This window comes from Perognathus longimembris, chromosome 1, assembly GCF_023159225.1.
Source record: "Perognathus longimembris pacificus isolate PPM17 chromosome 1, ASM2315922v1, whole genome shotgun sequence".
Classification (NCBI taxonomy): Eukaryota; Metazoa; Chordata; class Mammalia; order Rodentia; family Heteromyidae; genus Perognathus; species Perognathus longimembris.
Genome location: NC_063161.1, coordinates 100475079 through 100547167, shown reverse-complemented (window position 1 = coordinate 100547167; position 72089 = coordinate 100475079). Strand labels below are relative to the sequence as shown.

Here is a 72089-nt window from a genome sequence, read left to right as displayed (position 1 = left end):
GATTCTAGTGATTATTGCTGCTACATTTGTTTGCCCTTTGTCCCACCATTTCTGTGCTCCCCCTTACCCTCTCCAAAGTACATTAACATATATACAAGGCAAAAAGTATAGAAAACAAAAGCAGCCACAAAGGAGACTACAAAATGAACTACAAAAAAACCCTCTTGATTCCATTTCTTGGAGTTTATTTTGATAAATACCATTTTATATGATTATATGCATGTACCTATTGAGCCTTTGTGATCCTCGCCTAAGAATATTCTCCCTTGGTCTCACTGTGTGAAAATGTCTAGAGTCTTTTATAATCTATCATGGCCTTATTTTTTAAGAGGGGATTTACAAGCTAAGGGAGGACACATTCGTGTTCCATGGATATCTCCACATATGTTAATAATGTGTCCCAATGAAGCTCATCCTCTCTGTTTCTCTTCCTTTTCCCTTTTCTTCCACTATATTTGCTCTCAATCACCCTCTCCATTTGCACATCAGAACCAGATTTATTTTCCTAGTAAGACCCTATATCCCAGAAAGGGGCTAGCAGAGTGGCTCAAGTGGTAGAGCACTTAGCAACTTGAGATGCCAAGTTCCAATCCCAGTACCATCAAAAGAAAAGAAAAGAAGAAAACATTTTAACAGCTCATTCATTGTAGCTTACAATAGGCTTATTGATGACGGTGCCTCACATCATATGATAGAACAAAAATAAATATTACTACCAGGCAGTAGAATTTAACAGTGTCTGACATAAAAAATGCTCGAAAGTTAACTTTCCTTTTTACCATTTTTGGGAAACTAGTTATAACAGAAACAAGTGGTTTATTATCTCAAAACCTCAAAAATGGAACCTCAATATTTAGATGGGTTACCATGTATCTAGCCAGTAGTAATGGTTCAGCTTTCTTCACAAAAGTTTCTTGGCTTGTTTTGTTTTCTTGACAAGACAAGCAAGCATACATGTTGCCCTCTGACAGGATGTCCTTCTGAAGGAGAGTGACTTCCCTCGTCCATCTTCCAATAGCTGGTTCTCCTGGAACTCCAATAGCCATAGTCAGCCATTTTCCCAGGGTCATTTCCTCCAGGGGAAAGTGGTGAGCAGGAGGCAGCCCGGGTCTCTGACAACCTCATGAATTTGTTGTCCTAGCCTCAGACTGCCTTGCTTTTATGTGGTTTTAGAGCATTGGTTCTAGAATCACCAGGAGGGTTTGCTAAAACAGATTTCTGTGCCCCACCACCAAAGCTTTTGATTGAGTGGATCTGGCCCAAAGCCCAAGTGTTTACATTTTAACAAATTCCCAGGTGATATGATATTGGACCAAGGACCATACTGTCAAAGGTGAGGTTTTCTGTTTTTATTTTGGCATGCTTTTTTGAATTTAACAAATGGGTCTAATACATTGTTAAAATGTGCAACTCACTCTCCTGGTTCTGGTGAATGACAAAGAGGTCAAAATAGTTTCCATCCTAGACCAAGTGAGGCAAAAAGCTAAAGTGAACTGCAAACTGAGTTGTCCACTTATCAGATGAATACAGAGCACCTAGTATGGGCTAGGCAGATGCAACAATAAGCAAGAGCAGACTTAATGACTAGCTGATAGTGTGGAATTCAGTTGCACCAGAATGAACACCAATATTGGCCAAGGAGTGTTGAAATGAACCAAAGCTTTTCCATTACTCATGAGCTCTGAAAATGGAGCTGTCAACAGGCTGTCCTCAGCTCTGGAGTACAGGAAAGCTGAATGGGAAGCCACCATAGAGACTGTTAAATACAGTCATAAATCAGTTCCACCTGTACATTGGAAATATCTGAATAACATGAAAATGTGCATGCCTGGCCCCTCCCTCCAGGAATTCTTATTTAATAGAAGAGACACTTGGATACCCAGCTTGGTCCCTAACTTCCTTTGTTGAGACTGACATGCATCTAACCCAACTCAGAGAGGTGAGGTGGCTGCCCTAAAGCTAGCTACACGAAAGACTCACAGGTAAGTCTGTTGTCCAGTGGAGAGCCTTTCAGATAGTGCAAAACTTGCTCGAAGCTGGGTGCAATGTCAGGTTAATTCATGGTCAGTAGCAAAAGATGTGTGGGGCTGTAAATACATCTGCTCCCAGCTTGCTGTGGAGAGCTCCTTGCTGTAGCTCATGAGTTTCCCTAGCAAGATTTTTCCTTGGTGACAGCAAAACAGATCATTTTAATTAGCACTAACTAATGAATTTAAACAGCATCCCAGTAATTCCAACAACTCCCTGAACCACCCTAAATAACATGTAAGGGGTACTCTAGTGGGATGTATTGTTGAGAAATAGCAGCAGTAAGAAAAAGTAAGTAAAAGGCTCTGTACGTGAGATTGTTTCCCATGGTTTTTATTTTGAAGGTACAATCAGGTTAGAATGGCAGTGTCAGACCTGCAGGGACCCCTGTGTGTCATCTGGTGGCCTTACTCCTTGCCCATGTAAATACTGTCCTGTCCCTACAGGTATGGGACCCTTCATTCAGAAATTTATTCTTTATACTCTGCTGACAAAATCCCCTATATCTTCCAACTTTGCTTACAGTTCTCTTCTCTGGGAATTCCTTCTCTGCTTTTCTGTGTCAAGGGATCAGGACCTCATATCTAAGGCTGCCATTTGAATAGCTGTCCTATTTGAGAAGAGTGCTTGCTGCTGTGAGATCTCCTCCTAAAGGGACTAGAAACATAATGCATTGTCCTTGAGTCTCTGCAATATCTTCTGGGTAGATTGCCCTACCCCGTGCAGTTCCATGGAATGGACAGTGGGTATCTTTACTTCACAATTCTCTGTAAGAAAAGAAAGGGAAGTCTTGCTTAACCTTTCAGCCAGGGGCATGGGCATGCTTATCTTGTGTGGGGAGGGGGAAGTGTCTCTCAGGCCATATCCTGAGAGTGCTGGGTTTTCTCCTTAGCTGGCCAGGGCTTCCTGTGGACATGAGACCTTAGCTACTCTATGTAAGCAATATGAAACTGCATGATTCCGTATTCCATTTTTCTGGTATCTTTTGAACATAAATCCAAAAAGCGATACAGTGAAAGAGAAAATTGTTTAATACTGCCTTCGGGGATCAAGGTGAAAGTTTTAACTTTCTTTGGTTCTCTGCTTAAAAAAACAACAGAAGTTTGGGAATCACAGGCATTTTTAAGATAATATAGACTCACATTCCACATATTTCTTATTTCTCTTTCTTTTCTTTATCTTTTCCCTCTCTCTCTCTCTCTTTGTGTGTGTGTGTGTGTGTGTGTGTGTGTGTGTGTGTGTGTGTGTGTGACGGGCAAGAACTCATGTCCTGATGTTCTCCTTTAATTCTCACTCACAGCTAGTGCTATCCCACTTGAAAAACACCTTCACTTCTAGATCTTTGCTATTTAATGGGAGATAGCATCTCATGGATTTTTCTGCTTGGACTGGCTTTGAATGTCAATCCTCAGATCTCAGCCTCTCCCAGTAGTTAGGATTACAGGTGTGAGCCACCAGTGCCCAGCTCATGTTGTTTTTTAATCCAACCCTGGATGGACATTTTTTTGTGACAGCAAATTCACCGACTTAAGAGTCAATACATCTGATTGTTGGGCAGCCCTCCCTTGATCCTTTCACCTGGTGTTCATAAATTCCTCTACATACATGGTTTTAGGACAACCTCTATTAGTCTGGGATATTTAAAATCTCTGACAAAGTACAGGGCCAGATCCCAAGTGCAATATTTCAGGAGTGATTAAACAATTACTGTATAGATGTTACATTACTTAACTTGATATTCTATGTCTATTAAATTAAGCACCCTATGAGGACATTTGTTTTAGCTGAAATGTAATTTCGCAGTCATTTTCACAGAGCAAATAAATGCACCTGGTGGGTATTTGTTGTCTTTGGATTCCCAGTGTCCATCCCCCTTCCTCCAGGTACCTTGTCCTTGGCTAACCACTTCCCTCCTTTCCTGGTCTGTGTGTAGTAATTGACCATAACCCAGGATTGAAAAATCAGAGCATTCTTTTCCCCTTATCAAAGTGACTGGATCTTTTTCTTTTCCTTGCAGAAGTGTTGGGATGAAGGCAAAGGAGCTCTTTCCCCAGCAGATTACAAGGCTGCTCTCAGAAATGCTTTGAGTTACTGTTGAATGAGATCACATATAGGAAAGTAGAGCCCAGGAAAGAGGGAAAGACATTTATCTTCATGACTTCATTTAAGTTAGGAGCAGTTTCCGACAATGCCTGAATTCAGATTTAACTTTGAGATCAAGCTAGAAAAAATTAGTAGTTTATGTCATACACTAAGGAAAAAACCAGATTGTATTTGGGGAAACCTCAACAATGGTAAGAAATTCAGTACATAGCAATTGCAGCTTAGAAAGCACAAGTGACCATTGTTCCCTATCAGGAATGACTGCTTGAAACTTAATTCCAAATGGAGTAATTTTATTTGTTACATAAGCTTTCTGGTTTATAGCTGCTTGGCTAAGAACTTTAAGGTTCAAGCTGATCTTGAAAAGCTTGACTATTGTTTTGGTTAGAGTTTGTGTTGCTGCAGAGAAGGACAGTTTTAAGTTTGGGATATATGTGCTTATGGATATTTGTTTTAGGGGTATATTTAAACTATGGCTTCCAAAACAGTTTACTTTTAAGAAGTCTTACTTTCCCTTTTGCTCCATTTCTCAGTTGACCTGATAATGTGAGTGTTACAACTAGAGTGTTACTTTCAGTCCTTTTTCTTTTCTCAAGATCATTCAATGGTTGTATTCTAGAATTCCAATGTTATTATTATTTTTTTTGATAATTTAGGTTTCTGTCATGCTGTTCACTCACATTATTATTTACTGGAAGTAAGGATGAGTTCTAGAAATATAAAAGGGAATCCAGTGAGACTTGCTGCTGTGTCCTCAGACCAAAGTCATCCGTGTGTGTTGTCATCTACTCCTGGGGAAAGCTTTTCCTCAGATAACTTTAAATAAGCTGTAGGCTGACAATCTAAGAGTCTGAGGAGTTATCTTCAGTTCAAAGATATAGAAACTATGAAATTTAAGTGCTCTATGAGAGACTAAATAAACCTTAGCAGGTCCTATTTGGTGGAGTTCAAGTGCAGTAGAATATCCAGATATTGGGCTCTAATAAATAAGGCACAAAAATCAGAGGGTCTCCAAAAGCTTCTTTGCTTATTGTACATAGAACTTGGAATGTGGAATTGGTGCTTTGCAATATTGTGTTATGAAAGAGTTTACAATAACTGGATGGACGTAGAATTGTATTACTAAGGGAGTGGATTCCTCTAGCAACAATCTCTGTGGTGTTAATCAGCAAAATTAGTCTACCACCAGAAAATTTGATTAGGATTTGTCTAAAGTTAAAAAAAAACATTTAACATTATTTTTTACAGCAATTTCATCAGGGTATGGCCTGAAATGGGGACTGTGGCTCCTATGGTAGTGCACTAGCCTTGAGCACAAACACTCAGGAGCAGCCCCTAGGCTCCAGGACTGGTACGCATATAAAAGTGTATATTAATAGCCTCTAAGCATGAGTAACTGAAATAAATCTATCTAAAAATGTTCAAGTGGCTATTGTCTAGAAATCACCCCACCAGTGGTTTTTCATGATTTCTGTCATTTTATCAATCACATCACGCGCTCAAGGCCTTTTACAATGAACATTTCAAGGACTGTGGAAATTCCAAGGAAACATCTGGCTATCCATGAGTCTTCATTTTGTATTCACTTTACATGTTTTGTTATTACTATTCATGTTACTCTACTTCAGGAGCATGTTACTCATTATTAACCAAACTGTTCTAGGCTATTGATTTGAAACACAGCTTTATGGGGTTCCTTTAAGTTATAGAGTTGTGGATACACTAGGTACTTCTTGAGTGTCAGTCTAAACATGAACATCACCCATCACATTTCCTTGATTTTCTGCTTTATGAGCATAAGCTTCAGATTATATGATGCCAATTTATGAAGGCTGTAATAACATGGTAGGGTAGCATGTTTTTAATAGACATTTAAAAAAAATCTCATGTTCACGGACCATTTTGAAAGCATACTTGCTATTTATAGTATTACCTGTAACTATTTCACAGGCTTGAGTAAAAGTAAATAGGCCTACATTTTGGGTTGGATTAAGGTAAGGAAGAAGTAGTTCTATTTCTACTAACTGATGCTGTGTTGTAAAATCATACCTTGCTTGGTATTTTCCTTTTGAATTTTTGGTATAGAAACTATACATAGGGCACCAATTCTGAGTGAACAATGAATGATATGATTGTGAATCTGATCTGTGCTTGTCAATCTAATCTGAGTCAGATTTGGGGAAGCCAATTTGAAACAATTATGACTCTTACCTTTGTTGATTGAAGCTCAGAGAGTAACAACATTTAGAATTACAGTGAATAAGATGTAAAGTGTGTGTGTGTGTGTGTGTGTGTGTGTGTGTGTGTGTATGCGCGCGCGCATGCTGTGGCTTAAACTCAGGACCTCATGCTCTCACGCATCTTTTTCATTCATGGCTGGCACTCTACCTTCTGAGCCATGCCTCTAGTTCCAGCATTTTGCTGGATATAAGAGTTTCTTGGAGATAAGAGTTCCTTGTCTTTCCAACTGGCTTTAAACCACATTTTTCAGATCTCAGACTCCTGAACAGCTAGGGATATTATAGGCATGAAATATCAGCACCGGCTGAGATGTAACTTTGAAAGGGCTCAAAGCAGAATCTCTTAAGATGTTAGTCTACTAACTAAAAAAATAGTCAGAAACTTCAGTATTTAATAACTTTCTAAACCACAAGGAAACTGCAGACATAAATGATTTCATTGAATGAGCTCCAGAAAGGATTGATTTTTATAATTTTTGCATCTGCTGTGATTGTTTTTAGACAGTTTGGATATGTCCTAACTAGTGGATCCAATTATAGGCTGTTACAAGCTAAACATCTATTTTGTAACTGTGTTTTTGAATGAGGATACTTAAAATATTGTCATATGGGAGATTTGGAGTAATTGGGAAGCCCTAATGTAAGAGGGCTTTGGAAAACTGTTTGAATTTAGTTGAAAGCTTTTCATATCTGTTTTCTAAGGAAGAGGTTTCCAGGTGCTGAGTTTAGTTAGGCCATAGAGTGAAGAGATCAATTGAGGAAAATCTGGGGTCCTAAGACCTACAGTATTTTTTTTTCTTTCAAGGTAGTCACTAGTCTGAGAGTCTGTGTAACATTTATTCTTTCCTGATATACAAAGAGTCCTTTTGAGGCTAAAGCATGACCTCCATAGTGCACTACTATTTGTGAGAATTGAAGTTTATCTCAGGAAGCTTTATGGCCTTTGAAAGCCATTTGTTGCAGTAATATATTGGATCAATTTCAGAGACCTCTTTGGTTGAAAAGCAAAGAAGCAAATCATCTACATATTGAATCAGGGTAGACCTTCTGGGAAATTGCAGGGCTTTAAAATCCTGATGCAAAACTTTCGCAAAATACCAGGAGACTCAGCACATTCCGAGTCATTACAATCCAAGTTTATTGCTGATTTTCCCAAGTGAAAGCAAATGTATTTGTTCTTGTTTCCCTTTCCATACAGGAATGCTAAAGAGAACAGAAGTCCTGTGCTGCAAGTCATTTGGTTTCAGCTAGTGTATTTGCCAATGGGTGTTAGCATAAGATACCACAAGAAATCTTAGGATAACTTTTATTTATAATTCTTTTTGTTTTTTGCCAGTCCTGGGGCTTGAACTCAGGGCCTGAACACTGTCCCTGGCTTCATTTTGCTCAAGGCTAGCACTCTACCACTAGAGTCATAGAACCACTTCTGGCTTTTTCTGTTTATGTGGTACTGAGGAATCGAACCCAGGGCTTCATGTATACAAGGCAAGCACTCTACCCCTAGGCCATATTCCCAGTCCCTATTTATAACTCTTAAGACTTCACATGAATCTCCATTGTTGTCCTGATGGATTTTAAGAGTAGGCTAGCATTGTTCCAAAGACTGGTTACAAGGAATAAAAAGCCTCTGATTAACTGTAGTTTTCTGCTATAAGATGAGCTTTTATATGGATTTATATTTTGAGTTCTAAGGAACCTAAAAAGTGGTTTTATAAAGGTCAATCTAAGTTCAGTAGGTCCAGCATTTTTAAAATTCTTTTTACCATAGAGTACCCAGGGACATCAGATTTATACTACTTATGTTTTTATGGAATTTAATAATCTCATTAGGATAATGAATTTGAACCTGACTTGTACATTATGTTTCAATGTTAGGTACATTTGGAATTTCTATAGTTATTTCTCCTGGGTAAAATGTTATTTGGCCTCCTAATGTAGAAAACAGATCTTTGCCTACAGTATCCATAAAGCAGCATCACATTTGTAGAAAAACATAGCCTTCAGAGACAGGGTCATGGGGGTTTTATTCTTTTCATTTGAATGGTAACTCACACAACTGATTTATTATTATTTATTGTTTTATTATTATTATTATTTCCTGAGTCTATCATAAAAAGGTCTGGAATAAAGTAAACTGCTTAGCATCTACCAAAACAGTGCAAACTTCTCTGTTTAACTTAGTTTCTTCTTGTTGACTTAGAGCAATTACTTACAGTAGTTTTCCAGAGGATTCCTTGGAGACCCAATAGAATTGACAGTTATCAGGAGAAGTGGGAGGTCAAGAGTCTTCCCTTCATGGTGAGGAGATGTGGAGATGATGGTATAATAAAGAAATCCTTTATCCAATGTCCCTTCTGTTTGCAATGACAAGTCTTTTTGTCCAAAGAGTTATAAGGAATATGTGTTTTCAAGTTAGGTCAAGGATCTTGAATGGAAGTGAAAGTGTAGTTCAAGTGGTAGAGTACCAGCCTTGAGTGAAAAAAGACAGCAAGAGTGTGAAGCCTGAGTTTAAGGCCCAGTATGGGCAAACACACACACACACACACACACACACACACACACACACACTTGAAATTGTTGTAAATGTAAGGCCATAAGTGTGCACGAAGATGGTTTCTTTCCTATCCCAGGGTTCTCTCTAAATTGTTATACTAAACATTGTAACCCTTTGAAGAAGTCACTGTCTCTTCTAGTTTATATTTCTTCAATAACTTATTTACTTCTATATGTTCCCCATTAACAATAATGAGATAACAAGACCATTTCATCCCATTAGCCACTAAGAATATAGTGCTATTTAAGTATTTCTATGATAGCCCATAGCAGAGTCTCCCATTTTTCTTTTGTAAGACTGAAATATGACCCAATCTATTCTTAAAGGATAGAGCTCAAGAATAGCCTCAAGAACTACATGTCCTATTTTCCAGATATTTAAAAGATTCTATCCTTAAGGGCATATTTGGTAGGATCTTCAAAATCTCTAGTGAGATCCTTCCAGTTCTATTTTTGAAACATTTTATTAGCATATCCAGGATGGACTGTAGAAAGTACAAATTAATACAAATCAAGGATTCTTGGACTATGGACATTTTGACCTACTATAATCTCATCTGTATAAATAGTTTGATCTTCTTTTGCCTTGAAACCAAATTCTGCTAAGTCTGCTACCCTACGTTCATTGCTTTAAGGGGTATCTGAGGCTTAAGGTTCAGGAAGAAGGGCAAAAGATCAAAGAGGTAAGTGGATTCAAAACAATTAGGAAAGAAAAGGTAGAGAGGAAATGAGAGATCAATGAAGGTGTCTACTGAATATGTCTGAAGTTTAGTTTTTAGTTTTTTTTCTCTCTTTTGCTGGTCCTGGGGGTTGAACTCAGTGCCTGGGCACTATCCCTAAGCTCTTTGGCTCAAAGGTATCACTGTACCTCTTCAGCCATAGCTCTACTTCAGGATTGTTTGGTAGTTAATCATAGATAAGAGTCTTAGAGGCTCTCTTGCCCAGGCTGGCTTCAGATCATGATCCTCAGCCTCCCGAGTAGCTAGGGCTCCATGTATGAGGGAATGGCCCTCAGGTGACCTTAATTTTTTTTTTTTTAATTTGCATCTAGTAGTTTCACAAGGGTGTTTCCATATTACTTGCAATGGACCCTGAGCAGATTTAACTCCTGTGTGACTATTGCTCTGCCCTTCCTTAAAAACTATTTCAACAATTTTTCTTTTTGGGGGGCCTGGGCACTGTCCCTGAGCTCTACAGCTTAAGCCTAGCACTCTACCACTTGAGCCACAGCGCTACTTCCAGTTTTCTGATGGTTAATTGGAGATAAGAGTCTCATGGACTGTTGGGGACTGTTTTGGCCTTGGTGAAGGAAGGGTGCCAAGAGCGAGATGCTGCCCTTCCCCCAGCCCTGAGACAGTGTGGGAGGGAGCCCCTCCCACCTTTCGGCCTCAACCGGAAAAGAAGCCCCCCACCCCTCAAGAGGCGAACACGTGCATGCCACCATGATAGGGTTGTCCAGCCCACAAAGGAAGTTCCATGACACCACTTGAGGGGCAGCCCAGTCAGCCAATCAGTCAGTCACCCCAAGTCCTTCCCCTTCCGCCTTTGTCATCGTAATAAATTTCGCTGGCCCGCCCTCTGGGGGCTGAGACGCATCCCACCATCGCGGCGTTCCCCTGAAGTCTTCTTCCTGAGTCAGTCGGGGCTGGCGATGAAGAGGACTTCAGCATCCCACTCCAGCTTACAGCAGTCTGGTAATGGCTCAGGCATTTCCCCAGAAGATGAAGGGGAAAGGGTCCTCAGAGGCCTGACACATTCTTCACCAGAAGATTGGGGGAGAAGGGGGTCCGGAACCCCCCGACATAGGGATCCATCAGATCCCTACAATGGACTTTCCTGCTTGGCCTGGCTTTGAACCTTGATACTCAGATCTCAGCCTCCTGGGTTGCTAGGCGTGAGCCACCAACACCTGGCTTATTTCAACAAGTTTTACTGCTGTTTCATAGATGTGTATAGAGTACTTTGATTATTCACCCTCTCCATTCACTTTCCCTTCTCCCTTTAGTAGCCCCCATTTGCCATACAGAACGTGTAGTATTTCCCCTGTTCATTTTTAGGTGCATGTCGATTTTTCAAACATGTCTGTCTCACCACAGTATTTCACAGATGGATCCACTTCACTCATCAGATTTAGCCATGGATTATTCCCTCTCCCCTATTTATTCTGATGTGTATTCCCTAGGACCTGTGTGCAGGAGTATTACAGCTGGATCATGATGGAATTTCTATTTTTAGGTAGGTGTTTTTGTGTGGATCTGGGCAGTCTCCACATTGATTTCCATAGTTACTCTAGTAGGTTGTATTATCATCAGCAGTGTGTCACTTGTTTCACTTTTTTCTGCAGCCTCACCCGTACTTGTTGTTGTTTGTGTTTTTGATGACTGGACTGAAATGAAGTCTCAATGACATTTTGATTTGTATTTTCTTCGTGTGTGTGTGTGTGTGTGTGTGTGTGTGTGTGTGTGTGTGCTGGCTGGTACTGGAGCTTAAACTCAGGCCTCACACTCTTGCTTGGCTTTTTCATTCGTGGCTGGTGCTCTACCATTTAAGCAATATATCCTGAATTTCCTTTATGTGTATTTATTGATTATTTGCACTTTTCTCTTGTCTGAGAATTGTCTGGTCAGTTCTTTTGTCCACTTTTGTCTGGGTTTTTGACTTGTTGTGATTTCAGTTTTTGAGTTTTGTGTGTTCTGATTATTAATCCCTTGTTGGATGTATAGCTGGATATTGTTCCATTCAGTATATTACTTCATGAATTTAGTAATTATTTCCTTTGCTGTACATAATCTTTCAGTTATAGGCAATGCCATTTTGTCATCTGTACTCTTAGATTATTATTTAAGAAGTTATTGCCAAAGCCTATGTTGTTACAGTGTTTTCCCCCCTTCTTTCTTTTTTTTTTTTTTTTTTGGCCAGTCCTGGGCCTTGGACTCAGGGCCTGAGCACTGTCCCTGGCTTCTTCCTGCTCAAGGCTAGCACTCTGCCACTTGAGCCACAGCGCCGCTTCTGGCCGTTTTCTGTATATGTGGTGCTGGGGAATCGAACCTAGGGCCTCGTGTATCCGAGGCAGGCACTCTTGCCACTAGGCTATATCCCCAGCCCCATCAATCTCCCCTTCTTTCTTGTTGATTCAGTTTTATGTTGAAAGATCTTTGGTCTACTTTGAATTAATATTGGTGCAGGGAGATAAGCAAGGATATAGTTTTGGTCTTCTATATGTAGATACCAAGTTTTCCTAGAACCATTTGTTGAACCATTTGTTGACCATTTGCTGCACGTTCTATATGGCAAGCCATTTGTTGTTTTTTCTTCAATGCATATTTTTGGGCTGCATTAACAAAAATCAGATGGCTGTAGCTGCATAGATTCATTTCTGTATCTTATATTGTGTTTCACTGGTTTTCTGTTTCTGTGTCATTGTGGGGCAAACCTGGAAGTCAACTAGCTGGCCCCGCCTGTTTCTCAGTCTTGGGGCCACGTGTGGCTAAGATGGCGGCACCTAACAACAACGCGCAGCTGCTACAAGTGTCTTTGGTTATAATCCGGAGGCGGTTCTGTGGGCTGTGAGGCCCCGGCTCTTCCGCCCTTGATGGACAGCTCATCCCTCCCCTTCCTGCCATCTTAGACCTGATTAGCTCCTGTGCCTTATATTAGTGGCACGTACTTCCCCAATAAACGAGATCTTGCACCAACTTGACTCCCAGGCCGTCTGATTGTCCTCTGGTGAGGGAGGGCTGGGTGCGGGCTGCCTGCCTACCCTTTCCTTGCTTGGCTGGCCAGGTGGGGGCGTGCCTTTCCCCGTCTCTCCCGCAGGTCGGGGGAGGGGAGGGCTAAAGAACCTGACATGCCATGTAGGTTTTTATTAATACAGTTCTGAAATTCTAGAGTTTGATACCTGTAGCATTGCTTTTTTAAAAATAAATAAACCTCAAGATTGATTTAAGCTGGATGCCAGTGACTACTCAGGAGGATGAGATCTGAGGATGGTGGTTCAAAGCCAGCCTGGGCAGGAAAGTCCATGAGACTTTTATCTCTAATTAACCACCAGAAAACTGGAAGAGGTGCTGTGGTTCAAGTGGAAGAGCACTAGCCTTGAGCTGAAGAGCTCAGGGACATCACCCAGGCCCAGAGTTCAAGCCCCATGATTGTCAGAAAAAAAATTGATTTAGTTGCTCAGGGTCTTTTGTGATTCTATACAAATTTTAGGATTAAATTTTCTCTTTCTGTGAATGACCTTATGACTTTGATAGGAACTATATTGAATCTATGTCTAGATGCCATCCACATCATATTAATTCTTTCAATCTATGAACACGGGAGGTCTTCCCATCTTCTGATCCCCTCCCCGTCCCCACTTTCTTTCTTCAAGGCTTTATAGTTTTAGTTGTAGAGGCCTTTCATTTCTTTGGGTTTTGTTGTTTTGTTTTAGGTTATTATGAAAAGGATAATCCTGCTATGTTGTTTAAAGTGTTTATCATATCTATGAGTTTTTATTTGGAATCTTTAGAATCTCATAAATATAGGCACATATCACCCATATATAGGAATATTTTGATCTCTTCATTTCCTGTTAGATACCTTTTATTTTTTATTTTGCCTTAGTGTTCTGGCTATATTTCTGTATTATATTGAATAAGAATAATGAGAGTGGACATTCTATCTTTTTCCTGACATTAGAAAAAAGATTTTCAGTTTTCCTTTGAATAATGGTATAGGTTTACTTAGCCACTATTGTGCTGAGATTTGTTTCTTCTGTTTCTAGTCTCTTCAGAGCATTTGTAATGAAATTATGTCAAAGCCTTTTCTATATCAATTGAAATGATCTCATGATTCTGATCTTTGATTCTGTTTATGTGCTGTTTTACATTTATTGATTTAGGTATCTTTGTTTTTCTTTTCTTTCTTTTTCTTTTTGTCAGTCCTGGGTCTTGAACTCAGGGCCTGGGCACTGTCCTGAGCTTCTTTTTGCTCAAGGCTAGCACTCTACTACTTCCAGCTTTTTCTGTTCATGTGGTACTGAGGAATCGAAACCAGGGCTTTATGCATGCTAGGCAAACACTCTACCACTAGGCCACATTTCTAGCCCTGATTTAGGTATAAACCATCCTTTCAGGCTTGTCATGTATGCAACTTAGTATGGTATATGACCTTTTTAATGATCTGTTGAATTTTGTTTGTAAGTATTTGAGTGAGAATTTTGTATTTGTGTTCAACAAGAGACTGGTCTATAATTCTCTATGTTTGTTACATCTTTGTCCAGTTTTGGGAGGGGTCTAATTCTAGCTTCATAGAATGAGTTTGATAGTATTCCTTACCTTTCTAGTTCATGGAAAAATTTGTTGAGTATTAGCTTTAACCCTTCTTCAGAAGTCTGATAGAATTCATCAGTGAATCCATCAGATTCTACATTTTTCTTTGTTAGGAAACTTCTTATTTGTTATTTCCTCCATCTCATTACTGATATGTCTGTGGAAGTGCTTTATAACCTTTTGGTTGCATTTTGGTAAGTCACATGAATCCAGAAATGTATCAATCTCTTCTATGATTTCCAGTTTATTTGAATGTAGCTATTTAATATATTTCCTTGTGAAGAAAGTAGAATAGAGAAGGAAAGAGACATTTTTAAAAAACAAACAAAAGAAGCTCTGGTATGGAGTAGATCAACATAGCAGTTAACTGTCTCCCTTCTGTAGATTTAGTGCCTGACGATTTTCTAATTTCTTTAGTGACTCTCTGTCATTTTACCAGCACTCTTTGCCAGCTTTCACCAACCTTTTGTTGTAGACATTTACCTCCTAGTTTTATTTTCACTTGTGGTGATAAAGGAATATGGTCTGTCAGCAGTCCCACATCTTGAGTTACCTAGTCTCTAATTTGTCTCTCTCTCTCTCTTTTTTTTTTTTTTTGCCAGTCCTGGGCCTTGGACTCAGGGCCTGAGCACTGTCCCTGGCTTCCTTTTGCTCAAGGCTAGCACTCTGCCACTTGAGCCACAGCGCCACTTCTGGCCATTTTCCATATATGTGGTACTGGGGAATTTAACCCAGGGCTTCATGCATACGGAGCAAGCTCTCTTGCCACTAGGCCATATTCCCAGCCTCTAATTTGTCTCTTTATTCTTCTTTTTTGTGCCAGAACTGGGACTTGAACTTAAGGCCTGGGCACTTTTCCTTAGCTTATTTGTTCAAAGCTAGCACTCTACCACTTCAGTCATGGCTACACTCCTGGATTTTTGGTGGTTATTTAGAGATAAGAGTCTCATGGACTTTTCTGCCCCTGCTGGTTTTGAACTATGATTCTCATATCTCAGCTTCCTGAGTACCTAGGATTACAGGCACTGTAAAGATTCTTTTAGGGAGAATTACAGTATCATTATATCTTTTAGAAACATCTGTATGCCAATTATTTTGAGGAGGTTTTTATATCCTCTTTTCAAGAATACCTCTAAGATAGACTATTTTATCTAACTTCAAGTTTTCTCAAACTGGGCACTAAAATTCCAAATTAAACTTAGTAAAATTCTTCCATTTCCCCCCTAAAAATATTGGTCTTTAAACAGACAATCATTTAGAACTCTACATGAAAGGTTTTCTGCTTTAGACTTGGGGGGAAAAAAACCTAGGGGGCTGGGAATGTGGTTTAGTGGTAAAGTGCTTGCCTTGCATGCATGAAGCCCTGGGTTTGATTCCTCAGCACCACATACACAGAAAAAGCCAGAAGTGGCCTTGTGGCTCAAGAGGTAGAGTGCTAGCCTTGAGCAAAAGGAAGCCAGGGACAGTGCTCAGGCCCTGAGTACAAGCCCCAGAACTGGCAAAAAAAAAACAAAACAAAACAAAATGAAACCTATGCTGGCCTTTGATTTTGCTAAAATACCAAGGAAACTATGGAGAATCTTAATAAATGAAGTCTGAGATGAGGAAAATACAGAATAATAATACATCTCCATTTCCTATCCCTACCCCATTTGAACAGAAAATGGCAACATACTCATGCTCAGACTAATCGAAATGGAACAGCCTCTTTGCGTAAAACAGATGTCAAACAGAGAATGAGGGTTTAAGATGAGAAATACTAACCCTATAACTCTAGGACAGCCACAAACAATCACTGTAGTGGGTTCTGAAGTTCCAATATCTGATAATTCTTAAGCTTGAACTTGTGACCCTTCTGACTCAGGCTCCTGACTGCTAGAATTGTATGCATGCAATACCATACCTGGTGGTCTATCTTCAACATCACAGGGGTGTGTGTGTGTGTGTGTGTGTGTGTGTGTGTGTGTGTGTGTGTGTAAAATGGGAGAGGTCAGAAGCAATTGGATCTGGAATTTAGTCTTTGTTATTTTCAGTTTTGTGTTGCTGATGATCTATTTTTGTTTCAACAGGTTTGTAATTTCATATGGTTCTCCAGGTCTGTGTCTGCTTTATTTAGAGAAAGGAGTGGTTTTTTGCCCCTGATCTTTCTTCAATTTTTAGCTTTATTTCTCTCTCTAATAGTATTTTCTGTAGCTTAAATTTTTTTTTGAACTATTGGGGTTTGAACTTGAACTTCCTAGACAGATTGTCTGCCACTTGAACCATACCTCCTTTACTATCCCCAGCAATCTTTTTGAAAAATAGTATTTCAGGTCTTGTATATTTTTGGCCAGGGCCAGCCCCAGATTATGGTCCTCCTACTTAATGTTCTCTTGTGTAGTTGAGATGACAGGCATGTGCCACTGTGCCTGGCTTATTTATTGAGATGGGATCTTGCTGACTTTATCTGAGTTTGCCTTGAACTACAGTCTTCCCAATCTCCCTCCCAAGTTGGGATTATAGGATGAGCTACCATATCCAGCCCTTTTGTCATATTTTGATAACAAAAGCATACTTCCACAGGTAGATTTTAGATTTCTTTTTTTCTTTTTCTTGGCCCAAATGCTTTTACCCAGTCAGCACAATCTAGCTTATGAATTTCCAACTATGACTACAACCTTTTAACATTTCATATAACCATACTTTCAGTTATTTCTCTTGAAGGATTCACCCTCCAATGGGGTCATATTTTAGGTAGGATTCTTCTTTGATAAGACTGTAGTTTCTTCCTTGAGTTAGCTTTTCATATTTATGATGATTATTCATACTATTTATGCCTCCCTATGTAGGCCACTGAGTCTATGTGTCTGGAAAAACCACTTTAACCCCACAGTCTTCCTTTTATCATCTGATATGTAGAAATGTCTTCCATGGCTATATCTCAGAGTTATGTTTCAAAGGCAATGAGATAATGTACATGCAGGTGTTTGTGAATTGAGAAATACATACAGGTAAGGTACTGTTAGTAACATCTGAAGGCTTCTTATAAAATGTGGGAGATGAAATCAACAGATTTGTCATCCATTAATGATAAAATGGTTTACTTCACTCATTTAACATCACAAGGAAAAGGAAAGAAGCCAAATTGATTTGCTGAACTCATTAAGTTTTTCTTCCTTCCTTCCTTCCTCCCTCCCTCCCTCCCTTCTCTCCCCCCCCTCCCCCCCTCCCCCCTCCCCCTCCCTCCCCTCTCCCTCCCTCCCTCCCTTCCTTACTGGCAGTACTAGAGATTGAACCCAAGGCCTTGAACATGCAAGCTGAGTACTCTATCTCTTGAGACACAAACCAAATCCTTTTGTTTTTATGTTTTCAGATAGGATCTGGCCTCCAACTCCTAATCCTCAAAGCTCTGTCTCCTGAGTGGCTGGGACTGCACCACCATGCCAGATTTCATTTGATTTTAATAGACAACTGTACTAGTGAAAGTATTTGACTAGACACAGAACAAAGGAACTTTAGGTCTAGTAGAATTGTTTTTGCCTTTTAGACAAGCCTTAATGAAACAATGTCTACTGATAAGCACAGTAATTAGCTACTTCCCAATCACTTTAAACCTCTTTCCATTCCCTGCTTCTATGGAAAGGAAAGGAGAAGAGATAAAATATTGACTTAATTTTTTGGTTGGCAATTTAATGTTGGTAATTTACAATGAATAAGATTAGTTAGTGCCCTTATCAGTGCTTTGTCTATAAGGTTTGTTTAGAATTCACTAGTTATTCCTAAAGTTTCAAGGAAGGGAAAGGGGTCATGATCTTGACTTTGCCTATGCTATAATTCCTCCCTAATTTGAAGTAGACTTTCAGGAACAGGGTTTTACAATGGATTTATAAGTTTAAAACAAATTAATTTAAAAGTCACTCATGAAATGGGAATACCATTATGGGAGCTAAATGACTTTCAGAAAATCATAATGTATATATATTTATATGTGTGAAATATACACACCTATCATCACCCAGACAAGGGAGCTTCCACACCTCTGAGCTTGCTGACCATGGCTCTGTCATTACATCATGTTGACTCCTCCTTGTTGGGGGGCTCTGGACCCCCTTTTCTTCTATCTCCCGGGGGAAATGCCTGAACCCAAACTATAAAAGACACTCAGCCCTACCCCTCCCACCGGCAGAAGGAATAAGGCGTATCTTTGTGGACTCTGCTGAGTTGAGGAGAAATGCCGAAATCCCCTTCCCCGTCAGCCCCCCTCATGTGTCCGACGCAGGAAGAAAATTCCGGGGAGACAGCCTGATGGTTGAACAGGTCTCACAGGATTTAATTGGGAGGGGGTTTATATAACGGTAATGGCGGGAAAGGAGGGGGACTGGCCAAAGGAAGGGCCAGAGGAGGAAGAGGAGGAGGAGGAGGTAAAAGAGGAGAAGGTGAAGGAGGAAAAGGACTTTCTAATCCAAAATTCCCCTGCTGGTCTGTGAAAAATGACAGTCCTAATTTAACCAAGGTTAAGAGCTTCCCTTTCCTACATGTAGGAGGAGTTGATGATGCATAACTAAGTTTCTGGAAGTTAATGCCACATTAACTCCATTTTTCTTGATTGACATTCCCAATGTCCATAAAGCACAATAATCTTGAGAAGTGTCCCCTTCCAAAACCCACTCACTCTCCTGTGCAGAGAATTCATGTATGCTGTATCTTTACTTTGATGCTTGAGCAGAAAAAAACAATCCTTTATCACATTAGGCAAGAAGTTTAGCATCAGTCCTTATGAATGCTCTGGGATTTTCAGAGCATTCCAAAGAGGAATATTTAATGAATGTGGTACCAGATGAATGATGGAAAATGTTCCCACCTATGTGGTGGCCACCATCATTGCAAATGATGCTGTCAGGCCCAGTCCTGGGCATCTGGCAGATGACAGTCCCTAGAGGGTGCAGAGAGACACTACCAGTGTTTGTGTCACTCTGATCTTTAGTTCTGCTTTTACAGGAGCTCTGCTTAGAGTGTATACCCCATAATACACACCCAACCAGTGTCTTCTATTAAGGACTGAGGGATTTGTCCTCCCTCGGGATCTGGGATTATTACCTCCCCATCAGACAACACCAGTTTTGCCTCTTTAACTCAAATTACCAGCTTTCATTCCCCTTCCCAACTTGGCACAATTTTTGTCTCTCTCTCTCTCTCTCTCTCTCTCTCTCTCTCTCTCTCTCTCTCAAAAAATACTACTACAGTCAAAAAAATAAAATAAAAGAACCCACTCATGCAGCAAAATCAAATGTACTCAAACCAAAATGCAACAAGAGGTCATAAAAAATATTGCTCCATCTCCTGTCCCCTGCATTAGTGAGAATCAGTTAAAATGATCCAAATCAATGATTCTGTTATGTACAAAGGAGTGACCATAGCATTTGGAGCCTTGCCTAGCAGTTAGAGGAATAAGGCAAGATTAAATAAAAAAAAAAAAAACCCCTCCCCCTCAACATAACACTAAAAGCCTGTGGAGGGTTATCAGCCAGAGACAAATCTGGGCTCAAGGTAGGAGCCAAGTCATGGAACTTCATTATAAATCATGAGTCATAATTGTGTTTTGCAGGTGAGGAGAGTGAGAGGGGGTTAGGGGGAGGGAGGAAGACAGAAAGACAGAAACAAAGACACACAGACAGACAGACATGAAAGAGAGCCAGACAGAGACACAGAGACACAGAAGAAAAAGTGAGAGTTAACCAAGCTCATGCAAAAACCCTGGCAATTTACTGATTCATGTCATGAATGAGGAGCTCTCAAGCAGATGGAAGCTTGGGGTCGGTCCCTAAGTGGCGATTTTCATCAAGTGGCTGCTATGCACCAGATGTTGCCAATACAGAAGTGAACAAGACAAATGGGGTCTCTACCCTTACATGGTTAGCATCTGTTGGTGCATGCATCCTCTCACTGTAGGAAAACCACACTAAAAGTTGATTTGGGATCTGATAGCTGCTTCGTGAGACCTGAAATAAAAAGCAAACTCACGTCAAGTTAAACGATCTTAAACAGCTAGTGATGCCCTGTCAGACACGTACAACATGGTATGGTATCTAAATGTGGGTTTGTGGAGGTAAGACCTTCTCCCCAGAAGGTACTAGAAACAATAATTAGTTTGGGGTATTTGTGCCTGTAGTTTGAACTCAGGATGCTGTTCTTTAGTTGTTTTTTGTTTGTTTGTTTGCTCAAGGTTAGATCTCTACCACTTGAGGCACTGCTCCACTTTCTGTCTTTTGGTGACTAATTGGGGGTAAGAGTCTCATGGACTTTTCTGCCCAGGCTGGCTTTGAACTGTGATCCTCAAATATCAGCCACTTGAGTAGATAGGATTACAGACATGAGCCAACAATGCCTTGTGTGGCATGTTTTAAGTATTTGAATGTAAAGTCTGGAGGGAAGCTGAAGTTGGTGGCACATGCTGGCATCCCAGCATTCCTTGGGAGTCTGAAGTGGGAAGATCACAAGTGCTAGGCAGTCTAGTGTATATAGTGAGACCTTGTCTCAAAAAAATAAAACAAAACCTAGACATAAAATAACATTGTCAAGGGAAAATTCTGCACACTGATTCTTGGCAGACAATGTAATAATCACTGTACACTGTCCTACTGTTATCAAATGAGAAACTTGTCATCTATCATTTCTTTCTGTATATGTATATTCACTATAACAGAATATTTATATATGTATAAGATCTATTCATACATGATATAATATGTATATATATTCTCTCTCACATGCACTATATTTATACATGCACATATATGCACATATGTGTGTCCATCTATCTCTATCTATCTATCTGTCTATCTATCTACCTACCTATCATGTTTGTGGCATATTCAGTGGAAAAGGAAACTTCCATGCATTTCTCTTGGAGATAAAGAGCCTATCCTTGAGCTTTGGTGCCAAACAAGTGTAAACTAACGATTTATATGTCTGGAGCACAGGGTTTTGTATGAATGTTTCTACTAACTTGTATCTTCAGCATGCACCCAAAATCATTGTAAGAGGCAAACCTTTAGAGGTGAGATTTTGTGGCTTGTAGGGATAAGACTCTGACAGACTTTCCTGCCCTGGAGTGGCTTCAAAATGTGATCCTCAGCCTCCCGAGTAGCTAGGATTATAGGTGTGAGCCACTGGCATCCAGCATGATTTTCCATTTTAAAGGAAAAGGACTTGAAGCTTAAATAGTGCAAATGAGTGGCCCAGAGTTCTACTGCTAGAAAGTGGCAGTGCCAAAGAGCAAATCAGTTGTAAAATCCCATGATTTTGTGCTGATGAGATCCACTGACCTTGTATTGTTAGGGATGCTGTAACAAGTACCACAAACTGGCTGGCCCCAGACATAGAAATTTGCCCTCCAGTTCTGAAGCTGAACTTTGAGATCAATGTGTCAGCAGGAGATCCTTTCAGGGCAGCAAAGAAAGGATGTGTTTCAGGAGTCCCCTAGCTTCTGGGAGTTGGCTGGCAATCATTGCTATTCCTTGGCCCACTGATGTGTCACCTGACCTATTCATGTAATATTTTCACCAGGAATACCTGATTGTTTGCTTTCTATTGTTATAGAAGACAGCCATGTTGGTTAGGACTAATCAACCCTAATAGCTTAATTTTGAGGTATAAATCAACATGCCAGAGGCTTGCATGCCTATGTTTATAGCAGCACGAACCAAGTTGTTGAACTAGACTAGGTGCCTATCAACAGATGAATACACACACACACACACACACACACACACACACACAATGGAATATCATTTGGCCACAGAGAAGAATGAAATTATGTCATTTACAAGACAATGAATGAACTGGAGAGTATTGTTTTGTATGAAATAATGAAGACTCAAAAAAGACCAACATCATGTGCTTTCTCTTACATGAAGATTCTAGAGCTAAAAGTAAAAAGAGGCACATACTTAAGAAGGATACTGTTTGGGGAGTTAAACCAGGAAGAAGGAGAAAAGAAAGTAAAACATGGTCAAAGCTTATTGTGTGTGCATATAAAAGTATCATAATAAATAACATTAAAAATTTGCAAGACAATTTTAAACAAAAAATGGTGTGGTAGGGAGGATTAGAAAGAGTAACAGGATTCTGTTCAAAACCTGTTGTCTACATGTATGGAAGCACTAACAAAGAAACCCCTCTCTTTTTTTTTTTTTGGCCAATCCTGGAGCTTGAACTCAGGGCCTGAGCACTGTCCCTGGCTTCTTTTTGCTCAAGGCTAGCACTCTGCCAACTTAAGCCACAGCGCTGCTTCTGGCCTTTTCTATATATGTGGTGCTGAGGAATCGAACCTAGGGCTTCATGTATACAAGGCAAGCCCTCTTGCCACTAGACCATATTCCCAGCCCCCCTTTTTATAATTAACATATGCTAATAAAGATGATTAAAGAACTATGGCCAATCCTGGGCCTTGAACTTAGGGCATGGGCACTGTCCCTGAGCTTTGTTGTTCTACCACTTGAACCACAGTTCCATTTCCAGATTTTTTTTGATGCTTAGTTGGAGATAAGTCTTCTGGATTTTCTTGCCCCATCTGGCTTTGAATCATGATTCTCAGATCTCAGCCTTGAGTAGCTAGGATTACAAGTGTGAGCCAGTTGTGTCCAGCAACATCTCGTAGGGAGACACATTTCAGCCTCGTACAGACCTAAGGTGTAGTTTTTACTTAAAGGCTAGAGAATCATAGCTCTTTTCTGATGTGTGCACTCTAGCCCCTTTAATCCATGTTTAGACTGATCTCAGTACCTAGACTCTAAGCCTAGGAATGAAAAGATACTTGTGTTTCCTCTGCCTTCCAGTTTGTGATTACTCTTCTCCATGCCTGTAGGCTGTCCTGTGTCCTCAGATTCCATGGAAAGGACATTGTCAAACCCTTTTGATCTGTAGCTCCAGTGCACCACTCTGTAATCTATGTCTTACCTGCAGGATGATTGAGTGGCCTCTGGTTCCCACTGGGTGAACTCTGGGGTGGGATGGCGACTTCAGGCCATTGATGGGAAGAAGGTGGCATCTGGACACTGGCTAGATTACATTAGCACTGCTTCTATCATTTCATTTGCTTCTTTTTTTATCATCTTCCTGGAGATGCACATGGTAATAGAAAGAAAACCCAGCATTTGTTCCCCCTGTGCTGCCAGCCCAGCAAGGACTTTAGTTATATTCTTGCTTTATTGTCATCATCAGATTTATCATTATGTTAGTGTTTATAGTCTGCAAAACATTTTCTCACCCAAACTTTGTCTGCTACCATGCTTGGAGGAAATAGTTTATTCTCATTTTTGTGGATGGGGAAGTGATTTGCTTCATTTTATTCCATGTTTTATGTAAGTACTGCCTGCTGGGTTCCCAGAAAGAGCCCAGCTTCCTCATGGAAACAGCTCAAGGACCTTTTCCACAAGAGTCTATTTCCACCTGCTGTTGAGGGGTCTTCGGAACTTCCTCACTCTATGGGGCAATTGAAGGGAAGCTGTGTGTCAGGCCCATACCCATCTTGAAATTCACATTTACATTCATCTGATCCATGTATCCTTAAACCTTGTGATCTCATTTCTGGAAATAAACCATGGTTTTATGTTGGTAAGTTCAATGTGTACCACTCTCTGGCTCTTAAGGGAAGCCTAGGGAACTCAAGAAGAGAAAGAAAAGGACTCCGCAAAATACCTTGTACAATGTGTTGATGGTGTCAGTAGAGCACCAATAAGAATTATGAAACAAGATTTAAAAAAAAATCCAGATGAGCTGGGAAAGATGACTTAGCGGTAGAGTGCTTGCCTAGCATGCATGAAGCCCTGGGTTCGATTCCTTACTATCAAACAGAAAAAGTCACAAGTGGTGCTGTGGTTCAAGTGGTTCAAGTGCTAGCTGAAGCAAAAGAAGCTCAAAGACAGTGCCCAGGCTCTGATTTCAAGCCCCAGGACCACCACCACCAACAAAAAATTCCAAATGAATTCCTAATAAAGGAAAGAGTCTTTTGTCTTTGTCCTTATCCTTTCTTTCTTTTCCATCTTAACTTCTCTCTTCCCCTCTTCCATATCTTTCTTTATTCCCTTCCTTCCCTTCCTACCCCACACCCTTTTCTCATTTCCTATCTTCCACTCCCTTGACCTCTTTTATCCTCCCTTTAGCCTTCTCAAAGAATGAAGAAAATTATTATATTTTGGGGAAAATTGTTTAATTTCCAAGGCATAGGAATAATGAAATTGTCCCTTCGCTTGGAGTTCCCTTGAGCACCCTGTGCTTTAATGAAGTAAATGGCCAGGAGGAAGCTATCGTTTGTGGGTCTGTCTGGGTCTGGGCTCCCCTTCTCCCTGCCTGTCTGAACTCTGCAGCTATAGGGGGATGAGCCGGGCAGGACAGTCTTTTCTCTGGCCCCTTGTCCCATGTGACTTACCAAACAGAAATAAATGATGGTGGAGCCTAGCGATTTTGAAGAAAATGAAGGAAGGAGAGATAGAGAAATCCTTCTTGGTACTAAATCTTGGAGCTGATAGAGAAACATAATCCGCTTTTCTGAGTGTCAAGTTTTAATTTCCACTGACAAGTTGGCTTGGGGGAGTCTGAGTTCTCTCTCATCTCATCATTAGTGTCACAGCTGCAGATGGTGAAAGATGAGCAATAGTTCTGGTGTTGTGGCATCTACCTGACCAGCAGGATGTAGAGCTGCCCACAAAGTGTGCTGTATACATGTTGGCTGTTATTTTTTTTTAAATTAGAAAGTCTGTATAATAATGTGTATAGAACAAAGACTTTGGTTGCAGACATACATACTTAGGACTATTATTTTATGGCTCTGAAATATTTCTTTACTTTTTATCTGGTCCTTGTTGTAGGGAGCAGAGCTGACTCCATTTTGACTAGGGAAACAAGGTAGGAAATGTTGGGGGAGTATATTAGGTTAACCTGACCCCAAAATTCTGCTTCTGTAAATGGCTTGCTTAACTTGTTATTTGCTCTACCCCCTGTGTCAACCTCCTACATCCGTACCACGCTTGCTCGTTTGTTGCTTGCTCTACCCCCTATGTCAACCTCCTATATCTGTGCTACGCTTTTCCCTTTATAAACCCCAATTTGAGGACTGCTCAGGGTCGAGTTTGCCCTGTGTCCCTGGCTGGTCAGCCCGCTTTTCACTGTCACAGTTTCAGCTCTCGAGTCTGTGCTGCGTCCCTGGTTGGTCAGTTTGCCTTTTGCTTCCCCAATAAAGCTGTCCTTTTGCTTGAGACTGTCTCTGAGTGGTGGACTCTTGGAGGGACATGGAATCTCCTCCCTTGAACCCTGTAACAGTCCTGGGACTTGAAGTCAAGGCCTGGGCACTATCTCTGAGCTGCTGTACTCAAGGCTAGCACTCTACCATTTGAACCACAGCACCACTTCTGGCTTTTACTGAGTAGTTTATTGGAGATAAGAGTCTCAGGGACTTTCCTGCCCAGGCTGGCTTTAAACCATGACCCTCAGATCTCAGCCTTCTGAGTAGCGTAATACACACATGAGCTACCAGTGCCTGGCTTGCCTTTGAAATCTTAAGTATATGGCACAACTACTTTATACCTTGGTTTCCTTTACCATCAAATGGAGATATGAATGGTCTCTATACACTGTGTTGTCATTAAAAACTGCCCATGACGGTGCTGCACAGTAACGATGATGGTGGTGTACCTGTAATTGAACACTTACTATATTCCAGGCCTATAGCTAATTGCATATATTACCCTGTATCGTGTATAAGGAAATGCTTGACTTATGATGGACATTTGATAACATTTTAAGTAGCGTTATTACCCAGCACTCTGTAGGAGACAGAGTCAATTACTTCAGGGAACATGATCATTGAAGATACACAATTGATGCTTTGGGTCACTTCTCTGTGGTCAGACAGAGATATTTCAACTTCCTTTGAATGCAGAGAAAACTATATTAAAGATGCATCCAAATACCAAGATGCAGAAAGAAGAGCATTCACTGAGATCGATGAACACCTGGCCATAGAGGCAACAAACTTCAAAATCCCAGTCCTTCTACCTCACTTATTGTACATTCCCAACAGCGGTCTCCCTGGGGTTCTACTTAATCTTGTCATCCAGAGTCTTTGTATGATATGTATTTCATCTTGACATCTATTTGCATAATGACAAAGCCTCAGTGAGGAGCTGGAGTAGAGGAGCAACTGTTACATGCTTCTACTGAGAAGTAATTCAAATCTCTTTTGTTCACTTTTGGTTGGCCAAAGCAAGCCCCATGGCCACAGAGAACCTTGGTGTAATGGGAGAGATGTCTTCTGTCATGCATATATTCCAGGACAATGACAGGATTTGAAACATGAATGACAGGTGGATCCAAGTGATCATCACAGAAGGGTGCATTCTCGATGATTAATACTCTATTTATAAATATTAGCAAGAGATATTATGAATTAGAAGAGTCTCACAGGGTTGTCTATTTTGTTTTGTTTTAGAACAAGTTCTCCCTATGCAGTCAAGGCTCTAGCCTCTAACTTGTTATTCTGTCTCAGCTTCCTATGTTGGGATTATAGGCATCAATCATCACAACTAGCTCAGGCTTAGATTATAAAATAGAACATTGCATTCATATGTCAGTTAATCCTGCCATTGAGGAGGTCAATACTACCTTCATATTATAATGTGGAAACTGAGTTTCACATACTGAAACTTCTAAGGAACTAATGATGGCATAATCATAGTCCACATAGTTTTTATTTTATTTTTTAATTTATAAGAAAGTCTTTCCCAAAGAACAGGACACACACGGAGACAAAATATTTCTACCACTTCTTCCTAATTTTTAAAGTCTGAGCACACCTGACAGGATGGAAAATAGATCTTGGATGTCAACTCTGACAGATTTGTTTTCGTTTCTAGACAGCTATGCCAAGAGGAGAAGACTTTCCAATTAGAAAGAGGAATGTGATTGATTAATAATGTCTGTACTATGGGCATAGGCAACAGCATGGGTACATCTCAAAGCATTTTTCTTCCCTGGGTTGCAGTTTCATCACCTTCAAAACAAGGTACCTGAATTAAAGTAGGAGTCTAGCCAAGATGATTTCTTTCTCTCTCTCTCTCTCTCTTTCTTTCTTTCTTTCTTTCTTTCTTTCTTTTTTTTCTTTCTCTCTCTCTATTTCTTTCCCTCCCTCCCTCCCTCCCTCCCTCCCTCCCTCCCTCCCTCCCTCCCTCCCTTCCTTCCTTCCTTCCTTCCTTCCTTCCTTCCTTCCTTCCTTCCTTCCTCCCTCCCTCTCTCCCTCTCCCCCTCCCTCCCTCCCCCTCCCTCCCTGCCTCTTTCTTTCTTTCTTTCTTTTTCTTTCTTTCTTTCTTTCTTTCTTTCTTTCTTTCTTTCTTTCTTTCTTTCTTTCTTTCTTTCTTTCTTCTTTCTTTCTTTCTTTCTTTCTTTCTCTCTCTCTCTCTCTCTCTCTCTTTCTTTCTTTCTTTCTTTCTTTCTTTCTTTCATCAGTTATGGACTTTAAACTCAGGGTCTAAGGGCTGTCCCTGAGCTCTTGTGCTCAATGCTAGCACTGTACCACTTTGAGCCACAGCACTACTTCCTATTTTCTGGTGGTTAATCGGAGATAAGATTGCCATGGACTTTTCTGCCTGAGTTGGCTTTGAACCACCATCTTCAGATAGCTTCCTGATTATCTAGAATTACAGTCATGAGCCACTGGTACTGGGACAAGATAATTTCATGATATTTTCTGAGGGGGTCAAATATTTTCCTTCTAATGCCATATTTCCCAACTGATTTTATACACCGTATACCATCATATATATCCATGACAATCCATTTGTATGTGTGGAAGGGGCTTGAGTAAGGGAACCCAACTGACTAAATAATTGAAAACTGTTTCTGTGGAAGGCATAGCTGGAAGCCTTTGACAGAAAGGATAAATCATTTATCAGCACTTTTTTGTGTGTGAATCGTTGCTTCCCTACCAAATCATCTATGAAGTTGGTGTGCCTCTTAATCTCTAAACTTGAGGATTGTCTTTCTTGGTGTGGAGTGATAGGGTAGGAAGGTATACTGTCAGATAGCCATATGCCAGCTTTTTGGTGGCAATCTGAGGGGAATATATACAATATTTATTTTCTTAAAATATACAACTTGTATTATTTGAACTCCCACCAGGAAAAATATGACACACTCTAGATGTGTCATAGGAGATGTGATAGGAGATATTGAGCAAAGATTGTACTTAGGGAAATGTGGTCAGAATGGAGAGGAACAGAATGACGAAGTATTCAGGGATGAGCAACAGTAGTGGGTATATTCACTCTCAGGTATGAGAGATAGCTGTAAGGCAAGGCATTCTGGAGACCTGTGAATTCTGTCATCAAGGAAGAAAGTTGCTTACCTGAACCAGAACTCGAGGAACTCACTTGCTTCCTAGACAACCATTGGATACAGAGACAGTGAGAAGAAAATGCACAGACTATCCCCTCCTCTTGTCTTTGATTTCTTCCAAGAAGCTTGGATCCTGACTGGGACAGAGTGGGGACAGATCCCTTGGAACACACAGCTAGGCAGGGCAAGGTGAGTAATGGCTCAACAGGACAGATGGAGAAGGCTCAGCACATAAGAATAGACTAAAAGCAGAATGCGGAATTCACATGCACTTCAGGAAATATCTCACTGGAGAACAGAGGGAAAGAAACACTAGGATAGAGGGTCCATGTTCATCTTTCTTTGGGGATCATGAATCTAGACCAGGATAAGGAAATTTGAAGCTCAGTAGAATTTAAGCCCAACTTTTCTAGACCTTGCATCTTTGGAAACATGTTTCTTTTTGTTTTTGTCTAGATAATGATACAATTATGGAAAGATTTCTTTGAACACATTATTTTTTACCCTTGAAGTTAAACAAAAGCAGTATTTTTTTCACCTAACTTGGGTTAGAGCTTTAAGATGTGTGAGCTGAGTGTGGAGGCTTATACATAGAATTCCAGCACTCTGGAGGTGGAGGCAAGAGGATTCCTAGGTTGAAACCAGCCTGCATAGTGACATTGGGACATGAAGAATGAGAAAGAAGGGAGGAGGAGGAGGAGGAGGAGGAGGAGGAGGAGGAGGAGGAGGAGGAGGAGGAGGAGGAGGAGGAGGAGGAGCGGGAGGAAAGAAGGAGCAGAAAGAGAAGGAGAAGAGGAAGAGGAGGAAGAAAAGAAGAGGGGGAGGAATAGAAGAAGATGAGGAGGAAGAAGAGAAGAAGGTAGGGGAGGAAGAGAAGATGAGGAAGAAGGGAAGGAGAAGGAAGAGGAGGAGGAGGTGGTAGAGAAGTAGAAGAAGAAAAAGAAGGGCCTGGCACAAGTGAGGGATACCACAATGGTCCTTTCAGAGTTTGTGGTGGTGGTTGCTCCTACTTTGGAGGGTTTTAGTTTCTTTCCTCTCTAACAAAGGAGGCCTTTCCAGCACACCATCATACTGACCAAATGGATTTCTGTGGTAGTCTGAAAACTCATCTGAGCCTCCAGTCAGAACAGGCAATCTTCTTACTTCTTATCTTCTTGCTTCTACCCTCTCTCCCTCTCCTAAAGACAAACACCTCTGGCCCTAGAAGCAGCTACTTCTATGAAGACAAAAGAGAGACTGTCATAGCTACAGTGCCTAACAGAGTGCCTCTAGCTACATGAGCCCATTTAAATGGAAAATGAAACTCATTAAAGTTACATACATAAAAAATATGCTCCTGAGTAATAGTCTTTGTACTTCCAGTGCCCAATAGCCACCCAGGCTGGTGGCTAATCGTAGCCAAATATCAGAGGATATTTACATCACTAAAGAAATCTCTTCAGTACTTTGCATATGCCAAACACTGTGCTTAAAGTTTCATATAGATATAACATGTTATTTAATTACTGTTGCCATCCAGAGGGAGAGGCCATGATCATTTCCACATTAACAATGCAGAAGCAGGTGCAGAGTCATTGTGCTTACATAACTACCATTTCCAGAATTCGGCTGCTTTGGATGAAAATGACAATCAGTTCACCTAGTTCAATGTCACAGTAAGTGGCAGAGCCAGGTTTAAAATCCAGACCAAGAGCAACATAGCTAGACCTCTATAAGTGACCACCTGGAAACCAGAGGCAATTGGAGGATTTGATGAAATGTTAGTTCTGGTGCACAGTGAGGCTCAGGAAATGTTCTTTGTGGTTTAACTTCATTCTATATGCCAGCTGTACAGGCCAGGGAGACAAGGCACAGCTGTTAGAGCAGATGTGGCCAGTGAGATCCAAAGGAGGAGGCCTGTGGCCATTTTACTACATTCCTCTCCAGGAACCTGGAAGACTCCATCTCTGTTATCAAGACCTCACAGAGCCCTCTCGGTAGACTTGCTCATCCTCGCTCCTGTCTCTCCTTTTGAGAGAGAAGGTGTGGGCCATTCTCTCCAGCCTGTGAGCCCTGGGAAGAATGATGAACACTAGCCCCTCCTATTCCCTGTGCAGGTCCAGAAGTTACACTTCATCAATGGATGTGAGGTATTAGAAGGAGTAGAAAGGCTGCCGGTGAATAGGAGGAGTGGCTGCTGTGTTAGGTAGGTCATTGGCTACATGACCTGTACTCTGGGTCATTGTGTAACTCTACATGATTCTATTGGCTTGAGAATTCCTTCTCCTCCGCCTCCTCTTCCTCCTCCCCTTCCCTCCTCCTTCTCATCCTCTTTCTCCCTCTCCTCCACTTCCTCCTCCCCCTCTTCCTCTTCCTTCTTTTTTGTTGGTCAAGGGGCTTGAACATGGGACCCATCCCTGAGCTCTTCTGCTCAAGGTTAGTGCTCTACTACTTTGAGGCACAGTGCCACTTCTAGTTTCCTGGTGGTCAATTGGAGATAAGAATCTCATGGACTTTCCTGCCAGCGCTGGCTTTGAACCTTGATCTTGAGATCTCAACCTCCTGAGTAGCCAGGATTACAGGTGTGAGCCCCTGGCCCCTGGCTTTCCTCCTCTTTTATTTGGCAAAAGAAAAGTTTTACCATGGTTGAGGGCCTGTTATTGGGGATGGGTGGGGTTTTAGGACATGGAAGTCATTTCCATCCATCCAAGCAAACAATGCCTTTAGAAAGCAATTATATGGGATTGCCAGATTTAGCAAAGGAAAACGTAGGAGTAGATAAATTTGAATTTCAGATAAGCAATGATTTTTTTATATACTAGAAGTTATTGGTGATTTGAAATTCAGTGTTTCCTGTTGGTATAATTTAAATGGATCCTTTCCCAAACACAAGGGTGGCAATGTGGTAGTAGTAAGGAGTGGGAAATTTGAGAGACAATTAGGCCTTGAGGTTTCTCTCTTGTGAATGGAACCAAGGCCCCTAAAAAAAGGTTTCAGTGGTGTTCAGTGAGCTTGCCCTTCACCAACTCATCTTTTCCTCTGGAGAATACAGCCATAGGGTACTATTTGACAACAGAGAATGGCTTACACCCAATATGCCGGCATTGTGATCTTAAAATCCCAGCCTCTAGAACTATGTGGAATATGAATTTCTGTTCTATATACATTACCCACTTTGTAGCATTCTGGCACAGCAGCATAAAGCAGATAAGCTAACTTGGCTTCCTCGATTTTATTTAGCAACCTTGCAACTATAGGGGTCCAGGGAGGGAGACCCTGAGCCAGATGAGCGTGGTTTCATCACTTGACCTCCTCACAGGAGAGGCAGAGTTAAATGATATAAACTGTGGCTCTCAAAATGTGCTCCCAGCCCCAGCCTGCGACCAGCAGAGCTCAGTGGCAGTACAAATCCTCACATTTCACCAGACCTACTGACTCAGGTACCTGAGGACAGCCTCATGGGTGGTGCTGTTGGAATCTGACAGCCAAAACTCTAGACTCGGAGCAACCGCCTTGGGGGTCACAGAGACCTGGGTCTGATGCTCAGCCATACCCTGGACTGGGTGAATATAGCTGAATTACTAATTTTTCTAAGTCTCCATTTTTTCCAAAACCAAAAGCAGGAATATATCACCTCACTTAGGATGTATTGAGGATTCACTGAAGTTATGTACTATACACACACTCCACAATGCCCATCAATAGGCAGGTTTTTTTTTTGTATGTGTGTGTATGTTCTAATACTAGGGCTTGAACTCGGTCCCTTAGCTTTTATTTTCTTTTTGGTCAGTTGTGGGGCTTGAACTTAATGCCTGAGTGCTGTCCCTGAGCTCTTTTTTTTTCTTCAAATTTTTATTATCAAACTGATGTAAAGAGAGGTTACAGTTTCATACGTTAGGCATTGGATACATTACTCGTACTGTTTGTTACCTCGTCCCTCATGTCCCTGAGCTCTTAAGACTAGTGCTCAACTACTTTGAGCCACAGCTCTACTTCTGTTTTTCAGGTGGTTATTTGGAAATAACAATCTCATGGCTTTTCCTCCCCAGACTGGCTTTGAACCTCCATCATCAGATCTCAGTCTCTTGAGTAACTAGGATTCCACGTGAAAGCCACCAGTACTTGGCTCATTGCTTTTTTGGTGCTGTTCCATAGCTTTTTTCCCTTGAGGCTGGCTTCTATCACGTAAGCCACAACTCTACTTCTGGCTTGTTTTTTGGTGATTAACTGGAGATATGAATCTTAGAGAGTTTTCTACCAGAACTGGCTTCAAATTGAGATTCTGAAGTCGCAGCCTCCAGAGGAGCTAGGATTGCAGGTGTGACCCGCTGGCACCTGGCTTCAATGGTTACTCTTGTTTATGACAGAAGTAAGGGTCCTGTCACGCCCTAACATGAATTTGAGAATCAGCTCCAAGAGAGGCAAATCCTCAGTACTCAGTGTGAAAGGAGCCTTTCATTTCAAAACCTCAATTTTCAATAGCCCTCTGAAGGGAGAAAGGAATGAAGAGGAAAAGATGCAGGGAGAGATATGACCCATTTCCCTGGGACATTGGCTTCCTAGCCCTCAGCCCAGAGTGAGGGCTTTTGTTCAGTATGTGGCACAGAGCAGTCCTTCAAAAGGCAGGTTTGAATATTTCCCCTCTTGGTAGAAAGAAGAGAGATAGGGCACAGGGCCCATGCTATAAGTCAAGCTAAGGATCCTATACTGTGTCTAGACCAAAGTTCGTCAACTTGGACATTACCCACATTTGGGGTCAGAGAATTTGCTGTTTGGGGGCTGTTCTGTACAGCAACATTTAAGGCCTCTGCTACCAGATGCCAGGAGCCCCCTTCTGCTTTTCCTCCTCATAGTAGTGACAATCAAAAAGTCATTGCCAATTGTCCCTTGGGGAACAAAATGCACATGGTTGAGAATAATTGGTCCAGAAAAACTTGTTAGATAATAGCCAAACAATTGTAACAGCTATCATTTATTGAGATGTACAAATATTATGTCTGGTGTCCATATTCATATTATGGGTAGGTATTATGACCCATATTTTAAAATGGAGGAAATTGAGGCTCAGAGGATCATAGTAACCAGCTTCAAACCATATAATCAGTGCACTTTTGATTCTGAGTGAGAAGTTTGCCCAACTCCAGAGTTCACACAAGCTCCTGCCTTAGGAAGCACTCTGTCTCTTTGGACAGTTAGGATTCTTTTCTCTCTCAAATGAAGGGAACTCTTCTCACCTTAACTCAAGTCCAGAATTGTGTATTGAGCCAGCCACCACAGAAGCTATATGAGAAATCAAAGATGTTCCAGTGAAGGTATTTTTCAGAACTAATATGCACAAACGTGTTATACAAGCTATTCTGATTTGGGCCCCAAATGCACATTTCTAAAGGAAGAATTTTGTGAAGTGAGTTCCCTTTGTGTATTGCTGCTTCACGATCCTTTTGCTGCTTGATGTGAAACAATATTTTTTCTGGTAGCATTAGGGTTTTAACTCAGGGACTTATACTTGCTAGACAGGTGTTCTACCTTTTGAACCATGCTCCTAGCCCTTTTATTATTCTTTTGCAAGTCCTGAGGCTTGAACTCAGGGCCTAGGCACTCTCCCTGAGCTTCTTTTGCCCAAGGCTAGTACCCTACTACTTGAGCCACAGTGCCACTTCCAGCTTTTTCTGTTTATGTGGTGCTGAGGAATTAAACCCAGGGCTTCATGCATGCTAGGCAAGCACTCCACCACTAAGCCACATTCCCAAGCCCTTTCATTATTTTTTGAAATACATTTTCAGGCTTATGACCAGGCTGGTCTGGACCACAGTGTTCCTTTTTATACCTCCCACATAGCTAGGAAGAAAGATTCATCCCATCCCATACAACTTTTTATCGGTTGAGATGGAGATCCTATGAACATATTCTGCTGGGCTATCCTCGAAATGGTCTCTGCCTTTTGGGTAGCAAGTAGTAACATGAGCCATTGATGCCGGTGTTAATGCCTTTTTTTTTTTTAAGGGAGCACTAAAGCCTTGAAGTTTTTGGGTTCCATCAGAACCTACATGCTCCTTGAAGATCAATTCTCTCGCCTTGTGCTAGACTGTGTGTTGCTTCGAGCCAGACACTCAGCCATTTTCTTTCTAGCTCTCTGTGTGAAGTTCACCTTTCCCCTCTCTCTACGTATGGCAGTATATTCGTAAGCTTTGAGCTTGCTGTAGTAATCGGAGAACTTGTTGTAGAGGATGGAAATGGGCATGCCATTGAGAATGATCCCGAAAGCAATGCAGAAGAAGGCAAAAAGCCTGCCCAGGTGGGTCTCTGGATACATGTCTCCATAGCCCACAGTAGAGATGCTCACCTGCACAAGAGAGAGAGCAAGGTGGAGAGTCAGTACACAAGGAGGACAAAAGGAGAGGAGCAGGTTGGAAAGTGGCCTCTTTCTCCTTGCAGGTGCACAGGACAAGAGTGACATTGCCTGGGAAGCCAGCTTTAGAACATACTAGAAAGTCTCCCTGGAGAACTGTGTCAAGGAAATGGTGTAAGCAGTAAAGCTGAAAGGCTTTGGTTTACATCCTGAGTATGATTCATCAATGTTCTTATATACAACACAGGAGAAATAAATTATATACATACTGAAACAAAGATATGGAAGCAAGGGATCCCCCCCACACCTTTCTTTTTTTCTTCTTTCTTTTTTAGTGAGTTTCTGGTGATTCTGTCATCTTTACCTTATATATGGTATATTCAAGAGTACATCTTGGGGAGGGAGAGGGAGGGCATAGAACTCGAGGGGAAAAGGGTGAAAAAGCGCAGCCATGGAGCTCACTGGACAATGATGCACGTGGACTATACTTGTGGGTGGTAGCAGTAGGGAGGGCCTGGGAGAACGTGAAGGAACAGAAGACACTGGACAAAAGGAAAGGAAATGTACTCATTACCTGACTCACATAATTGTAATCCCTCTGTACACCACATCTATAACAACAATAAAGTAAATGAAAAGTACCTACTTTAAAGGATTGATGTAAAGAACACATGATAATATATGTTGAGTTCCTGGTATTAGAATGTGCTCAGTAAATTTTGGTCTTTATCTCCTCACCTGCTCCCAGCTGAAACCAGTGTCAGATCAAGGGCTCCCTGTATTCTCCTGCACCCTGTATGTAGTAGCCAAACCTCAGGTTTAGAAACAGTCAGAACAAAGTTCAAGTCTACACTCTGGCCCTTTCCAGCTGGGAGACCTTCGGCAAAACAACCCCAAAGCCCACGTATAACCTCAAAGCCTTTGTTTCTTCATTTGAAATAGTAGATTGCCCCATAAGTCTCAGGATTCTTGTGAAGAATATTTTAAAAGGATTATAAAACACTCAAGACAAGCACACCCACAGAGATATTAAACTCCTGCATTCTTTTCCTCTCATCTTTAAAAGGGGGCCAATTATAACCCTTCTCAGAGTTGTTATGGTTCAAATGAGATTTTTTTTTTTTGTGAAGAGTGTATAATTGCAAATGTCTGCAAAAACACACTTTCCTAATTTTGTTAAAGGGACTTGTTGATGGCCTCGTTAACCAAACATAACTACAACCTGTATGAAATTATTTCCATCATTCTTGTCACACTTCTTTAAATCCCACTAATGAGAGATTTATTTAGGTTAACCTTCTGTTTTAGAACGCAGATACCCAAGGGACTAGTTATTAGTTATCACAACCAGAACAAACCCTAAGAATACTCTTGGGGACTGTTATGCTTTATAGAAAAAAAAACAAACCTGGTCCCTAGATTATTGGCTTAGTAGCTAGAAGCTTCTGAAGCAGAGCAGTTGTTTATACTTGTCAATAGTTTGCATGGCACAACTCTAGGGGGCAATCATTGCTCCATGAATTATTATGGTTATTGCCACAATCCTTCAGCAGATGGCAGTAGTCATATAGAGTCACCCCTAGACATTACTTAGGTGACCTCTTGCTCAGAAACGGAAACACTTGTTTCCCTGATACAAGAATTGGTTTGAATGTGCATGAATGGTTGATTAGAATGAAATGGAGAAATGAGCCAGCTGGGCAAATCTGGTGGTGTGGATAAATATCACAGATCCAACCAGCCCATAAAAAGGGGAAGGTGTACTTCCTTTTTTGCTGGTGAGGCTACCATGGCTCACTGCTCCATCCCTGATCCCTGGCAAAAAATATGGGGGTGGGGTCGGGTGGGGTGGCAGGGCTGGGAATGTGGCTTAGTGGTAAAGTGCTTGCCTAGCATGCATGAAGCAGTGGGTTCGATTCCTCAACACCATATAAACAAGAAGGTAGAAGTGGCACTGTGGCTCAAGTGGTTGAGTGCTGGCTTTGAGCAAAAGAAGCTCAGCGAGAGTGCCTAGGCCCTGAGTTCAAGCCCCAGGACTGGCAAAAAAAAAAAAAAATACAAAAAACATGGGGGGGGGGATTGAGGAGCTGCAATTTTCCTGCAGTGGAGGAACAGAAGAAAAGAACAAAGCACAGAAGTGACAGGAGTGTGGTCCCACACTGTATTCCAAGTCTGGTTCTGCTTCCTAGCCATGTGAGTTGTGCAAGTCCTTAAGAATTCTCTTTGCCTCTGTTTCTATTTTTTATATAGGAGGAGAATAACAGTAACTGTCTGGAGAGGTTGTTACAGGAATGGAAGGAATGCCCGGCATAGGGGGAAGAAGCCATAACATTAAGTGCATGAATCATGCAGGGAAAACCCCAAGGGCCTTTCTCTTAAAGATGGCCCTAGCAGAAGGGAAGCAAAGTCCAACATTTACTGAGCACACACTCCAATGGGAACTTAACATACATTATGTGACACAGAGATGCTAGAACAAGTCTGTCCCCAGTGCTATGAAATACTGGAGAAGAAAGGCTGAGTCAACTTGATGGTTTAGGCAGAGAATGTCCTTTTCTTCCCTTCTAGTTGAAAGGGTGAGGAGAGGTTGTGAAGAAGTTATATCTGTGTTAATCTCAATGTCTGCATGTACTTACGTGTGTGACTGTGTTGTCACTGGGTACAACAAAAGTGAAAGAATCAGGTGTGTGCACGTATGTGCGTGCGCAATGCTATACACCTGTAGTCTCAACTCTGGGTGGGTAGAAGTAGGCAGTTCTTGAGTTTGAGGCTGTGGCTCAAAGTTGTAGAGTACTAGCCTTCAGCAAAAGAGCTTAGAGACACTGTCCAGGCTCTTAGTTGAAGCCCCTCCTATTGGTTGTAATGGATTATGTTAATGACAGACGAAAGATGTCACACACACACACACACACACACACACACACACACACACACGAGGTCTAACTCATTTTTCTTCCTTCCTTCCTTCTTTCCTTCCCTCCTTCCCTCCTTCTTTCCTTCTTTCTTTCTGAGAGGGTCTCTCTATGTAGTCCAGGGCAGCCTCAAACTCAAGATCTTTTAAAAACATTTTCCCCATTAGAGAAGAAATCACTTCTGATTAATGTCCACCAAAATGAATCTGGAGGCAACAGTATTGCTTCCACGTGATAAAGATCATCAACGAGTCAGTTATTGTGGGTTCTACGTACTTCAGACTTACTATAGGCTAGTGTTTTACAGATTTCTTATTACATCAGTGCCTGCAAATAATCTGTTTGGCAGATGAATAAGACAGGTCTAGCAGAGATCTTGTGGCTCATACCTGTAACCTTAGCTACTGAGAATCTTGGTTCAAAGCCAACCCAGAAAGGAAAATCTATGAGATTCTAATGTTCAATTAGGCATCAAAAGGCTGGAAGTAGTGGCATGGTTCAAGTGGTAGAATGCCAATGAGTGAAAAAGCTAAAGGACAGTACAAGGCCCTGTATTCAAGCCCAAGTACCAGCATGCACACTTAAAAATTTTGGGGAAGGGAGTGTCCCTCAGGGACTCTTTTTGCAGCCATAGATTTCACAATAATGAAAATGACTTTGTATTTAGAACATATGACAGAGGAACTTTTGGTATAAAGGGAAGGAAGATTATTAAAAGCAAGTCAAATTTGAAGTTGTCTTTAACGGGCTAATAGTTCACAGGAGAGTGATTGGGGAGTTTCTTTCTTGTATGGGAGTATATTCCACAGGGGCTACAGCTCTGGAATGGTATTTGTATGACTGGGCATGGTTGTAATCCCAGCTATTCAGGAGTCAGAGGCAGGAGGATTGGAAATTTGAGGCCAGCCTATGCAAAGTTAGTAGTACTGTATCTAAAAACAAAAACTGTAAACAAAAGGGCTTAGGTCATGGCTCAAGAAACAGTACTTGCTTAGTATGTTTGAGGCCTTAGATTCAAATCCCAGTATGGCAAAAATAAAATAAAATAATAAAAGTGTGTGCGTGTGTGTGTGTTCTGTGTGTATGAGTGTGATAGAGAGAGAGATGAAGAGAGATAGTAATTTTTCTTACATTATCTTGAAATGATCTGAATTTACTGGTGGGTATTACATATTTGAGCAAAAATATATTTCTACAGTAGAGTAACTGTATTACTGAACTTAATTCTTTATGTTGTCAAGGTATTTGGCATAGAACTAACAGTGTTTGCCTGTTGCAAATGAGCTGACATGTCTAAACTCTTGATTGGGTGTGATGATGTGATTTGCTTTGGAGTTAAGCAAATACAGACAGAAGGAATATGGTGCTTCAATGATTAGGCTTATTCTCTTTTTCTCACCACAGCCATACCTGTAGCAAGTTGAGGGACATGGAGCCCAGTGTCTAACCCCCCTCATTCCACATGCTATCTAGCTGACCTTCTGTAAAGAGAATGACTGACAGCCAACAAGAACAACTTTCCAGTTAAAGTCAGACTCAACTACTCACTTTTATACTCATGTGCTAAAATGATTGTTTGGTATTCTATGCCACTGAGTTTTGGAGAGGTTTGTGACCATGATTGTGTTAGTAAATAACTTACAAATTATTTACAAAGCACAAAATATACTTTTTAAGGGTGATATTGGAACTTGAACTTAGGGCCTTATTGTACTTACCTAGCTGCTTGCTCAGGTAGAGCTCTATTACTTAAGCCACATCTCCAGCCCTGCCTTTTGCTGGTTATTTTAGAGATGGAGTATAGTAGACCTTTATTCGAAGGCTAGCTCAAACTGTGATTACCTGGATCTCTGCTACCTCAGTGATTAGAACTACAGGCATAAGCCACTGGCTCCTAGCTTAAATACACATTTATCTTGGGTTTATACTAAAAGAAAATACTTATGATGTATATGATTAATATAAGACTTGGATACCATGGGCTCCAGAGTTTTAGGATTCCATTTCTCAGATTCTAATGTGTGTTTAGTCTTGTGCATTCAGATCAGTTTCTTTTCATCATTTTATCACAGTTCTGGAGTGAGGATGTGACTCTGTGACAAAATACCTTCCTAAGATGCTCCAGTATACAATATAAATGTAAGTACAGAGAAGATCTGGATGAAGAATACCAATTGTGAGAGCTAGAAGAGTTTTGGCATATTCAAGGGAGTATTGCTTCTTTTATGTACATGCATTTGCTTAGAAAACCAACAAGTTACCACCATTTATCTACTTCATAGTGATTCTGCTAAATCTCAGAATGCAGTGAACAAAAGTCAGTGAAAGAGCTAGAAAATGCAAATCTAGTCTATGAAAACAGTGTTTAACAGAGATAATAGCTACTAAAGCAAAGTGAAAACCCTCACACTGGTAAAAACCCATCCCTGGTAAAATTTGTTATAGGTAAAAAAGAATGGTGACTTAACTTGTGTGGTGGAATTTATTCTATGGATTTCATTATAAACTTTGATTTTGATTAAAAGATGACAGCAGACAAAAGGAACAACTTGAAAGTTGTCAAATTCACTGCAATTGAATAGCTCAGGAAATAAAGTAGATCAGTGGTCACTAACTTCTAGAAATATTTTGATAACAATTCTGATAAATATAGTTATCCTTAGTATACTACAGGTTAAAAGAAGTGCTATCTGTTAAAAACAAGCATAAAAGAGTCCAACCACTAGGTCCAATGCCTGCATATGCTAGTCTTTTAATACATTTGGATACATAAAAGTTTTGACTCTAAAACTTTATTATATCATCAGCATGCGGATTTGCTCATTTGCCTTCCTGCTTAAGTCACCTCCAAAGTAAATGTCATTTGCTGGGGACAAATCATCCTCCAGGAGCTCCATCTGTACACATGGTTTATCTACTATGGCGATGACCTTTTGTCACTTGGAATATGATCAGAGGAGAGGCATTTGGCTAGCTCATTTGGAAGAGCCTCATGTCAGCCTGTCATTGAAGAAAGCTCCCAAGTCCTTCTGTACATAGGAGCTCTGCTTTCACAGGAAAGAAGATTCATTGAGTAAAAAGCTGGACAATCCGACCTGCTCTTTAGGAGATATGGAAACTGAGTACAGAAAAGGATGGAGTCAAGTTTCATAATCAATTATTTATTCAGAGCAATCTTATACTAGACCCAAGTGCTCTCATGTGCACTACACTTTAAGTAGTCTTGGGTTGGTTTATATCAGAATTTCCTACCAGACTATGGGTTCTGACATATAAATGTCTGCTTCCTTTTTGTATTTGCTTAATGCATTTAAAGTCAATACAAGTAACTTTAAAAAATAAAGAAAGAATACAACCAATTCTTTCCTCTATATGTCAGCTGATTCATTGATCTGAGAGGACCCAGTTAACTTTTACTTCCAGGGATTCATTTAATATACCAGAAATGTAGGTATTTGAGTAATATATCCTACATGATTGTAAAAGAGCAAACAATGACATAAATAACTATTATATTAACTGCACACATCAGGCAAGGTATGTAAAAGCTTGAAGGACCAGTGTTGGAATGTGGGGCATGCCCACCCAGATGCCTTGCACCATTAAGGGGCGGTTCTAGCTGGCCCGCCTGTTTTCCCAGCCCTGGAGCCACGTGGCTGTTAGCCCCGCCTGCCTTCCGGTCTGGAACTGGAAAGGCAGGTATAACTGTCCCCGCCTCCCAGCCTTGGGAGCCAAGATGGCCGCTGGTGGTGAACCCGGAGGGGGTCCTGTGTGCTGTGATGTAGATCTTGACCGCCCCTTAGGGAGGTCCCTTGGCCCTCCACCCCTGACGGACATCCCAGGCAGCCAATCATAGTGCCTAGCTAGGTGCGCTACACCCCTACCCTTCCTGCCACCATCTGGCCTTTAAAAATGTGATTCCTCCCTGAATAAGCCGAGACTGCCTGAAACCTCCTGAGCCGCCTAATTGTCCTCTGATAAAGGGGGGGGGGGGGGGGGCTGGGCGTGGGCGGTTTGCGACTCTACCTCATCTTGGCTCGCCTGTGGGGTACACTCTCCACCTCTCCCGCTGGCCAGGAGAGCGCTTGGGGCAAAGGACCCCGACACTGGAATGTGGACAGGAAATGGACTGTGGAGCTGAACAGACTTGGATTTTCATCTGAGATCTACTCTATCTAGCTATGTGTCTACACTCAAATTCTCTATCTCAGTTTGTCTGGCTATAATGTAGGACAATCATAACCAGTCCTGAAAGAACTTTAATGTAAGAATTAGCTTAACTCCATTAGATAACCATAGTCAATTCTTTCTACACCAGATTTACCTACAATCAGAGGCAGGTTTTTTTTTTTTTTTCCCTAGGATCATCTTACCTCATTACCTCCACAAATTTAGGTGTCCTTCAAAACACAAAGCCATTTCCTGCTTGTCATCTTGGACAAAATGGGATCATATCTCTCTCACAGGGTTAGTATACTTCAATGAAAGAAGCTTTCTAAACCACTTAGGACACTAGCTGTCCAAGAAGTGAAAGTTGATAATGATAATAATGATGAATTATTCCACATCACCAACAATAAATCTTTCTTAAAATCTGCCTTACAGAGGTATTGAGACTAAATCTGAATTTGAAGATTCTAAGAGCCAAGTCACAATTATTTCATAGACCACAGTATCTATTCTAACTCTTTAACATCTGCCTCCATTTGTTAGCTGGAGCAGTGACTGTGTGTGTGTGTGTGTGTGTGTGTGTGTTCAGGACACATGCCTGCCAGTACTGGAGCTTGAACTCAAGGCCTGAGTGCTGTCCCTTCACTTGTTTCACTCGAGGCTACCGCTTGAGTCATAGCTCCACATCTGGCCTTTTGGTGGTTAATTGCATCTATGAGTCTCATGAACTTTACTGTCCAGGCTGGCTTTGAATCGTGATCCTCAGATCTCAGCCTCCTGAGGCGCTAGGATTGCAATCATGAGCCACCCACAGGGAGGAAGCGAGTAGGGTCCATTTGCAAACCCTGGGGAGGATCAGGAGGCAAGCTAGAAGGCTGGTGATTTGGATATAGAGGAGGGGGAAAACTGTATGTCTGGGCAAGTGGATGTGGAAAGTAAAGCCCATTTTGTACTCACCGCAGCCCACCACCAGGCGTGCAGGATGCTGGTGAAGTTGGTGCCAGGCACATCGTGCTCCACGGAGTAGACAGCCGCGGAGAAGGCAAAGATGCCCATGGTGATGAAGAGCATGAGGCAGCCCACTTGCTGGTAGCACTGGCGCAGCGTGAAGCCGAAGGCGCGCAGTCCTGTGGAGTGGCGTGCCAGCTTGAGGATGCGGAAGATGCGCATGAGACGCATGATGCGCAGCACCTGGCCCACCTTGCCCACGCGGCCCACTGTCTCCAGATCGTGCTCCAGGGATGAGCCCTGGCCATGTCGCTGGTCCTCCCCCGTGAAGCACTCGAGCAGCAGCTGCAGGTAGAAGGGCAGAATGGCCACCAGATCCACCAGATTGAGGGCGCTGCGGGCAAAGCGTCTCAGATCCGGGGTGGAGGCGAGGCGCAGCAAGAACTCCAGCGTGAAGAAAGCCACACACATCATCTCCACGTGCTCCAGGATGGGCCGTGGGTCGCCTCCCCCTTTGCCCTGCTCCGCCTGATGCTGCATCTCCTCCACCGTGTTGAGCGCCAGCGCCACCACCGAGATGAGCACGAAGAGGTTGGAAGCCACCCCCATAGCCTTGGCAGCCACGGAGGAAAAGGGCTTCTCCATGAGGTTCCAGAGGCAACGGCGCTGCGGGCCGTAGAAGCGCATGTCTCGGAAGAGCTCCTCCGCCTCCTCGGCCTGCGCCTGGGCGCGCAGCTCCCGCTGGATCTTGAGTTGATCGCTCAGCTCATCCCTCCGCTCCTCGAAGCAGATGCGACAGCAGCGGGGTGTGTACTTGAGCCGCACGCCCCAGTAGCCCAGCTCCTCCAGGAAGCACCGAGGACACAGCTCGTCACGTACCAACAGCACCCCAGACGTGTAGAAGTTGTAGATGAGCTGGAAGACGGCAGGATCGCGGTCAAAAAAGTATTCATCACTCTGGGCTTCGTAGTCATCACACAGGCCCAGTTGGCGACTGCGGCTGGTGGAGGTGGCCAGGCGACCCAAGCGAGTCTTGGGGTAGCAAGCCAGCTCGCTGTAATCCAGGTGGTAGGTGTGGCCTCCCACGTTCACTTTCAGCGTGGATAGTTGGACTGGAGTGTCAGAGCCGCCGTGGGGCTGGGCACTGGTGATCTCTTTCAGCTGCAGATCCTCCTCCTCCGCAAGCTCGTCCTTCCACTCCTCCTCATCCCTGTCATCCTCATCCTCTTCAATGTAGTAGTTGTAGTTGCCCTCCGGCCATGGCAGGATGCTGGCCTGGGAGCTAGTTCGAGCCCCCAGAGAACAGATGCTCCTGCGGTGCTGGCTGCTTGAAGTGGTGTTGGGTATCTCCTCAGCCTCCGGATTGCCCCAGGGTTTGTAGCTCCAAGATCGTCTTCTCTCACTGCTCTGTTTCAGCATGGCGGCTAGAATGGGACCCCTTGTATGTCCCTCCTGACTGGGCTAGGCTTTCTAGCTTCTCACAGCCCCTGGGAGAAGGGATCAGGTGTTCTGCCTTGTCCCCGAGAGCCCAGTGTCCTTCGTGTCCCCGGCATTGTGCGCGGGAACGGATGGTCTTCCCTGGGAACCCAGGCACCGTGCACTAGCTGGAGGTCTAAATGCAACCCGCAGGGCGCTGCTGACCACTCTTAATCTTGCTGATAGGGAAGAAGCAAGTGTTAGAAGGGATTTGGGCCTCTTAGCCCGTTCCCTCTCTCTCCCTCCCCCCTCCACTCTGTGATGTGGAGGAGGGTGATTATGTGGCCTTAAATCTCCAGATAATCAAAAGAAGGCAGAGCTTATTGCTAATAAAAGTGTCAGTTAACCTTGCCCTTTGGAAGTGCCTCGGGTGTGTCTGCTAAGGTAGAAATCGAGGGCATTAACTATAGAATATGGTTACATATGGCTTCTCTATTAATGACTTGAAATGGAGGCCTCTGAGAGCTGACTTCACAGTCAGTTTCCTTCTCTGTCTAACTCTTCCTTTAGATTCGGAAAGATCTTAAACAATCTGCTTCCTATCCATTCTCAGGACTACACGAGTTTCCCCACATGGGTTCTCATTAACACCACTATTCTGGAGAGCAGTCTTTTGCAGCTTATTTTCCCCTTCTTTCCTTTCTCTTACAAGATAAGGAAGTTTTTCAAGATAAAAATCCCACCATTGGTTGCAAGTGAATTTTTAGGGCCTTGTTTAAAAGTGGTCAGACTTCCAAAAAGGGTTCCTTTGTCCTTTCAAGCATCACTGGAAATGAACATGTGCTATAAGATTGAGAGGAGGTAATGCTGGAGAGGAAAATGCAGAGGTACAGTTGTAGCACTGATGGAGCTGCTGATTTTGTTTGGATTCAAATATGCATGGACAAAAGAACAAGACAGATAAACAGGTGTAGATGAGATGAGGAATGAATTTATTTGAAGCAGGGAACTGACTTTTTTTTCCAATTTATTTTGAATATACGCTCATGATAAAAGAAATCAAAGAATATAAAGCAGTGGAAAGTATGTCTCACATTGCTAAGGAAACAACACAGATTACTATTTTCTGGCTATCCTTCCAGGAATATTTTTGACATACAAGCAAGTATCTACCCATCTCTGTTTATCATATGGATAGCTGTTATTAGCATGAGTGGTGGAATACTATACACTACAGCTGGCCTTGTCCAGTGAGCCACATGCCTTAGAGGAGTTTTAATATCTTAGGGTGCAGTAATACAAGCTATTCAAGAGGCTGAGATGTGGAAGTAGCAGCTCAAAGTCAGCTTGGACAGAAAAATCTTTGAGACTCTATCTCCAAGTTGACCAGCAAAAAGCTGGGCTAGGGGTGGGGCTTAAGTGGTGGAATACCAGTTGAGTAAGCAAGCACAATGAGAGCTTGAGGCCCTTCGTTCAAACCCTAATACCAAAAACAAATAAACAAGCTACTTAGGGTGATTGTGATAGAAAACTAAGTTGTTTTTCTTTTATAACAATGATTAGTCTTAGACATGTATGACTTTGTTTGTTTGTTTAAGGTATTAGTCATGGGGCTTAAACTCAGGGCCTGGGCTTTCTTGATCAAATCAAGTGCTATCACTACAGGTGTGAGCCACCAAAGCTTGACATTTCTAACTCCTTTTAGTTTTCTAATGTTCTTTCCTGGGTTTTATTAGTATCTATTTCTACACTTCTAACTCTGAGCAAAAAGGCGCCTTCTGACCAAGACTTCAGAGGAGCAGAAATGAGCTACTATATGCTGCCTACCATGCAGAGAGAAAGCATTTGCAGGAAATACTTTTGCAGGAAATACATTTGCAGGAAAGTAGATTTTTTTTTTTTTTGCCCATCTCAAAATTTGCATTCAGAAATTCTATTCAGGAAGGGAAATACGCCAACGAATAAGGAACATCTGCTCTGATCCTGGCATTATGCTAACGACAAGAGGCTCCCTGAAGCAGGGGAATGGGAGCCAGATGATGCTCCTGAGGAGATTTACTGATTTGAAAAGTGGCATCTGTAAAATCTAGTAAGAATATAGGGAATGTGCTTGAACAGATGGCACACGAAGAACGCTGAAATCCAACCATTCTCCGAAAATCTTTTAAGGATTAATAGATATGGTGAAGAGACATGATTGCAAATGATTGATGGTGACTTGCTGCTATTATGCAACTTTTCTATGTAGCTTTACTTCTGAGTTAATTGTTTTGTGCAGGTCATCAGTTGTCAGTCGTGGCAAAATTATGTAGTGATATTCTTCCTGTAGCTCGCAAAAAGAGGTGTTCTACATTGTGAGGCTATTTGTAAAATCAGAACAGAAGGGGTAGTTCTTAAGTGATGAATGTGTGGGAGTTAGACATAGTGAAAGGCAAAAAGGCAAAAGGTAGATATATTGTGGCTATATTGTTCTTGGGTTGCCACAGATTAAATTTTGGAGCAATATAGCTGATTTCAGAGAATTTCATAAGAAGAGTCAGTTTTCTGGATGGAAGACTAACCTGAGACAATTAGCTAACATTGCCACAAAAGGCTCTGAGATAAAAGTGATTGTAATTGACACAGAAGCTTTTGGTATGTAACTCTGTGCTGGGTGATACTCAAGGGCTTGTAATTAATGAGTAGCTTATTTTTTTTCCAAGGAAGATAACAAAAGGGGTGACACTGATCGAGATGCATTACACTCCCAAACTGGCCTGTTGAATTGAAGACCTTTTGTACAACTAATTAAAGGGAGTAATAAAAATTAAATTTTTATGAACTCCATGTTATGGAGACAATTGTTATATTACAGTTGTAACTACTTTCAACATCCCATGTGTATCTGGAGCTTCTACTATTGATGATGTTCTTGTATCACCTTCCTGTGGTTGTACCTACACTATCTCTGTAATCTTATCTGAGTATATTGGAAACCATGTATACTGGTATTGGAACTAGGAAATTGAAAGGGAATAGCAAAATTGAGAGACACAGGGTAAAAAAAGACAAACAACTACAATAGCAATACTTGCAAAACTGTTTGGTGTAAGTGAACTGAACACCTCAGGGGTAAAGCGTAAGGGGGAGGGGGGAGGGGGGTATGAGGGACAAGGTAACAAACAGTACAAGAAATGTATCCAGTGCCTAACGTATGAAACTGTAACCTTTCTGTACATCAGTTTGATAATAAAAATTTGAAAAAAAATTTTATAAAAGAAAGGTAATGATATGCCTTGTCATAACTTCATCTTAATTCTTCTAAAATTACCTTGGTAAAAATCAATAATAGCTCCTGCTTATGTAATAGCACCAAAACTATGACCAATACCTCAATTTAAAGACATTTTTGTTGTTGTTATTGGTTGTGGGGGTTGAATTCTCGGCCTGGATGCCATCCCTGAGCAATTCTACTCAGAAAGGCTAGCACTCTACCACTTGGAGCCACAGCTCCATTTCTGGTTTTCTGGTGGTTAATTGGAGGTCAGAGTCTCATGGAATTTTCTTCCCCTGCTGGCTTTGAACTGCAGTCCTCAGATGTCAGCCTCTCTAGTAGCTAGGATTTACAAGGCCTGAGTCACTGACGCCAGCCTATTTTGTGTGTGTGCGTGTGTGCATGCGTGCCAGTTCTGGGGCTTGAACTCAGGGATTGGGCACTGTCTCTGAACTTATTTTTCTCAGGCTAGCACTCTACCACTTGAGCCACAGCTCTACTTCCAGCTTTTGCCAGTACTCAGCAGTTTATTGAGATGCAAACCTCATGGACTTTTCAGCTGGTCCTGACTTTAAACTGAGATCCTGAGATGTCAGCCTCCTAAGTAGCTAGGATTACAGGCATGTACCGCTGGTGCCTGGTTCCGTCTTATTAATCTTAATAATGTTAAGCTTATAATAATTTTGTCTGTTTAAAAAGTCTTTCCATGTCATAAGTTCACCAAGTTAAATCACTACAATTTCTTTTGTTACTGTTAGAGTTTTACTTTTTATGTTTATATTTAAAACTCATTGATATGTCTTAAGATAAGCTTACAATTACTTTTTAATTATATTACTTTTTAGTAATATTTACTAAGTAGTATATCCTTCCTCAAATGGTTTGTAGTGTTATGTGATGTTTCCATAGTTATATAGGCTAGATATGGGCTGTCTGTCCTAGGCCTTCATCAATTGTGTGTTTCAGAGATAATCCCATACTATTTTAACGGCTGCTAATACCAAACTTTGTAAGAAATCTTGATACATACACACACACACATACACACACACACAAGCACACACACGGGACATGGTCTTTTGAGTCTAGTCATTTTCCTTCTTCTTCTTCTTCTTCTTCTTCTTCTTCTTCTTCTTCTTCTTCTTCTTCTTCTTCTTCTTCTTCTTCTTCGCGCACGAGAGAGAGAGTGTGTGTGTGTGTGTGTGTATCTTTTCCCTTTGAGTTATTTCTACATGAGTTCAGAATCTATGTTTTCAAAATACCCAGTGGCTCACATCTGTTATCATGGCTACTCATGAGTCTTGAGAGATGAAGATACTGGCTTGAAGTCGAACTGGGCAGGAAAGTCCACGAGATTCTTATGTCCAATTGAACAGTAAAAAAGCTACAGGTAGAAGTGTGGCTCAAGGGACAAAACCTCAAAGACAGCTCACAAAGCTCAAGTTCAAGCCCCAGAAGAAGCACAAACAAAAACCTGAACAGTTGGTTTGTTAGACTAGAATTGAATTAACTTCATATACCTGTCCGGGAGACTTGGTATTAGACAATATATTGCATATCTCTGCATTTATTTAAGGTTACTTTAGTGTCTTTCCCTGAACATTTGAACATAGATCATTATATACATTTCTAAAGAACTTAAGTTTTTGCTGCTATTGTTTGTGGAATCTCTTGGTAGTTTTTAAATGTGTACATATGTTCTTTGAAGTTCTTTCTTTTCAAAGATTGAGCTTAATTCTCCTACCAGTACAAGTGGGATGAACTCAGTTTGTACTAAGTAACTAGCTCCTGAGGAATAAAAGCACAAGTCAGAGGTTGGGTCATAAAAAGCAGCTCCTCAAATCATTCTCTCTGCAGGAAGGCAGCTTCATATTATGAGGACAGTAAAACAGCCCTATAGGGGTCCAAGTAGAGAAATGAGACTGGCTAATAATGAGCAAGGATTGGGCCTGCAATCTCTAGCCACAAGTGGGTCATGTCAGTTAAGTATGCATATGACTACAGCCCCTACTGAGAAGTACCTGCAATTTCATAAGAGACTCTGAGCCAGAACTATTTAGATGAGTCATTCTTGGATTCTCAGCTCTCAAGAACTCTGTAAAACAATGTGTGCTGTTTCAAGCCAACAAATTTTAAGATAATTTGTTACCAGAATAACTTGCAACTGGACACGGTGACTCACACCTGTAATTCTAGCTACTCAGGAGGCTGAGATCTGATGATCCCCATCTGAAGCCAGCCTACGCAGTCCATGACACTCTTACCTCTAATAAATGACTTAGAAAAAGCTGGAAGTGGTGTTGTGGCTCAAGTGTAGAGCACTAGCTTTGAGCAACAAGAAGCTCCAGGACAGCCCCAGGCCCAGAGTTCAAGCCCCAGGATTGGCATTAAAAAAAAAAAAAGAACTTGCAGTTACATTCCTCCCTCCTTTGTAGTGCTATTAGGATTTGAACTTGCTAGGCAGGAATTCTATCACCTGAGCTATGCTTCCAGATATTCTCAGCTTTTAGTTATTTTTTCAGGTGTGGCTTCACGTTTTTTGCTTGGGCCATCTTCACACCATGATCCTCCTACCTGTGGCCTCCTATGTAGCTGGGATGACAGTAATGTACCATCATTCCTAGCCTGTTATTGGAGAAGGAGTGTGGTAACTTTTTACCCAGGCTAGCCTCATTTCATGATCCTCCCAATCCCTGCTTCCTACTAACTCATCCTTTAAAATTTTGTTTTCTGTTTATATAGAGAAATGGATTTTTCTCTTTCCTTTAGCTAGCTTGTTAAGCTTTCTTAATCTCAACAGCAGTGCATTACATTTTCTACAAATTGAATTTTGTATAGACAATCATTTTATATGTACTTATTGGCAGCTTTGTTTCTTTCCAATCTTTTATTTTCCTTTTCATAATGTAGAGGCTTAATCTTCAGAATAATATTCACTGGAAGAAATGATAATGGGTTTCTTTCTTCCATTCCTGATTTTAAGGGGATTTTAAGATTTTTATTTCTTAGGTTTCTGAGACATATTTTTTATTAGGATAGCTCTTTCTTGCTTGTTTTTTTTCTTCAACACCCCTCCCCATACATACACACACACACACACACACACACACACACACACATTGGTATATTTGTAACTTATATTCTTTGCATGAATTGATAAAGTTACACCAAGATACTCACCCATAATGCATGGTAAATGCCTGTTTGTCTGCATTTCACCTATTGCTTCCCTCAGTGAGCCTCAATTTTGTTAAAAATAAGAACAGCAACATAGCAGTCATTAAGTTCTATGTACTGCTCTCAGGCTTCATTTACATCAGTTACATCAGTTTTTCTAATCTTCACAGTGAGATAGAACCAAAATCTAGTCAGGCAGGATGAGGGACAGGGGTTCACAGGGAAGTTGTGCAGACATGCTCGACAGTGTTGTAAAAGCTTATAAGCAGGATAAGAGACCCATAAACAGCTGGAATGAGCCTAGAAAACACTCTAGTATAGAGGAAAAACTGAATGCTTAATCTCTAAGGAGGACTGTGATGCTGATTTCAAAATTGGCTAATCCTAAAGGGGGGGAAACAGATTGAGAGCTAAGATGTGTAATTTAACCATCAAGAGGAAAGGCTAGTCCACCAATCAGGGAATGACAAGTCATCTCCTACCAAAGTTGAAAAGTGGAAAGTTATTTATTTACTTACTTACTTACTTATTTAGGCCAGTTGTGGGGCTTAAACTAAGGGTCTGGGCACTGTCTCTGAGCTTTTCTGCTCAAGGCTAGAGCTCTACCACTTTGAGGCACAACTCCATTTCTGGTTTTTGGGTGGTTAATTGGAGAGAAGGGTTGCCCAGGCTGCCTTTGAACTGTGATCCTCAGTTCTCAGCCTCCTGAGTATCTATGATTATAGGCATGAACCACAGGCACCCAGCCTGGAAACCGTATCTTTTTTTTTTTTTTTTTTGGCCAGTCCTGGGCCTTGGACTCAGGGCCTGAGCACTGTCCCTGGCTTCTTCCCGCTCAAGGCTAGCACTCTGCCACTTGAGCCACAGCGCCGTTTCTGGCCGTTTTCTGTATATGTGGTGCTGGGGAATCAAACCTAGGGCCTCGTGTACCCGAGGCAGGCACTCTTGCCACTAGGCTATATCCCCAGCCCCTGGGAACCGTATCTTAAAAACAAAAACAATAGGGCTGAGGGTCTAGCTGAAGTGATAGCTTGTCTATCATGATCAAGGTCCCGAGTTCACTCTGTATAGTATGGAAACAAAAGGAAATATAAAACTCTCTGAGATAGGTCTCATGGCTATCTCCAGGTTCCAGGTGAGCACCCAGAAAGATTTAAAAGCTTTCTCAGTCTCATCATTAATGACACAGTCAAAATGTACACATAGATTCTGTCTTCCAACTCCACCGTCTTTTTTTTTCCAATTTTTATTATCAAACTGATGTACAGAGACATTACAGTTTCATATGTTAGGCATTGGATACATTTCTTGTACTGTTTGTTAACTTGTCCACCGTCTTTTTATTCTTATTTATTTTAAACTTATTATCTTCTAATCAACTTCACTCTCTTAAACTTTGTACAGGCTGATGGATATGATGAGGGTTGTTAGAACACAAAATCATCATCATAACCAACTTCTCTGTTGAGTGTTGTTACTATCTGACACTTTGCACAACATTGTACTCCATGCATTTGTCATTCCATAAAATTGCTGGTTTGATGGTGACTTGATCTTATGGTCAACACTCCTGTGCCCTTTGGTTTCTCCAAAAGTGATTCCTACAAGTCAGCTGGCATTTCCTGGGGCTGTTCTTGGATTGTAACAGATGGCAATGATTTGGAAGAAAGGCATGTGGTTAAAATTCTAGAATTATATTCATATCCTTACTAAATAAGGGACAGTTTGAAAGAACAAGGACTGAAAAAAGAGAAAGGTTTGTGTGTAATCTTCCCTTTCCCACTTACCAACAAGGATTTAATTAATTTTGAGCCTTAAATTGTTTTGCATCTGTGAAACAGGGACAATAACAATTTCTTGAAGATGGCTTTAAGATAATTAAATAAGATGGCACATATAAAGTATAGCATTATGGTACTTTCTCCAATAATGTGAGTTCCTTTCTCCTTCCCGAAAGGCATTTGAATGTCAGGGGAGCAGATCTCTGTGTGTGAAAAGGACCAAACCAGCCTTAACTAAAACTTAAAACCTAGTAAACAACTCACATATTGACAAGTGATTGATTACACATGGGCTAGGGCTAGGGCTCAGTGGTCAAGTGCTCACCTAGCATCGGTGATTATTTATGAGCAAAGATATTTAAACTAACATGACTTATGCTAATTTGCTGTATGTCAGGTATAATATCTGTTTTAGCAGTGGTAGCAGTGGTAAGGATCCAACCCACTACCTCATAGATACTAAGTGAACACTTGACCACTGAGCCACATTCCCATCCCCAGATACAATTTATTTATTTATTTATTTATCTATCTATTTATCTATCTATCTATTTATTTATTTATTTTTGTTAAATTGTTATTGTCAAACTGAGGTACAGAGAGGTTACACTTTCATACATTAGGCATTGGATACATTTCTTGTACTGTTTGTTACCTCCTCCCTCATTCTCCCCTCCCCCCTCCTCCTTTCCCTTCCCCCCCCATGAGTTGTTTAGTTCTTTATACCAAACAGTTTTGCAGTATTGCTTTTGTAGTCATTTGTCTTTTTTACCCTGTGTCTCTTGATTTTGGTATTCCCTTTCAATTTCCTAGTTCTAATACCAGTATACACGGTTTCCAATGTACTCAGATAAGATACACAGACAGTGCAGGTACAACCATAGGAAGGGGATACAAGAGGATCATCAATAATAGAAGCTACGGTTTCACATTGCATGTTGAAAGTAATTACAAGCACCTTAATTTCCTTGAGAGAGAACTACAAGCCAAACCCCAAGACAATAGACGGAAGCAAATAATTAAAATCAAATCAGAATTAAATCAATTAGAGATAAAAAAAAAAACCATCGGAAAAAACAACAAGATAGACAGACCCCTGGCAAACCTGACCAAAAAATGAAGGCAGCATACTCAAATAAGCAAGATAAGAGATGAAACAGGTAACATCACCACAGAAATAACCGAAATTCAGAAAATAATAAGGGACTATTTTGCAAACCTTTATGCCAACAAATTCGAGAACTTGGAAGAAATGGATGATTTCCTAGAAAAAATTCATATCCCCAAACTTAAACATGAAGATTTAAACCTTCTAAACAGACCCATATCCAGTATTGAAATAGAAATGGCAATAAATGATCTCCCATCCAAGAAAAGCCCAGGTCCAGACGGATTCACTGCAGAATTCTACAAGGCCTTCAAAACAGAACTCACACCAATATTTCTCAAACTCTTCAATGAAATTGAAAGAGAATGTTCACTACCAGACTCATTCTATGAAGCCAGTATAACCCTCATCCCAAAACCAGGCAGGGACTCATCACGGAGAGAGGACTATAGACCGATTTTCCTGATGAACATAGACGCAAAAATTCTCAACAAAATTCTGGCCAATCGACTTCAACAGGTCATCAAAAAAATCATACACCACGATCAAACTGGATTCATCCCAGGGATGCAAAGTTGGTTTAATATACGCAAGTCAATTAATGTAATCCACCACATCAACTGGAGCAAGGTAAAGAACCACATGGTTTTATCTCTGGATGCGGAAAAAGCATTTGATAAAATCCAGCACCCATTTATGCTAAAAGCCCTGGAAAAACTGGGATTCCAGGGAACATTCCTGAATATAATCAAGGCAGTTTATGACAAACCAACAGCAAGCATAACTGTAAATGGTGAAAAACTAAAGCCATTTCCTTTAAAATCAGGAACAAGGCAGGGATGTCCACTCTCTCCCCTGCTCTTCAACATAGTACTAGAATTCCTAGCCAGAGCAATTAGGCAAGAAGAAAATATAAAGGGGATCCAAATAGGAAAAGATGAAGTTAAACTTTCTCTCTTCGCAGGTAACATGATCCTAAACCTAAAGAATCCCATAGACTCTACCCCCAAGTTACTAGAGCTGATCCAAAACTTTGGCAAAGTTATTTTGCAATAACCCCCCAAAACATAAAATACCTAGGAATAACCTTAACCAAAGAAGTGAAAGAACTCTTTGATGAGAACTTTAAAAGCTTGAAAAACAAAATTAAGTCAGAACTAAGGAAATGGAAACACCTCCCATGCTCCTGGGAGGATTAATATAACCAAAATGGCAATATTGCCAAAGGCTATCTACAAATTCAATGCAATACCCATTAATATCCCAACACCATTTTTTAATGAAATAGAGGAAGCAATCCAGAAATTCATATGGAACAATAAAAGACCTAGAATAGCAAAAACAATCCTAAGCAGAAAGAACAGTGCTGGAGGAATTACAATACCCAACTTCAAGCTGTATTATAAAGCTATAGTAATAAAAACAGCTTGGTATTGGCACCAGAACAGGCCTGAAGACCAATGGAACAGAATTGAAGACCCAGAAATGAACCCACAGAACTATGCCTACTTAATCTTTGATAAAGGAGCTAAAACAATAGTATGGAAGAAAGATAGCCTCTTTAACAAATGGTGCTGGAAAAACTGGCTCAACACATGCAACAAACTAAAACTAGATCCTTATATATCACCCTGCACCAAAATCAATTCCAAATGGATTAAAGACCTCGAAATCAAAACAGAAACCCTGAAAACACTAAAGGAAGGAGTAGGAGAAACACTTGGGCTCCTTGGCGCAGGACGGAACTTCCTTAACAAAGACCCAGAAAGGCTACAAATCAAAGAAAGGTTGGACAAATGGGACTGCATCAAACTTCAGAGCTTCTGCACAGCAAAGGACATAGCTCACAAGATAAACAGAAAGCCCACAGACTGGGAGAAGATCTTTACTGGCCATTCAACAGACAAAGGCCTCATATCTAAAATATATGCAGAACTAAAAAAATTATGTTCTTCCAAAACAAAACTTCAAAGAACCAATAGCCCTCTCATCAAGTGGGCTAAAGACTTACAAAGAGACTTCTCTGATGAGGAAATGAGAATGGCCAAGAGACATATGAAAAAATGCTCTACATCACTGGCCATAAAAGAAATGCAAATCAAAACAACATTGAGATTCCATCTCACCACAGTAAGAATGTCATATATCAAGAAAACTAACAGTAACAATTGTTGGAGGGGATGTGGCCAAAAGGGAACCCTACTTCATTGTTGGTGGGAATGTAAACTGGTTCAGCCACTCTGGCAAGCAGTATGGAGATTCCTCAGAAGGCTAAATATAGAATTCCCCTATGACCCAGCAGCCCCACTTTTGGGTATCTATCCAAAAGACCAAAAACAAAATCACAGTAATGCCACCAGCACAACAATGTTTATTGCAGTGCAATTTGTCATAGTGAGAATCTGGAACCAACCCAGATGCCCCTCTATAGACGAATGGATCAGGAAAATGTGGTACATATACACAATGGAATTTTATGCCTCTATCAGAAAGAATGACATTGTCCCATTTGTAAGGAAATGGAAGGATTTGGAAAAAATTATACTAAGTGAAGTGAGCCAGACCCAAAGAAACATGGACTCTATGGTCTCCCTTATTGGGAATAATTAGTACAGGTTTAGGCAAGTCATAGCAGAGCATCACAAGGCCCAATAGCTATACCCTTATGAACACATAAGATGATGCTAAGTGAAAGGAACTCCATGTTATGGAGACAATTGTTAAATCACAGTTGTAACTACTTTCAATGTCCCATGTATATCTGTAGCTTCTATTATTGATGATGTTCTTTTATCACCTTCCTGTGGTTGCAACTACACTATCTCTGTATCTTAGCTGAGTATATTGGAAACCATGTATACTGGTATTGGAACTAGGAAATTGAAAGGGAATACCAAAATTGAGAGACACAGGGTAAAAAAAGACAAACAAGTACAAAAGCAATACTTGCAAAACTGTTTGGTGTAAGTGAACTGGACACCTCAGGTGGAAAGGGATAGGGGGAGGAGGGAGGGGGGCATGAGGGACAAGGTAACAAACAGCACAAGAAATGTATCTAATGCCTAACATATGAAACTGTAACCTCTCTGCACATCAGTTTGATAATAAAATTTTGAAAAAAAAAGAAAGTAGTTACAACAGTGATATGACAGTCGTTTCCATAACATGGAGTTCATCATCTTATATGTTCATAAGGGATATTTGGCTGTTGTGATCCTCTGCTGTGACTTGCCTAAACCTGTACTAATTATTCCCTATGAGGGACACCATAGAGTCCATGTTGCTTTGGGTCTGGCTCACTTCACTTAGTATAATTTTTTCCAAGTCTTTCCATTTCCTTACGAATGGGGCAACGTCATTCTTTCTGATAGAGGCATAAAATTCCATTGTGTATATGTACCACATTTTCCTGATCCATTCGTCTACTGAGGGGCATCTGGGTTGGTTCTAAATTCTAGCTATGACAAATTGTGCTGCGATGAACATTGTTGTGCTGGTGGCTTTAGTGTGTTCTTGTTTGTGGTCTTTTGGGTAGATGCCCAAAAGTGGGGCTGCTGTGTCATAGGGTAGCTCTATGTTTAGCCTTCTGAGGAATCTCCATACCATTTTCCAGAGTGGCTGAACCAGTTTACATTTCCACTAACAATGAAGCCGGATTCCCTTTTGGCCACATCCCCTCCAACATTTGTAATTGTTAGTTTTCTTGATATAGGGACATTCTTACTGTGGTGAGATGGAATCTCAATGTTGTTTTGATTTGCATTTCTTTTATGGCCAGTGATGTAGAGCATTTTTTCATATATCTCTTGGCCGTTCTCATTTCCTCATCAGAGAAGTCTCTTTTTAAGTCTTTAGCCTACTTGTTGAGAGGGCTATTGGTTCTTTGTGGTTTTTTTTTGGAGGAATGTAATTTTTTTAGTTCTGCATATATTTTAGATATGAGGCCTTTGTCCATTGTATGGCCGGTAAAGATCTTTTCCCAATCTGTGGGCTTTATGTTTGTCTTGCGAGCTATCTCCTTTGCCTTGCAAAAGCTCTGCAGTTTGATGCAGTCCCATTTGTCCAACCTTTCTTTGATTTGTAGCATTTTTGGGTCTTTGTTAAGGAAGTTCCGTCCTGTTCCAAGGAGCCCAAGTGTTTCTCCTACTCCTTACTTTACCCAGATACAATTTAAAATATATAACAGATCTTTAACATCTTTAATGCTCAAACAGTAATGTGAGTTTTGTAAATTACTATTCTGAAGCACAAATACCTTAAGGTCCACTTGATTGCAAGGGTACAAAGTTGTAGATCTGGAATTCAGATTCAGGCTATCTGGCACCATACTCTGTGTGTGTGTGTGTGTGTGTGTGTGTGTGTGTGTGTGTGTGTGTGTACTAGTATTAGTACTTGAACGCAGGGTCTTGGGTCTCTTAGCTTTTGCACTCAAGGCTGGTATTCTACCAGTGATTAATTGGAGACCAGAATCCCATGGACTTTCTGCCTGAGCTGGCCTCAAACTGCAAGCTTCAGATCTCCCACACCCTGTCCCCCTCCCCAGTAGCTAAGATTATTGGTTTGAACCACCGGACCCCTACTAATGGTACCGAAATTCTAAATTTCACATTATGCATCTTGTATGACAACTCAGAAGATAGAGTTCTAACAAATGTTGTACTTTAAAAAGACCATCTAATTTCAGTTTCTATTTGACAGTCTATTTCTGATGAGTTTTTTTTAGATATTTAAAAGCTTTCTTGGTTATATCCAATAGCATATACTACTAAGGTAAATCTCAATTTTTTATCAGTGTTTCTTTCCTTTCCTTTATTAGTGTTTCCCTTATAAAAATAATCTTTCTTCTTATTCGTTAGCTTATTTATTCATTCAATAATATTTATTAGGTCCTTATAAATGTAGGACAATTGTATTAAGAGGACTGGAAGTAGAGGTCAGGCATGGTGGTATGTGCCTGAAATCCCAGCTACTCTGGAAACAAAGAAAGGAGGATGTTTACCACAGGCAAATTTGGGCAAAAAGGTAGAAGATCCCATCTAAAACAAAATCGAACAACACCAAAATAAATTAACAGAAATGCAAAAGACCGGGAACATGGCTGAAGTGGTCAAGTCTCGGCCTAGCAAGTCGAAGGCCCTGACTTCCAGCTCCAATACAACATGCTCTCCTGCATGAAAGACATCATAAAGCCCAACGACCTAACTCATATCTCTTCACTTTGTAGCTGTGACTGACCTTGAGCCAAACATTGACCTGCACTTCATCCTCTTTGTGTTCAATGGAGGAAACAATTCTTACTATTCTGGGTTATTCTTATGGTTAGACGAAAGAGTAATGAGAGGAAAAGTTATTTGGAAGGTGAATTGCTATGTAAATGTTGCTTGACATAACTCCTGGGCAAAAAAGAGCCAGCCAGAAGTCTCTGCTTACTTGAGCAGAAGCTCAGCTTTGGAAATAAGAAGTGAATTAAACTGCTGTCTGTCCTTGTGTCATTCATCTCTTGGGTTGAACCATCAGCTGAGACACTAAGTATGCTTATTGAGAGGAGCTTGGGGATAAACCAGCTCTGAGATCTCTTGTTCCCTTAGTGTATTTCCATGGAGATGTGGCTGGTGTGTATATCTATCAGCAGAAAACTGCTTGCCTTTGTGGTCCAGAATACAAATAGAAATATTACATGACAAAATTACTAGCATTTCCCTACACAGAAAAAGATGTCAGGAACGAAACCAAAAGCGCTCATGACTTGGTGACAGGTGACATATGCAGGAGCACAGGGTGTCCTACAGTTTTCAGACCTTCCAGAAGTATTTCACACAGCAAGGATCCCTGATGTAAATTGCAGACGACTTTCTATGTTGTAGAACATTGTCCCTGTGGCCAAAGTCTTTTAAGGCAACTGGTTCCTGGGGTGATGGAGCTGCATTAGAAGCAATTAATGAAAGTGAGTCAATCAAATTCCAATTCCTGGACTACTCCTAGAGGATTCTTATACTTGAGCTCTGACTTGATCCTGAGAATCTGCATTTTGAAAGGCTCCCCAGAGCAAATTTACAGCTCAAAATGGAAGGTGTACTAAGTAAGCGAAGGCAGTAGCACTACTGATTTGGGGGAATAAGTAGGTTGTTGGAATGTTTTACTTTCTTTTCCTATTACCCACTCTGTCTTTTCCAGAAATCCTGTGAACAGAATAGTTTATAGAACAACAGTAGCAAGCCAGTTGCAAATCACTGTCAACTCTGCTGTTCAGCCATTTCATGAAAATAGAAGTGAATGATTTCTAGAGGTGATTTGCATTATTATCCTTTCAACTCAGGCCCCCAGGCAGTTATGTGATTGATGCTAGAGGACACTATTTTCATGATAGAATCTCAGTGTGTTGATCTCTCCTGTGCTGTCTTTGCATGGTAGGGTGCAAGAACTGCTGAGTTGGACTGTATTTGAGCAGCGAGGTCCCACTCAGTGTCAAGGAAGAGAAAGGGCAACAAAGCTATTGACCTGAGGAGGTCTTGGGAAATGAGGAAAATTGTGGATAAAGGTCTGAAGCTCACCCTTTGCTAAGAAGGTGATAAAAGGTGAAGAACACACACACACACACACACACACACACACACACACACACACACACCTGTGACATGGATACATAACACTCAGATCCTGAGCCGAGTCAGCTGTAGTGAAAGAAGGTTGAAAACAACCCCTTCTTCTTGTCATGTCCTAGGAGACAGCCAATGAGTTCAGTTTCCTTCCTAGAACCTCTCCTAGCAACTCTTCCTTAGGGTAATTAGTGGTTAGTTTGCAGTTACAGCTTCTCTCTAGGGACAGTAAAATTCCTAGCTAGTTCTAACCAAACCTGAGTCTTCAGCTTAAGTCTGACCTTTTCCAGACAAACTCCTACGTAAGGCTTCATGTTTATGCACTGCATCTCATACATATGTACTTAAATACATAAGATGGCAACCTTGTACATATGCAGATTTCTTCCAAAATGATGCCAAGTCATGACCCTTCATTTCCTTAAGAGGAGCCCACCATAATTACCATGAACTCCTCCCATATTTCAAATACTAGAAAACTGAAATTTCTTAACCATAGTTTGCTCCTGAGCCACCTAGCCACCGCTGGCTGTTTGCCTAAATGGTGTCAGTTTCTCTGTCTGTCTGTCTGTCCTCTCTCTATATTTTGGCCCTTTACATTTGTCTATGTGTTTTCATTCAATTCTTTGTTAGAATTGCCAGGAATCTGGACCCTTCACTTCCATGACCCGTCCCCTCCCCGCCCACCCACCACCCACCTCCCCCACTTGCAACTGGTAAGAATCTTGTGGTGGTTTTGAAGTTCTAAGATCAAGCCTGCCAATGTCTGTACCCACTAAAAGTTATTTTCTGTGCAGTCTGGAACCTGTTCCCACTTCTCAGTTTGTACCAGATATAAAATAGAGGCTATTGCACAATAGTGAGTTCTGAATGAAAACTTCTGCAGCTGAGCTATGTATATCCATGCTGTGCTGTTTTATTGTTTCAAAATAAGTTACTAGGATATATGGAATGCATATGACCTCATAAGGTACTATGTAGCAGTACAGAAAATGGCAATTTAGTGATCTGCAGCTAAAGAGGTTGAGATGTGCTTGTTCACATGACTGTGTACCAGGAGACTTTATCTGTGGCAATCCACTCATCCACCATAGCTACATCTCACACTAACTAGTCAGCTATAGGAAGGCGCAGTGTACAGTTTATGCTGGTACTGGGGGTTGAAGTCAGGGCCCTATGGTTGGTGCTCTACTACTTGATCTGTTTTTGCTTTCTCAAGGAGTTGTCTTTTCTGGGATGGATGGATTTATTTGCCCAAGGTGAATACATTTGTCTTCCCTAGGCTAATGAATTGACCTGTCTGCCTAAGCTGTCTTCAAACCATGCTTCACAGATCTCAGCCTCCTGTGCAGCTAAGATTATAGGTGCAAACCACCAGCACTCAGCAAGCTCAGTGGGTTTTTGTGTGAGTATAAACCTTGGAACAGATGGCTTAGCTCTTGGTTTCTATTCTCATTTGTCTTACCACAGCTCTGGAATGTGAGTTTGGAATCCACATTTGACCAGGAAGGCAAGAGGATACAAAGCCATTAATAAACAGATTTTTCCACATGTGAAATGGCTCTCTTGAGGAATTCTAAAATCCTGTCTTCACAATGATACAAATCCATGACCCTGAAAGAAATGATAACCAAAAAAGCACACTATCATTTTGTTTATTATTATTTGGGTTTTTTTTTTCTCACAGAATTATAGCTCTAGGAACTTGCTAAGAGGATTATCAGACGACCTGAAGGTTGCTTGCTTGCTCTTTGCCATTTAACCACTGCTTCAGATCCCACCTCCTCCCCTCCCCACCCCACCCCCCACTCCTGCCCAAACCCATGGCCAGTCTGCTCTCTGTGATGTGCTGGGTGGCCACTCTGCCTCTGGTCTTGCTACTGCTGCCCTGCCCAGGAACAGTGGTTCTTCATGATGTTAAGGATTTCCATCTGGACAAAAAGACTGGTGTAGACTATCACTATTTTAGCCTTGTAGGTTCCCCAGAGCTCTGGTTGCCTATTGGGAGCCTGGTTCAGACTCAGCTGTTAAGTCTTGGAGTCACTTTTCTTTTCTGGTTTCTGCATTTCTATGACCTCCATCTTGAAGTTGGGACACGTCTTTCTTAATAAATGATGTCCATTTTACCTGACATATAGCTTGCAGGAATAAAAGATCTGTTGTATTCCAGATGGTGCTGACAAAATTAACAGCAGAATGTGACAGGCATTTCATTGTTTTACTTGCCTTGGAACCAACCAACCATTTTGTGCCAGGAATCATCTCAAACTATATCTTTTCTCTCTCCTTTCCTCTCTCCTCTCCTCTTCCCCCTTTTCTACTTGCCATTTTCTTTTCTGCTTCCTTTATTGGCTGTCTTCTTCACTTAACTCATCAAAATATAAATGAAATCACTGTGTGATTCTAGAAGTTGTGTATTTGTGGCATGAAGTTTTATGCCCTAACTTTAAAATTGGTGTAATTCAAATTACATGATTAGATGATCACTCTTATATGGACATTTTGCAACCTTAAAGATGAAATGAGTTCAATTAATGCCTATTTTCATTTTCCAGATTTCATTGTATACCTACTCATCTGAGGATTAAGCAACTTGTGCCCTATGAATCTGTTTCTTATACCAATGACTGCATTTTCTTTATGATAGATGGTCCCCCAAACACCAATTTCCCTCTAGCTTAAGTTGTTAGAGACAGTAAAACTGCACATAAAAAGGCAGCTGAAAAACATAGCTTAATTCTGGAATAAAATCAAGTGAACTACACACACTTGCTTTATCAACAACAAATATTATTTATGTTCCCTAGAGATCAAGAGTGCCTGATATCTGTATCAAGTACCTTCCCAACCTAGAACACTTTTTATTGTTTCTTTGGGTTTTAGCTATTGAATTTAATTTTCTTGAATATTTATTTATGATGTACCTGTTGAATGCTACAAATCTGTACATATTGTGATACTACTTTTAAGTAGGAAATATCCCACTTAGCCCCTGCCTTGCTCAGCTGTGTAGCTGAACTCAAGAAGTGTAATGGGACTATTGGTGTTGGATAAAAGAAAAGAATCCACATAAGTGGAGTATTATGATGGGTTTCACACTGGACTAGATGCTTTCCCTATGTTGTAGCTTAACTATCATAACAATTTTTTTTTTTTTTTTTTTTTTTTTTGCCAGTCCTGGGGCTTGGACTCAGGGTCTGAGCACCGTCCCTGGCTTCTTTTTGCTCAAGGCTAGCACTCTGCCACTTGAGCCACAGCGCCACTTCTGGCCATTTTCTGTATATGTGGTGCTGGGGAATTGAACCCAGGGCCTCATGTATACGAGGCAAGCACTCTTGCCACTAGGCCATATCCCCAGCCCCCATAACCATGTTTTGAGGTAGGTGTTATTCATTCCATTTCACTAATAGGGAAATGTTAAATGAATTGCAACACAAAACAAGTTGAATATTTCTTAGCTCTAATGATGGAGCAAAGTCACATGGCATGGACTTTTTTACTTGTGACATTAAGTCAGCATACAAAACAAAACAAAACAAAACAAAAAACTAATGTTATATTCCAGAAAGCTCCAAATTTGGGTTTTCTTTTGTGGAAATGGGTTTGAACTCAGGACCTTGAATGGCTAGGTAGGCTCTATGTCACTTCTAGAAGATGTATATTTGTGGCATATGCACTGATTTGGAAGGCAGTGTACCTTAAATTATATAATTTTTAGATGGATTCTATGCAACTTAAAAATGATATAAACTGATTCCTCTTTTTATTTTCCAGAGTTCTTTGTGTACATCCTTAACAGGGGTTAAATAACTCATGCCTTGTGATTCCCCTTTCTTCCCTTTCTGCTTTTGTTATTTTTTAAATAAGATCCAGGCCAACCTGAACCACAAAAAGCTTGCAGATTTCTTTTGTTTTCATTATAATTTCACCAGATATTACATAATTTAGTGACTTGAAGCACATCACTAAAATTTCCTAAACCTCAATTTATATCCTCTGTAAGTTGACAGGAGATACCATTTATCTCTTGAATTTTTGTAAAACTGAAGATCATAAATGTAAATGTTTCTTAAAAATATAGTGTTCTACCAAGGTACACTATTATTTATTAGATATATACTATAAATCCAGCAATGAGTAAGGAGCAATAAAAAAATCAGAAGGCTTTTATTTAACCTGCCTAACATCTATTTCTAACCACTCTACAAGTTTCATAGTCTAATACAATGAACTTCTAAATTTTTCTTACATAATCTACCCCTTCCTGTAAGGGAAAGGCATTCCACAAAGGAAGATTAAAATAGATCCAGGCATGCAGATTTCTTAACCAAACTTGAAAGTAGGATGTTGTTTCTCCCAGTGTCAGAAGAGCTGAACTTCATATAAATACTTGTTTAATTCCCTCTAAAGGACACCTGAAAATACACAGTGACCTAGAGTGACCTACACCCTCTTCAAAGCAACAGCTTCACAGAACCAGGCAGTTAATGGAAAAGTCATAAAAGTCTAGGGAAATAACAATATTCCTAGAACATTGCCCTGGCCTGGGCTATTGAAACATTGTTAATTCTGTCATCTAAGCCTTAGAGAAAAACAAGGCTGGAGATGACAGCTGTGGTCAGCTGTTGTTAGTTGAAGGACTTTTGGCTAATTGAAGTACTTATCTGAGCAAGGATAATAAAATCTATTGCATGAAGCAAAACATGAAAATTGACTAAAGGAACGTATGTCAACTACACTTGAATATTGCTTGACCCAAAGATCATGGTTGATGTTGTATGATCAAATCGTTTATTTTGAAATATTACACCTGTTAATGACGATGATGATTATGTATAAAGCATTTTATGTTGTCAGAATTGTAATTACATTTCCCATACAACTTGTAAAGAATCATTATGAGAAAGTAGAGGCATAGATCAAGTAGTAGAGCACCAGCCATGGGGCCCTGACTTTAAACCACAGTACCAGCATAAACTGTACACTGAGCCTTCCTGTAGCTGACTAGTGAGTGTGAGATATAGGCTATGGTGGACCAGTCGGTTGCCACTGATAAGAGTCTCCTGGTACTCAGTCATATGTCAGAATTGTCATTTCACTTTCCATTCAACTTGTAAAGAACCATTACGATTCTGGTTTTTATTTTTATTTTTTTGGTAGATGAGGAAACTGAATCTCAGAGAAGTTACACTGCAGCCAAAGTCATAGCCAGAAAACCATAGTGCTTGAATTTGAATGCAGGCTGTACAGTCTCCTTTAGCTTGCCTGTCAGCCAAACTATTCTCCTCATCTCCCCTCACTCTCAGTGCCAAATCTGACCTTATACAGAAGGCTCTAAAGACTTTCCCAGAAGCAAGGTGTTTATTTCTTGGTAACATGTAAGAGAGGATGTGAGGGGTGAAATACTTTAGTGTATATTTCTTCTCTTGCCCTACTCTCTTCCTTAGAAGGGAGATTATTGACGTTTATATCTGACTTCAGACTTCTGGTAGTTGCTTTTTCCCATCAACAAGTGCAATATCACTAAATCAGTGCCACCGAGGCAGTGAGGAGAGCAAGGGGGTGAAACTGAGCAGTTTCAATGGCAGCATAAATCACGGTTTTTCACTCCATCAGTGCCAATGTGGGGGCAAACTAGAAAGCTTAATCAGGTGAGAGGACAGGACAGAAAAAGAGTTTTGGAGGCAAGGATCTTTCTGACACCAAACTCACTTCTAAAGTCTGAGTCCTTATCTAAACCTAAAAAGGTACTGTAGTCTATTAAGTCTTAAATTTCTTTCTAGCACAAAACCTGAATATATAAATTTTCTCAACAGTTCTATCTTTTCGATCTGTCTATCCATCTACTATTTGTCTGTCTGTCTTCCTTTTCTTTTAACCATGATCATTTTCTAAGATCCTTTGTTCCTACAGTTCTTCTATTTTTCTCAGTTTTAGGAGTCCAAGAACGTGAATTATCAATTTGGTCTGAGTTACCACAAATGTCCCCCCAGCCAGCCTCACCTTTCCAGCTCTTTCTAGACTTAGCTTATCTGTATGCTACAGCCATCATTCTTACTACTTTATAGTTGTCAACTATGTTCTTATTTCTCAAGTTCAAGCCTTCTTAAGTTGGACTGGATATTTTTACATCCATATAATGATCCTATCTTACAAGAAAACTTCCATTTCAAATAATAGCGGGAACCCTCAACCAATGAAAAGTAGAATGGGTATAACTTAGAAGAACGGCAGTCAGCTCATTAAATGTTGCCTGGGTGAGGTATTACAGAAAGGCAAAAATCTACCTGGAGAGATTACAGTAAAAGCAGGAAGATAATTTACATGTTAGTCTAAAAACCCAGCATTAAAGTGGCTCAGTAACATCACGAGTTATTATTGAGAAGAGAATATTTAATAGGTAGCACAGAAAATGTCACAGACATGTATACTTCTTTCTAGTGAAGGTTTTATTTTTCATGTGCACAATGGGAACTAATTCTGTTCAAAAGGACATAATATTTCCTTTCCATATACATTGCCAGCTGGAGTTTGGGGATTTTCCTAGAAATGGTGTTTTTTTCATGGACAGACTGCTGTTTCTATGAGTCACACTCAGCTGCCAAAACCAACCTGAATCTCAGGTTAGCCAGGAAGAGGACCCAGCCTCACACTGACTAGCTCAAGGTGAACTGGGATCATGTAAGGAGCAGCCATCAGTTTTCATTAAGATTGCTGAGAATAAAGCATAGTCACTTTCACCAAGTTCGACTGGTATACTTTTAATGGGAGACATTGGAATGGTACGTTAGCAAAATATATGAATTTCTTCTGAATAGAAATCTGAAAATCAAAAAGAGACTTAGAGACTGGAGTGAAGTTTAGTGGTGAAGTATGCTAAGCATGCCACAAACCCCAATTTTGCTCTTTAGAACCTCATTCTTTAAAGTGAGAATAGGATTTCATAGGTAGGAAGTCAAGTCTTTATAGAAGAGAGCATACAATCAGAAAGTGATATTTCCAGTCAAACTTATTTTGTCTTACCACCAGCAATGAGAGACTCAGCTTGCTATGACAAACCACTGCATGTCCTTTACCACTCATTGTGGTTAGGAATAAACCATTAATTGCATGTAGTTTTCATTACAATCATGGTTGGCAAAGATCTTTAAAATTGTTATTATAAAGGTAATAGACAGAGAGGTTACTATTTCTTAAGTCAGGAAATAAGTACATTTCTTTTTTGGACAATGTTACCTCTTTCTTTGTTCTCTCCCTCCTACCCTCACCCACAAGTTGTATAGTTCATTTTTGACCTAGGGTTTACTGAGTACCACTGCTGCATTTGTTTGGCCTTTGTCCCTCCATTTCGATGTCACCTTCTTGTCCCCCCAAAGCCAAATAAATGAACAAACAAGACAAAAGTAAAAACAAAAAGCCCTCTTGTTTTTATATCCTGGAATTCATTGTGATAAATATTATTTTATATGACCAGAGGCATCACCTTTGGGATCCTCATATAAGTGGTATCTTCCTTTGGTCTCACTGTGTGTGATGCCTAGAGTCCTCTATAATTTATCATCTCCCCATGTATTTTAGGTCTAGATTTCACACGTTGAGAGAAAATATGCACTACTGGTCTCTCTGAGCTTGGCTTACCTCACTTAACATGATTTATTTTAGATCCATCCATTTCCCTGCAAATGAAATAATATTATCCTTTCTAATAGCTGTGTAACAATGGAATTTTATGCCTCTATCAGAAAGAATGACATTGCCCCATTTGTAAGGAAATGGAAAGACTTGGAAAAAATTATACTAAGTGAAGTGAGCCAGACCCAAAGAAACATGGACTTTATGGTCTCCCTTATTGGGAGTAATTAGTACAGGTTTAGGCAAGTTACAGCAGAGGATCACAAGAGCCCATTAGCTATACCCTTATGAACACATAAGATGATGCTAAGTGAAATGAACTCCATGTTTTGGAAATGATTGTTATATCACAGTTGTAATTACTTTCAACGTACCATGTGTATCTGTAGCATCTATTATAGATGATGTTCTTGTATCACCTTCCTGTGGTTGTACCTACACTATCTCTGTAACATTATCTGAATATATTGGAAACCATGTATACTGGTATTAGAACTAGGAAATTGAAAGGGAATACCAAAATTGAGAGACTCAGGGTAAAAAAAGAAAAACAACTACAAAAGCAATACTTGCAAAACTGTTTGGTCTAAGTGAATGGAACACCTCATGGGGGGAAAGGGAAAGGGAGTGGGGGGAGTGGGGCATGAGGGACGAGGTAACAAACAGTACAAGTAATGTATCCAATGCATAATGTATGAAACTGTAACCTCTCTGTACATCAGTTTGATAATAAAAATTTGAAAAAAATAGCTGTGTAAAATTCCATTGGTACCACATTTTCAAGATTCCCTCATCTATTGTAGGGCATCTGAGCTATTTCTATAACTTGGCTATTGTGAATAGTGCAGCAATGAATATGAATGTGCAGGTCTATCCTGCACATTTATGGTATCCTGGCTTGTGATGTTCTGGGTAGATGTCCAGGACTGGTATAGCTGGGTTGTAGGGAAGGTCTATGTTTAGTTTTTTGAAGAACCTTCAGACTGCTGTCCAGAGTGGTTGTATTAGTTTACCTTCCCACTAACAGTGCAACAGAGCTCTCTTTTTCTCCAATCCCAGCCAACATTTGTTGTTGTTTGTATTCATTATGTTGTCCAGTCTGAGGTGAGATGGAATCTGAGTTGTTTTGATTTGCATTTCCTTTACGACCAGGATGTTGAGCATTTCCTCAACATTTGCCATTCTTACCTCTTATTCTGAGAAGTCTCTCCTTAGCTCCTTTGCCCAGTTAGTGCTTGGTTTATTAGTTTTGGGAGGGGTTAATTTCTTGAGCTCCTTGTATATTTTAGATATTAGGCGTTTTTTCTTATGTATTGCTGGTAAAAGTCGCCCAGTCTACTAGTTGTCTTTCTGGCTAAGTAACTATGTCCTTTACTTTTTATGTACTTTACTTTTGATGTGGTCTCTTTGTCAAGTCTCTCTCCTATCTAGTGTTCCAATGGGACTCTTTTCAAAATGCTTCTGTCTATGCCTATAAGTTCTATTGTTTCTCCTACTCCCTCTTGCAGATTATTTTTGGCAGTATGGCCATTTTTCGCAATATTAATTCTACCTGCCCATAAACGTGGAAGGTCTTGAGTTCTTCAATTTTTTATAGATTTTGCTAAAAAGATATTTTGCTTCATTGGTTAGGTTTATTCCCAGATATTTTATTTTTTTGTGGCTATTGCAAATGAAGTTGCTTTCCTGATTACCCTCTCTGTTTGTACATTGTTGGTGTACAGACAGGTTACTGATTGTTGTGGGTTAATTTTATATCCTGCTATTTTGCCAAAGTTACTGATAAGCTCTAAGAGCCTGGGGATAGATTGGTTTTTTTTTTGTCCTTTAGATAGATATAAGATTATGTCATCTGTAAATAGGGATAGTTTGACTTCTTTCCCTATGTAAATTCCTTTTATGTCTTTTTCCTGCCTTATTGCTCTGATTGCAAATTTTAGAACTATATTGAAGAGGAGTAGAGTGGACTTCCTTGCCTTGTATCTGATTTTAAAAGGAAATGGTTTTATTTTTTCACTGTTCAGTGTGATATTGGCTATTAGTCTCTCATATATAGCTTTTATGAGGTATGTTCCTTCTATTTCTAGCTTCCCTAGAGCTTGTAACATGAAGGAGTGTTGGATTTTGTTAAAGACTTTTATTGAATCAATTGATTCTTCAATTGATTGAATCAATTGGTTCTTGTCTTTGTCTCTCCTAATGTGATGTATTACACTCACTGATTTATATATGTTAAACCAGCTTTGAACTTCTGGAATAAAACCCACTTGATCACAATGCATAATTTTTTTTGATTAGTGGCTGAATTCTGTTGGCAAGTGTCTTATTGAAGAGTTTTGCATCTATGTTCATCAGAGAGATTGGTCTACAGTTCTCTCTTTTCACAGGTTCCCTACCTGATTTGGGGATGAGTGTGATGTTGGCTTCAAAAAATGAGTTGGGAATTGATACTTCAGTTTCTATTTCACAGAAAAGTTTGGGGAGTGCCAGTATTATTTCAACTTTAAAGGTCATATAGAATTCATCTGCCAATACATACCTGAGCTATTCCTTGTTGGAAGACTTTGAATTAGTTCCTTAATCTCATTGCTTGCTATTGGCCTGTTTAGGTAGTTTGTATCTTCTTGGTTCTCCTAAGGGAGTTTGTAACTCTCTAGGAATGTATCTATTTCCACTAGATTTTCCATCTTATTTGAGTACACATTTTGAAAGTAGTCCTTCATAATCTTTTGGCTTTCTTGAATATTTCTTTTAATATTTTCTCTGGCATCTCTAATTTTGTTGATTTGAGTCTCTTCTCTCCTTTCTCTCATCAGTTTAGGTAGTAGTGTGTTGGATTTGTTTGTTTCAAAGAACCAGCTTTTTGTTTCATTGATCTCATGTACATATTTTTAGACTGTAGTTCAACTGATGTCTGTCCTATATTTTTTTGGCTGGCCTTGAACTCAGGGCCTGAGCACTGTCTCTGGCTTCTTTTTTGCTCAAGGCTAGAACTCTGCCACTTGAGCCACAGTGCCACTTCTGACCATTTTCTATACATGTGGTGCTGAGGAATCAAACCCAGGGCTTCATGTATACAAGGTGAGTACTCTTGCCACTAGGCCATATTCCCAGCCCCGTCTGTCCTACTTTTAATATCTCCATCTGGTAGTTTTGAGTTTAGTTTGTTGTTTTTTTCTAGAAGCTTTAGTTGCAGTGTGTGGTTATTTACTTGAGCTATTTCTGATTTCTTTTTAAATGTGTGCCCTTATGAACTTTCTTCTCAGTACCACTTTTACTTAATGTCATAGGTTCTAGTATGATGTACTTTCATTTTCATTGTTAAAACTTTCTGATTTCCTTCTTTTCTTCAGTGACCCACCTTGTTGTTCAGCAGTATGTTTATCAGTCTCCATCTGTTTGTTTTCTGTGTTATATTTTGTTAGTTACTTTAATTCAATTGTGAGAAGCTAGGAACCAAAGAGTTATCTTCATCATTTTACTCAGGCTTGGAAGTCCTAGGACATAATCAATTTTGGAAAATATTCCCTGGGATGCTGAGAACATGAATTATGTCATTGTTGGGTGAAATATGATGTAGATGACTATTGAGTCCTTTTATCTTATTATGTCATTTAATTCAGAGGTTTGTTTGCTGTTCCTTTGTTTGGTTTACCTGCCTTTTTGTGAAAGTGGAGTGTTAAAGTTTTCCACTATTATTATGTTGGGGACTGTCATGTTCTGTAAGTAAAGGAATCTTTGTTTAATGTATTTAAGTATTCCATTGTTTACTGCATATTTATTAATCACCATTAATTTCCTCATTGTGGATCGTTCTCTTTATTAATATACTGTCTTTCCTTATCTCTTTTAACTGATTTTAATGAGAAATCTGTTTTATCAATTAACAGTGTGGCAACTCCTCCCTTCTTGTAGGATATATTTGCATGAAAGATCTTTTTCTATCCCTTCACTTGGAATTTGTGTTTATCTTTGGCTGTGTGATATGTTTCTTGGAGACAACAAATGGTTGGATCTTATTTTGTGATCCAATCTGCTGCTCCACATCTTTTAGTTGATGTTTACCTTTACAATGGAGAAATATGTCATGTTTCCTGCCATTTTGTTGTTTGTTTTCCTGTAGCTTATTTCCTCATCTTGTGTTGACTAAACTAGGCTTCTAGTG

At 40.6% G+C, this 72089-nt stretch overlaps 1 protein-coding gene across 1 annotated transcript; it reads right to left on the bottom strand.

Moving 5' to 3' along the window:
* Positions 1 to 34643: 34643 nt before the first annotated feature.
* Kcnv2 (potassium voltage-gated channel modifier subfamily V member 2) lies at positions 34644 to 44380 on the bottom strand. Its single transcript, XM_048351858.1, has 2 exons — positions 42971 to 44380; positions 34644 to 34925 (listed from the first exon to the last, which is right to left on the bottom strand). Exons 1-2 carry the CDS (start codon positions 44378 to 44380, stop codon positions 34644 to 34646), a joined length of 1692 nt encoding a protein of 563 aa, XP_048207815.1.
* Between the last annotated feature and the right edge of the window lie 27709 nt (positions 44381 to 72089).

Excerpts from the sequence above, each read along its gene's own strand:
- Kcnv2 (XM_048351858.1), bottom strand. The coding sequence starts at position 44,380 with ATGCTGAAACAGAGCAGTGAGAGAAGACGATCTTGGAGCTACAAACCC. Across the intron at positions 34,926-42,970 it reads ACGCCTGGTGGTGGGCTGCG|GTGAGCATCTCTACTGTGGG; the intron begins GTGAGTACAAAA and ends TCTCTTGTGCAG.